General features: G+C 52.5%; 4 protein-coding genes across 5 annotated transcripts in view; 2 read left to right on the plus strand and 2 right to left on the minus strand.

The window, feature by feature from the left end:
• The window catches only part of SENP3 (SUMO specific peptidase 3), a 25,768-nt gene extending 23,504 nt beyond the window's left edge, over positions 1 to 2,264 (minus strand). The window contains exon 1 of the mRNA XM_060255812.1: positions 2,130 to 2,264. The gene's annotated coding sequence lies outside the window, so the exon portion shown is untranslated. The remainder of the gene's footprint in view (positions 1 to 2,129) is intronic.
• Positions 2,265 to 6,362: 4,098 nt separating this feature from the next.
• LOC132583833 (asialoglycoprotein receptor 1-like) lies at positions 6,363 to 21,573 on the plus strand. The gene is made up of 9 exons (XM_060255519.1): positions 6,363 to 6,670; positions 10,241 to 10,338; positions 10,914 to 11,030; positions 13,122 to 13,217; positions 14,243 to 14,314; positions 15,282 to 15,368; positions 18,506 to 18,657; positions 18,820 to 18,926; positions 20,873 to 21,573. The coding sequence occupies exons 1-9, from the start codon at positions 6,651 to 6,653 to the stop codon at positions 21,021 to 21,023; spliced, it is 900 nt and encodes a 299-aa protein (XP_060111502.1). The 5' UTR covers positions 6,363 to 6,650; the 3' UTR covers positions 21,024 to 21,573.
• A 7,793-nt stretch (positions 21,574 to 29,366) lies between these two features.
• Positions 29,367 to 49,888, plus strand: LOC132583798 (asialoglycoprotein receptor 1-like). Its single transcript, XM_060255470.1, has 9 exons — positions 29,367 to 29,466; positions 33,113 to 33,205; positions 34,253 to 34,378; positions 39,948 to 40,043; positions 42,890 to 42,961; positions 43,366 to 43,458; positions 47,112 to 47,263; positions 47,427 to 47,533; positions 49,613 to 49,888. Exons 2-9 carry the CDS (start codon positions 33,193 to 33,195, stop codon positions 49,758 to 49,760), a joined length of 807 nt encoding a protein of 268 aa, XP_060111453.1. The 5' UTR covers positions 29,367 to 29,466; positions 33,113 to 33,192; the 3' UTR covers positions 49,761 to 49,888.
• Positions 49,889 to 53,676: 3,788 nt separating this feature from the next.
• Positions 53,677 to 59,917, minus strand: LOC132584233 (thialysine N-epsilon-acetyltransferase-like). 2 transcript variants are annotated; one of them, XM_060256050.1, is made up of 6 exons: positions 59,645 to 59,917; positions 57,494 to 57,545; positions 55,892 to 55,975; positions 54,673 to 54,774; positions 54,381 to 54,421; positions 53,677 to 54,056 (listed from the first exon to the last, which is right to left on the minus strand). In XM_060256050.1, exons 1-6 carry the CDS (start codon positions 59,708 to 59,710, stop codon positions 53,856 to 53,858), a joined length of 546 nt encoding a protein of 181 aa, XP_060112033.1. In that variant the 5' UTR covers positions 59,711 to 59,917; the 3' UTR covers positions 53,677 to 53,855. The 2 variants fall into 2 exon arrangements, with proteins under 2 accessions (XP_060112033.1, XP_060112035.1); XM_060256052.1 differs by lacking the exon at positions 54,673 to 54,774 and having other exon boundaries at positions 59,645 to 59,741.
• Between the last annotated feature and the right edge of the window lie 1,031 nt (positions 59,918 to 60,948).

The following is a 60,948-nucleotide window of genomic DNA, read 5'->3' on the forward strand; positions in this document are numbered from 1 at the left end:
CAGCCACAATAGGGCAGAGGGGCTGAGGGCCCACAACAGGGCAGAGAGGCTGAGGCCTTCCCCTGAGAAGAACCTCAGAAGAGCCCTGCTGGGTCAGACCAGGGATGGTCCATCCAGTCCAGCCTCCAGTCTCACATAGTGGCCAACCAGTTGCTCTGGAGGGACAACAGGGCAGAGAGGCCAGGGCCTTCCCCTGAGAAGAACATCAGAAGAGCCCTGCTGGATCCGAACAGTGAGGGTCCATCTGTCCAGCCTCCTGCCTTCCCACACAGGGGCCAGCCAGTCCCTCTAGACAGGGCCAACATAGGGCAGAGAGGCCGAGGCCTTCCCCTGAGAAGAACGTCAGAAGAGCCCTGCTGGGTCAGACCAGGGAGGGTACATCCAGTCCAGCCTCCTGTTTCACACAGTGGCCACCCAGTTCCTCTGGAGGGTCCACAACAGGGCAGAGAGGCCGAGGCCTTCCCCTGAGAAGAACCTCAGAAGAGCCCTGCAGGATCAGACCAGGGAGGGTCCATCTAGTCCAGCCTCCTGTCTCACCCAGTGGCCAATGAGTTCCTCCGGAGGGACAACAACAGGGTAGAGAGGCTGAGGCCTTCATAAGAACATCAGAAGAGCCCTGCTGGATCAGACCAGGGAGGGTCCATCTAGTCCAGCCTCCTGTTTCACACAGTGGCCACCCAGTTCCTCTGGAGGTCCAGCAACAGGGCAGAGAGGCTGAGGCCTTCCCCTGAGAAGAACCTCAGAAGAGCCCTGCTGCGTCAGACCAGGGATGGTCCATCCAGTCCAGCCTCCTGTCTCACACAGTGGCCACCCAGTTCCTCTGGAGGGACAACATGGCAGAGAGGCCGGGGCCTTCCCCTGAGAAGAACCTCAGAAGAGCCCTGCAGGATCAGACCAGGGAGGGTACATCCAGTCCAGCCTCCTGTTTCACACAGTGCCAACCAGTTCCTCTGGAGGGCCCACAACAGGGCAGAGAGGCTGAGGCCTTCATAGGAATATAATAAGGGCCCTGCTGGATCAGACCAGTGAGGGTCCATCTAGTCCAGCCTCCTGTCTCACACAGTGGCCACCCAGTTCCTCTGGAGGGCCAACAACAGGGCAGAGAGGCCGAGGCCTTCCCCTGAGAAGAACACCAGAAGAGCCCTGCTGGGTCAGACCAGGGAGGGTCCATCCAGTCCAGCCTCCTGTCTCACAAAGTGGCCAGCCAGTTCCTCTGTAGGGCCAACAACAGGGCAGAGAGGCCGAGGCCTTCCCCTGAGAAGAACACCAGAAGAGCCCTGCTGGGTCAGACCAGGGAGGGTCCATCCAGTCCAGCCTCCTGTCTCACACAGTGGCCAACCAGTTCCTCTGGAGGTCCAGCAACAGGGCAGAGAGGCTGAGGCCTTCCCCTGAGAAGAACCTCAGAAGACCCCTGCTGCGTCAGACCAGGGATGGTCCATCCAGTCCAGCCTCCTGTCTCACACAGTGGCCACCCAGTTCCTCTGGAGGGACAACATGGCAGAGAGGCCGGGGCCTTCCCCTGAGAAGAACCTCAGAAGAGCCCTGCTGGATCAGACCAGGGAGGGCCCATCCAGTCCAGCCTCCTGTCTCACACAGTGGCCACCCAGTTCCTCTGGAGGGACAACATGGCAGAGAGGCCGGGGCCTTCCCCTGAGAAGAACCTCAGAAGAGCCCTGCAGGATCAGACCAGGGAGGGTCCATCCAGTCCAGCCTCCTGCCTTCTCACACAGGGGCCAGCCACAACATGGCAGAGAGGCCGGGGCCTTCCGGGATGCTGCCTCCTGGCCCTGGGAGTCAGAATGCGAAGGTCCTTTTTGGTCGCCATGGCTGCCGGCCACGGCCCCCCCCGAGTCCTCGGATCCCCCTGTGCCTGAGTCCCACCTGCGGACCCCGCTGCCTTCTGCGCATGCTGCATCTGCCCTCACGTGCTAGCAGCCGCCCCTACACCCTGGCCAGGTAGGCCCACCACATCCGGGGCACTCCCTGCCTGAGGGCCTGAGGGGGAGGAGCCCCCTGGGGAAGGGGGCGTGGCCAGGGGCAGCAACGGCCGGACCCCCGCTCCGTGCAGGGCGAGGCGGCTACGGCGGCCGAGGGGGCTCAGGGCGCGCAGGGTCGGGGGAGGGGCTCACCGTGTCCGGCGGGGAGGCCGGGGGGAGGGGCCTCTCGCTGCAGCAGCTCCCAGAAGCGCCGCCGCCTCCTCCTCCGCCGCCTCCTCCTTCCCTCAGGAGCTGCCGCCGCCACCGGCGCCGCCCAAAGGCGTCATCAGCCCGCGTCGAGGGGGAGAAGGCGGGGCTAAGAAGGAAAAGGCGCCGCGTCACTTCACCAAGCGCGTGACGTCACCCGCGCGCACCGCCTTCCCCTCCCTATCAGGGCACGCCGGCGCGGCGCGTGACGTCACGACGCAAGGGCAGCGGCTCTCTTGGGAGGGAGAGGGCGCGGCCTCGGCGTGCCTACGTCACCGCGTGACACCTCAGCGGTTCGAGTCCCTTCCCGTCTATAAATAGATTGGGCGACCATAGAGTCGGGAGGCGGAACGGCCAGCAGGGCAGCGGCTGGAGTGCAGGTGTCATCCGGAGAAGGAGGGCATGATGGGAAGCGGGGCCGCTCTGGCCGAGGGAGACCCATCTCGCTGCTCGCTGTGGGGGCGGGGCTTGGCTCTTCTGGAATGTGCGGAAAAGTCTTGCAGCTGATCTGATTCTTTGGATTCTGAAATGCAACAGCTGTTTTGAATGCAAGCTGGTTTCCCTTTATTTGCAGCCTGGATTCCTCTGACCGACACTTTAAGGTTGTTACAAGATACAAAACCAAGAGTCAGACTGTAGAAGACACTCAGTATTAACCAATCCATAAATGAAGCCTTGCCTTAAAAACTTGTTTGATTTATTTGCGTTATTTGTAGTCCGCCTTTCTCCCAGGGACTTCATGCGGCCTGCACGTGGTGTGTCCATACAATCCACAAGAGGGGAACATTCACAGCAATGCTTACAGAAGTCAGGAAACCACCAGGAAGACCTTGAAGGAAAGGAAAGGTCCCCTGTGCAAGCACCAGTCGTTTCCAACTCTGGGGCGACGTTGCTTTCACAACGTTTTCATGGCAGACTTTTTTACGGGATGCTTTGCCATTGCCTTCCCCAGTCATCTATACTTTCTCCCCAGCAAGCTGGGTACTCATTTTACCAACCTGAGAAGGATGGAAGGCTGAGTCAACCTCGAGCCGGCTACCTGAAAACCCAGCTTCTGCTGGGATCGAACTCAGGTCATGAGTAGGGAGCTCAGACTGCAGTACTGCAGCTTTACCACTCTGAGCCCTGGGGTTCTTTAAAAGCTAAAGGTAGTCCCCTGTGCAAGCACCAGTAGTTTCTGACTCTGGAGTGACGTTGCTTTCACAACAGACCTTTGACGGGGTGGTTTGCCATTGCCTTCCCCAGTCATCTACACTTTCCCCCCAGCAAGCTGGGGACTCATTTGACCGACCTCGGAAGGATGGAAGGCTGAATCAACCTCGAGCCGGCTCCCTGAAAACCCAGCGTCCGCCAGGGACCCCTCCCCTTAGTTCCTAATCATTTATTTAGGCAGATCATAAGGGGGACAGGAAAGGTTGCCTCAATGCTTAGTTTTTGTGGCCCTTTCTTACATGCCCAGGGAAATGTTGATTGCCACTTTGCGGTCAGGAAGCAATTTTTCTCCAGGCCAGATTGGCAAGGGAGATTTTTGTCATGTGCAGGGGTCACTAGGGATGTGTATGTGGGGGAAAGGTATTTGTGAATTTCTTGCATTGTGCAGGGGGTTGGACTAGATGACCCTGGAGGTCCCTTCCAACACTGTGCTTCTATGAATCTATCCAAGCAAGTTGGGAAAAAGCATTTTGTGCAATTAGATTCCAGGTGGGAAGCAGCTGCATTGGACTGAAGCAGCAGAACAATGTTTGAGTCCGGGGGAACCTTGAAGACCAACAACGCTTGATTCACCAGAGAAGCTTTTGTGTGCAGGGCTATGCTATCACCCGCTCAGAAAAGTCCTGTTGATTAGTTGTTTTGCTTTAATCCAATCATAGATATACTTATTGCTCAGTTGCTTCTGCATCTTGACTCTAATTAGCTCTTCCTGACAACTAACTCCCCCCACCTATATGTAATGGTTGAGGAAGATACATTTCAATGTATCTAAAGAAGCATGCACACATAAAAGCTTATAACTGGAATTAAATTTTGTTGGTCCCAAAGGTGCCTGACTGGACTCAAGCTTTGTTCAGTTTTGCTGGATTGAACAACTCTGAGACAGCTCGGAGTGGCCCAAGGACATGTCAGCAGGTGCGTGTGGAGGAGTGGAGAATCAAACCCAGTTCTCTCAGATAAAAGTCTGCACACTTCACCACTCCACCATGCTGGCTCGCGAAAGCTGAGAAAGTGGGAGCCTTCCTGACCTCGAGCAGAAAATATTTCCCAGGAGGTTCTTTCCAGCATTCCCCAAAGTTTTCTATTGGCAAAACTGGGAGGCAGGTTCAGAAAACAAATTGTGCTCTTGCAAATCTTCTTTGGCCTTTACATTTCAGCCTCCAGCCTTACTTTGTTTAAGGAGATAGCATAACAGCCAAATGGATTATCAACTTGTTTCCCATTGGTAAACAAAGATCAAACTATGTGATGTTGGAATTCTGAGATTAGAGCTGGGGATGTATCCTTTAGCCATAAAAAGGTGGCACCGATCTGCTGTGGTTATTTATTCCTCCAACACTGCTTGGAGGCCACGGCTCTGTTCCTGTCCCAGCCACATGGCATAGCAGGCAGAAATTCAACAGGCAATGATTCCCCCCCCCCCCCCGGAGAGGTGCTCTCAATTGGGGAGAGGTTTCTGCCCACCACCACATTGTGACCCTTTCAGGCTCACTAACTCTACCCGTAAGAAAGTGCTCTTGGGCTCACAGCCTGGGCACAGTGATGGGGGAAATGGGGAACTGTGATCCCTGATGGTGCAGGTGGCAAATACAAAGCTGGGGCAAAGCAGCACAGAACTCTTCAGGTCAAGATTGCTTTATGTGGATAAGCTGTCCTGTCCTGTCTTTTCCTGGAGCCATGTGGCTGGCCAGTGTGCAAAACAGGATCCGGCTGAGACAACCATGGGCCTCTGGCCCAGTCCTCCAGCTGGATTAGGCAGCCCCTCAGCTGGCTTGTCCTCCATTCCTCTGAGCATGTAGTCCATATCTGTTTGCATTTATTAATTTCAAACAATTTTTACTCTGCCTTTCCTCACCATTAGGGCCCCCATACGGACACACAGCCCAAATGTGTAATGCTAAATATATTTCAGAGTATGTTTGTTGAAATCAAACTTACCTATGAGTAAGCCCATTAACAAGTGCTGGTTTTAACTGTTCTTAGAGGAAATTCACGAGGGGATTAGATAAAAATATGCAGCAAAGGTCCATCAGTGGCTATTAGCCACAGTGTGTGTATGTGTGTGTATATTATATATATATAATTTTTTTGGCCACTGTGTGACACAGAGTGTTGGACTGGATGGGCCATTGGCCTGATCCAACATGGCTTCTCTTATGTGACTCAGAGTGTTGGACTGGATGGGCCATTGGCCTGATCCAACATGCCTTCTCTTATGTTCTTATGTTACTCAGAGTGTTGGACTGGATGGGCCATTGGCCTGATCCAATATGGCTTCTCTTCTGTTCTTATGTGACACAGAGTGTTGGACTGGATGGGCCATTGGCCTGATCCAACATGGCTTCTCTTCTGTTCTTATGTGACACAGAGTGTTGGACTGGATGGGCCATTGGCCTGATCCAACATGGCTTCTCTTCTGTTCTTAAATTCCCTTACCTGGATGGCCTAGGCTAGTCCAGTCTCAGAAGCTAAGCTGGGTAGGGCTAGTATTTGGATGGGAGACCACCAAAGGAAACCTTGGTGGTATTTGGGTGGGAGACCACAGCCACAACACAAAGACGGGCAACAGCGAACCACCTCTTTCATCTCTTGCCTTGAAAACCCTACCAGGTTGCCATGAGCCAGTTGTGGCCTGACAGCACACACAGAGAGAGGAAACTCTTACTTCCCTCCTCCCTAACCTGCAACACAGAGGGATGGAGCTGAAATTCCTAACGGAGAGCTGGGTTCTGCCCTTCCACAGCTCAGTGTGAACCCTTCCTCTGGCTCAAGGGACTGTAGAGCGGCAGGATCCAGCCCCGACTGCATGCACGGTGCCTTGGGGTGTTGCCAGCTGGCAGGGGCTCTTTTATTTTTGAAAAGTACTTTGGGCGGCTTCGCATTTGAATGCTGGCAGAAAATAATATTGACCGATCAAAGGTTGCCCTGGTGGGGGCAACTTTGGTGATAGTTAGTGAGAGAAAAGGTCTAACCTGGGAGCCTCCCCAGAGAGAGAGAGAGAGAGAGAGAGAAGTGGGCAAAGGAAGACCCAGGTCACAGCAAACCCTGTCTGCTCCCCTCTTCCACAACTACCGTTGGAGGGCCCCGCAGATCTCTCCCAGAGACTGTGGCTGTGCCCTGCCACGGGTCTCTGTTGAGCAATCCGCCCACTGGCTGGCCTTGGCTTTGTCCAAAGTTTGCCCTGCTCACCATTTCTGACTGGATGTTGGGAGAGCGGAAGTTTGACTGCATCCGACCGACCTACGACTGGGTGGAATGGCCGCGTCTTTTGCTAAGTAAGTTGCGTGAAGTGAAGAGGTCTGGAGTAGCGTTAGAAATGTTGACCGTGTCGGATGGTGAGGGCCGGGCCGGGAACTCTGCAGCCTTGCTCCCTGGGACTTGACAAGGGTGCCCAGCAGCTCAAAGTGCAGGAATTGTGACTAGCAGGGGTGGCTGCAGTCAGAAGAAGACCTTCCGTGATAGAAAGGATGTTGATTTCAGGGCCAGCTGGGAGAGAGGCAGGTAGAGTTGATCCCTGGGCCCCAATCCCCCCCAGTTTGATCCTCCTCCACAACCCCCTTTGAAATGAAACAGAGGTGAACTCCAAGCTTTTTCAATGGGTCTTGCGTAGGAGAAGGTCCCTGGAGGGGGAGAACCATGTTATTGAGCTGTTTCTTTCCCCATCTTCTGTAAAGTTAATCACCACAGCCTCTTACTGCTAGAGCTATGGAATGTGGGAGGCAGCATGTAATCCTCTGAGCATATACAGAGGGTGTTTCCCTTACTGCTTAAGAGTCAAGCAACAACTCCTCAGACAGTTGGGGTCAGAGGCCACTCTAACTTAAGAAGAACGTCAGAAGAGCCCTCCTGGATCAGACCACTGAGGGTCCATCTAGTCCAGCATCCTGTCTCACACAGTGGCCAAGCCATTCCTCTGGAGGGCCAACAACAGGGCAGAGAGGCCTTGGTCTTCCTTTGATAAGAACCTCTGAAAAGCCCTGCTGGATCAGACCAGGGAGGGCCCATCCAGTCCAGCCTCCTGTCTCACACAGTGGCCACCCAGTTCCTCTGGAGGGCCAACAACAGGGCAGAGAGGCTGTGGCCTTCCCCTGAGAAGAACCTCAGAAGAGCCCTGCTGGATGAGACCAGGGATGGTCCATTTAGTCCAGCCTCCTGTCTCACACAGGGGCCAACCAGTTCCTCTGCAGGGCCAACAACAGGGCAGAGAGGCCGAGGCCTTCCCCTGAGAAGAACCTCAGAAGAGCCCTGCTGGATCAGACCAGGGAGGGTCCATCTAGTCCAGCCTCCTGTCTCACACAGGGGCCAACCAGTTCCTCTGCAGGGCCAACAACAGGGCAGAGAGGCCGAGGCCTTCCCCTGAGAAGAACCTCAGAAGAGCCCTGCTGGATCAGACCAGTGAGGGCCCATCCAGTCCAGCCTCCTGTCTCACACAGTGGCCACCCAGTTCCTCTGGAGGGCCAACAACAGGGCAGAGAGGCTGAGGCCTTCCCCTGAGAAGAACCTCAGAAGAGCCCTGCTGGGTCAGACCTGTTAGGGTCCACCTAGTCCAGCCTCCTGTCTCTCACAGTGGCCAACCAGTTCCTCTGGAGGGTCAAGAACAGGGCAGAGAGGCCGAGGCCTTCCACTGATGTTGCCTCCTGGCAACGGGTTGACTGCCTCTGAACGTGGAGGTTCCCTTTAATCACCATGGCAAGCAGCCACAGACAAGACAGACCTCTCCTCTACCGATGTGCCTGATCCCCTTTTAAAGCTGTCTGTTCCTGTGGCCATCGCTCTATACAATCTACACACCTACAAATCTACATCTGTGGAGTCTTATATGGCCACATTGCTTTTGACATCAATACCACCAAGCTGTGGTTATGCCAATCGAGGAAAACAGCTCTTTCAGGATTTTAAACCCAGCTAACAGTCTTGGTGTGTCTTTTTTCCATCCTGCTTCCCACTTTTTTTCATCTCCCCAACTTTTTAGCATCACACCCAGGGCTAGATTAAAATATTCGGAGGCCCCACACTATCTGTTGCGTTTAAGAAGCCCCATAAGAGTACTAATAAAATGGCAACATAGTTGTTTTCCTGTATATAAAGACCCCCTCAGAATCCGAGGCCCAAAACTGGAGCTCACTTATCTTGAAAATAGTCAGTTATGTTCACAGCCACCCTGTAAGGTGGGTCAGACGGAGAGAGTGGGTGATGTGTTTGGGATTATCCAGTGGGCTTCATGGCTGAATGATGAGTAATGAGTAAACTAAGTCCTCAGGGCCAGATGAATTGCATCCAAGGGTTCTAAAAGAGCTTGCAGATGTAATTTCTCAGCCTCTAGCTATTATTTTTGAGAATTCTTGGAGAACAGAAGAGGTGCCGGAAGACTGGAGGCGGGCGAATGTTGTCCCCATCTTCAAGAAGGGGGAAAAAGACGATCCAGTAACTACCGACCCATCAGCTTGACGTCTATACCTGGAAAAGTTTTAGAACAAATCATCATTCGGTCCTGGAACATTTAGAAAGAATGGATGTGATCAGCATGGGTTTCTCAAGAACAAGTCATGTCAGACTAACCTGATCTCTTTTTTTGAGAAAGTGACTACCTTGCTGGATCAGGGGAATGCTCTAGACATCATTTATCTTGATTTCAATAAGGCTTTTGATAAGGTTCCACATACTATCCTTGTTGACGAGTTGGTAAAATGTGGTTTGGATCCTGTTACCGTTAGGTGGGTCTGTAACTGGTTGACAGATCGCACCCAAAGAGTGCTTGTGAATGGTTCCTCATCCTCTTGGAGAGGAGTGACAAGTGGAGTGCCTCAAGGATCTGTCCTGGGACCTGTTTTGTTCAACATCTTTATCATTGATTTGGATGAAGGAATAGAGGGAACGCTTATTAAATTTGCCGATGATACTAAATTGGGAGGGGTTGCAAACACAGAAGAAGACAGAAACAGAATACAGGATGACCTTGACAGGCTGGAAAACTGGGCTAAAATCAATACAATGAATTTTAACATGGATAAATGTGAAGTTCTGCATTTAGGTAGGGAAAATCCAATGCATGGTTATAGAATGGGGGAGACTTGTCTTAGCAGTAGTATGTGCGAAAAGGATCTAGGGGTCTTAGTGGATCATGCGCTGAACATGAGTCAACAGTGTGATGCAGTGGCTAAAAAGGCAAATGCAATTTTGGGCTGTATCAAGAGAAGTATAGTGTCCAGATCACGTGATGTGATGGTATCGCTTTACTCTGCTCTGGTAAGACCTCACCTGGAGTCTTGTGTTCAGTTTTGGGCACCACATTTTAAGAACATAAGAGAAGCCATGTTGGATCAGGCCCATCCAGTCCAACACTCTGGAATGGGTCCAGAAGAGGGCATCGAAGATGATGAGGGGTATGGAGACCTACGAGGAAATGTTGAAGGAGCTGGGCATGTTTAGTCTGGAGAGGAGGCGACTGAAAGGTGATATGATCACCATCTTCAAGTACTTGAAAGGCTGTCCTATAGAGGATGGGGTGAAATTGTTTTCTGTGGCCCCAGAAGGTAGGACCAGAACCAAGGGGTTGAAATTAAATCAAAAGAGTTTCTGACTCAGCATTAGGAACTTCCTGACGGCTAGAGCCATTCCTCAGTGGAACAGGCTTCCACCTCGGAAGATGGTGGGCTCTCCTTCGTTGGAGGTTTTTAAAGAGAGGCTAGATGGCCATCTGACAGCAATGAAGATTATGTGAATTTAGGGGAAGGTGTTTGTGAGTTTCCTGCATTGTGCAGGGGGTTGGACTAGATGACTCTAGAGGTTCCTTGCGACTCTATTATTCTATGATTCTAACCCAGGACTTTCCTCCACCTTTCCAGCTTTAGTTCATTGGAACCTGAACCCACAGTAGGCCAAGACTTCCGAGACTTCAAGTCCGTGGACACAGCAGATGAAGGAGGAACACAGTTTGGGAAAGGTGCCTTGAGATCTGGGGATTTTAACAAGTGGGGCTGGATGGTGTGGAATTGTTTTCTGTGGCCTCAGAAGGTAGGACTAGAACCGATGGGTTGAAATTAAATCAGAAGAGTTACTGGCTCAGCATTAGGAAGAACTTCCTGGCCATTAGAGGTGTTCCTCCGTGGAACAGGCTTCCTCGGGAGGTGGTGGGCTCTCCTTCCTTGGAGGTTTTCAAACAGAGGCTAGATGGCCACCTAACAGCAATGTGGATCCTGTGAATTTAGGTGGAGGGGTTTGTGAGTTTCCTGCATGGTGCAGGGGATTGGACTAGATGACCCTGGAGGTCCCTTCCAACTCTATGATTCTGGCCTCCTGGCCCAGCTGGAGTTCCCTTCCTGGACTCCTGGGTGTTTTCTCTCAAGAGCCTCTTCCAGTTCACAAAAACATCCAGGTTTCCTTAATCCCCTGGCTGGACGAGGGGGTGGGTGCTTGCTTGAAGTCTCTGGGCAGGGGCCACGCAGGCAAGCCTGGAAAGACGTTGCGGGGTGGGGGAGCCTCTTGGGGTAACGAAGTTTCTTCCTGGGGTGTCCACAGTGCCGCCTTTCCCCCGGTCGGCATGGCAACGCATCTGCCCCACCGGCCGCCTCCTCCTCGCTGTGACTGGCCTCTGCGCGGTGCTCAGCCTCTTGGTCATCACACTGGGCATCAAGGGTGAGTGGTGGGGGGAGGGGGCAGGATTCTCTGGCCAGCGGAAAGGGGCGAGGGTGCCAACACTCTGCAGGGCCTCGATTTACTCTCCTGAGAGACAACAGGAGCCACCTTCTGGATCTGGGCTGCCCTGGTCCGAGTTCGAGGCAGATCCCTGCGGAGTTGCAGCAGGGCAGGGCCTGGATCCAGCTGGAGATGGTGCAGGCTCAGGAGCAGGTGAGGCAACAAAATGCCTTGAAGCTGCCTGACACTTTGTGGGGGGGACTGGAAGCGAGGAGAGAGTTGCAGAAGACACAAAGCAGATGTGGTTGGGCCATGGATAGGGTGGGTTGTGAATTCCTGGATGTTGCCTTGGGGAGGGTGGGGTTTGGGGAGGGACCTCAGCTGGGAACAATGTCGTACAGCCCACCCTCCAGCGCATCCATTTTGGGAACTGATCTCTGCTGTCTGGATGTCAGCTGTAATTCCAGGTTCCACCTGGAAGTTGGCAACGGTGGATGGGAAGGACGTCTTTGTGCCAGGAGTGAGTGGCTGAGTTAGGAGTTAGGAGCTCCGTGTAGAAAAACACATATTCCCCACTTCTAGTTTAGCCTCATAACAACCAGGGCTGGCCGGCCTGCCCACTAGGCAAACTAGGCAATTATATAGGGCACCTGCAGGGCGGGGGTGCCAAATTCAGCCTCCCCCTGCCCCGCCCCCTAGGCAAATCCCTTTTTGCCTCCTCCTCTTCATCACAATTTTAATGCCCGGGAACGGGCAGTGAAGCACCGCACTTCCCAGGCTCTTTAAAAGCCACCCCTGCCGCTGATTAGGTGATCCGGGGTGGTGTGGTGGGCACGGCACCGCGGGGGGGGGGGCAGGGGGTGGCAAGACTGCCTGGGGTGCTATGAGCCCTAGGGCCAGCCATGATAATAACCCTGTCGGGGGAGGCAAGTGGAAAGAGCCAGAGTCCAGGAACACCTGAAAGACTAACCCAATTGGTGGCCCAGGAGGAGTTTTCGTGGAGCCAGTTTGGTGAAGTGGTTAAGTAAGCGGACTCTTATCTGGGAGAACCGGGTTTGATTCCCCACTCCTCCACTTGCACCTGCTGGCATGGCCTTGGGTCAGCCAGAGCTCTCTTATCTGGGAGAACGGGGTTTGATTCCCCACTCCTCCGCTTGCACCTGCTGGCATGGCCTTGGGTCAGCCAGAGCTCTCTTATCTGGGAGAACCGGGTTTGACTCCCCACTCCTCCACTTGCACCTGTTGGCATGGCCTTGGGTCAGCCAGAGCTCTCTTATCTGGGAGAACCGGGTTTGATTCCCCACTCCTCCACTTGCAGCTGCTGGAATGGCCTGGGGTCAGCCAGAGCTCTCTTATCTGGGAGAACCGGGTTTGATTCCCCACTCCTCCACTTGCAGCTGCTGGAATGGCCTGGGGTTAGCCATAGCTCTTGTAAGAGTTGTCCTTGAAAGGGCAGCTTCTGTGAGAGCTCTCTCACCCCCACCCACCTCACAGGGTGTCTGTTGTGGTGGAGGAAGAGAGCCGGTTTGGTGCAGTGGTTAAGTGTGCAGACTCTTATCTGGGAGAACCGGGTTTGATTCCCCACTCCTCCCCTTGCAGCTGCTGGAATGGCCTTGGGTCAGCCATAGCTCTGGCAGAGGTTGTCCTTGAAAGGGCAGTGCTGTGAGAGCCCTCCCAGCCCCACCCACCTCACAGGGTGTCTGTTGTGAGGGAGTAAGGGAAAGGAGATTGTGAGAGCCAGTTTGCTGTAGTGGTTAAGTGTGCGGACTCTTATCTGGGAGAATCGGGTTTGATTCCCCACTCCTCCACTTGCAGCTGCTGGAATGGCCTTGGGTCAGCCATAGCTCTGGCAGAGGTTGTCCTTGAAAGGGCAGCTGCTGTGAGAGCCCTCTCAGCCACACCCACCTCACAGGGTGTCTGTTGTGGGGGGGAGAAGTCATAGGAGATTCCCCAGCAGGTGAGCGGGGAACGGGCGTGATTTGGCTGTCAGTGTGCGAGGTGGAGATGAACATGCACGGTGTATGTGCCAGCCAGGGGGCATCCGTCAGCATGCCCGCTCCCCAGTGCCCGCTTCCTCTTTCTTCCTGCCAGGGGCTCAGCTCAGCACAGACCAACAGGGGACGTGGGAGTCCCTCCAGAGCTTTAACAAGACCGTCTCCGTGGGCCTCGCCAGCCTCCAGCAGAAGAGTGAGTGGAGGGGGAGGGGCTTGGGAACAGGGGTGGGGCAAGAGGCCACCCTCCCACGTCTGGGAGGTTTCTGTGGTGACAAGAAGGTGGCCTGCACAGATGGTGGCCCTTGCAGGGGGAGGAAGTGGTGGGTTCCCTCTCTCCCCTTGTGCTTCTCGCTTGTCATCCAGAAACACCTCCCCCACCCCCGCTACAATGCTGCCCAGCAGAGGGAAGGGTTCTGTTGGGGTGGGGCGGTCCAGCCTTGGAATCAAAGCTGGTTGCCAGCTCTAGATCGGGAAATTGGACAGGGGAGGACGTCTAATGCCATAGAGCAGGGGTGTCAAACTCATTTCTCATGAGGGCTGGAACTGACATAAATGAGATCTTGTTGGGCAGGCCCATGTCAGGCAGGGCCATACAGGTACCTGCTTAAGATTAGGTAGCAGAGATATAAACTTTATAAAGGACACAAACACAATTAAGGATTTAAAAAAACACCCTTAAAGTAAAACATGCTTAAAATGTTAGCATTAATATGAAAGGTGTTTTGTTTGTATCTCTCCCACGGGACCCAGGGAACTGGGCAAAGGAAGCTCTGGCTCTTTTCTTCTCCCCAGGCGACAAGGAGAGGGAGGAGCCACAGCCAATAGAAGGAAGAGAGAGTTGGCTCAGTAGCTATACTGTGTGATTGAGAGAGCCTGGCAAAGCGTGCTCTGCCTCCCCCCTTCCTCTGTAGCTCCTGTGCGACTGAGCAAACCTGGCAAAGCAAACTGTGATGGAGAAGGAAGCAAGAGAGAGGGAGAAGGAAACAGATGAGAGCCAGTCACTTGGGGGCCTGATAGGAGCCCTCCGGGGGGCCTGATTCAGCCCACAGGCCACATGTTTGACACCCCTGCCATAGAGTTTCCTTCCAAAGCAGCCATTTTCTCCAGGGGGGGCTGACCCCTCTTGTCCAGAGAGCAGCTTCAATTCTAGTAGCTCTCCAGGCCGCACCTGGAGGCCCGCAGCCCTTTCTCCCGTTCTCTTTCTCTCATCCGTTCCAGGGAACAGCACTGGGACGAGGCTGGCCACGCTGGAGCAAACCTTGACCCTTGAGATCAACGAGACAGAGAAAGGTGGGGACCCTGACTGTGCGTGGGGATCACATTGCCTCCCTTGTGGCGGCGGCGGAGGGGGGCCCTGCAGGGAACAAATGTGATGGGTGGGGACTAAGCCCCAAGCAGACTGGGCCAGGCCTCATCCTGGTCTCTGTAGTCTGGAGAAACAGCTGTACTTCTGGGAGATCACCAGGCCCCACCTGGAGATTGGCAACCGTTAGTGGGGCTCACACTCCTTTTCTCCTGTGCATAGGGCAATTGCCAGTAAATTCTAAGAGGTATTGAATTCAGGATAGGCACAGTACTGGTATGTTTGCAACCATACACTTACGTAAGTGTTTTGAGCTAAAATCGCTGCAAAAAGAAGGGCCTGCTCAACGTTAAAAATAAAAATATATTAACTAAGTAAATAAGAGCAAATGGCCATCTGAAGAACATCTGAATATATTCATACTCCAGCAAACTCCAGAAGGTTTTAGCATCTGGTTAAATGTATCAGTTTGTACTGGCTCTAGCTCCTATAGGAAAAATGTACACACTTAAGTGTCTTGGAGTGATTGACAGAAAAGATGTGATAAGAAGAATCACGAACGTTGGTCAGTACTAGTGGTTGTTACTCCTGAGAAAACATAGAAAGGCATTCCTCCTGAGGAAGTCTATTGATGAAATGGACCTATATCCGAGTGCTCATAGACTTTTTTTGCAATATGGAAATGTTAACATTGGACCTCTTTTACAACATGAAGTATGCCTAATTTACAATATGAAATATATGAATGGATATTTAAATTGGATTTTTATTATGATATGAAGTTTGTAAAATTTAAAACGTTGAGCATTAAAATATATGAAAGTTTTTAATGGTTGCTATATTCCTTGTTTACCGTCACAGTAGTTGTTTAACTTCTATTGCCTATCCCACCTGGAGGCTGGCAACCGTAAGTGGGGCTCACACTCCCTTTCTCCTGTCTCTTTCCTCCATCAGTCAAGAAGCGGCTGGAAAGCTTGCTGGAGACCTTGCATCAGGACTCGAACTCGCTGCGTTGTCAGCTGGTGGAGCTAAAAAGCAATGGTATTGGACACCAAGAAGGCACAGTGGTCGGGGTGGGGGAGGGAGGAGAGATATGGGTCAAGGAATAAGAGATCAAGGATATGAGATGGAGGATACGATGACATCAAGGAAAAAGGCTTTGTTATGGTCTTGTCGTGTGGCTTGCTAGTTGGGACTGTCCCTTTCTCCTCCCCCCCTCGACCTTCATATGATCGGAATATAGATCCAGGTGGACACCTGTGTTGGTCTGAAGCAAAAGGAGAAGAAGAAGACTGCAGATTTATACCCCACCCTTCTCTCTGAATCAGAGACTCAGAGCACCTTACAATCTCCTCTATCTCCCCCCACCCCCAACAGACACCCTGCGAGGTGGGTGGGGCTGAGAGAGCTCTCACAGCAGCTGCACTTTCAAGGACAACTCCTGCGATGGCAAAACTACCTCTGCTTGTCTCCTCCAGAAGCCAGCTGGGAGCCAACGGCACTTTCCTCCACAAAGAAGAGCCGTGGGGCCCAAAGGCCTGTGCTTTGAAGTGCCCCGCTATGGACTTTCTGTTTACCCCCCAGATTGCTGGATGCACGCTTCTCCGGACTGGAGAACATCCTCCCCACAGACAGTGGCGTGGTGCCAGCTTTGGGCACTAGGTGAAAGTGCTGCCCTCCCCTTGGGGTGCTTCTCATCCTCCCAGCCCTTTTTCTGCCCGTCAGTATTCCAAAGTTCCCTGTAGAAATGTCTCTGTAGAGAGCCTTCTTGGTGTAATGGCTACGTGCACGGACTCTTATCCGGGAGAACCGGGTTTGATTTCCCACTCCTCCACTTGCAGCTGCTGATGTGACTTTGTGTCAGTCACAAGTTCTCGCAGAGCTGTTCCTTTCAAGAGCAGTTTTTGTCAGAGCTCTCTCAGCCCCACCTGCCTCACAGGGTGTCTGTTGGGGGGGGGAAGAAGATTGTAAGCTGCTGAGACTCCTTTGGGTACTGAGGGGTGGGGTATAAATCCAGCCTCCTCCTCCCAGGAAGGTGGGCCCCAAAGTTGCCCCCGCAGGCAGCAAAACCAACAGCCTCTGTTGTAGGGAGATACTCAACTTTCAGCTATCCAGCTTTTTATGAAGAGCTCTGGCCAACATAGAAGCCATTTTGTGGTTGGCTACTGTGGCCACCATTTTGTGATGTTCCTCAAAATTCCAAAAAGTGCCCACCAGATTAACCAGACTGGGACCCCCAGCTTAGGTGAAGGCAGAAGGAATCAAGCCAAGGTATGTGTGCCAAGTGAGGGGATGGACCGAGCCAGTCTTTTCTCAGGTGAAAAGAAATGCATGAAGTTGTCTTATACCGATTCAGACCAGCTCAGTATTGTCTACTCAGATGGGCAGCCCCTCCACAGGATCATGGAGAGAGGTCTTCGACATCACTTAGTACCTGGCCCTTTTAAGTGGAGATGCCGGGAATTGAGCTTGAGAACTTCTGCATGCCAAGCATGGTCTGACCCAGCAGGGCTCTTCTGATGTTCTTCTTAGGGGAAGGCCTCAGCCTCTCTGCCCTGTTGTTGGCCCTCCAGAGGAACCGGCTGGCCACTGTGTGAGACAGGAGGCTGCACTAGGTGGATCCTCACTGGTCTGATCCAGCAGGGCTCTTCTGATGATCTTCTCAGGGGAAAGCCTTGACCTCTCTGCCCTGTTGTTGGCCCTTCAGAGGAACTGGTTGGCCCCTTTGTGAGACAAGATGCTGGACTAGATGGACCCTCACTGGCTCTGCCCAGCAGGGCTCTTCTGATGTTCTTATCAGGGGAAGACCTCGGCCTCTCTGCCCTGTTGTTGGCCCTCCAGAGGAACTGGTTGGCCACTGTGTGAGACAGGAGGCTGGACTAGAGGGACCCTCACTGGTCTGACCCAGCAGGGCTCTTCTGATGTTCTTCTCAAGGGAAGGCCTCGGCCTCTCTGCCCTGTTGTTGGCCCTCCAGAGGAACTGGTTGGCCACTGTGTGAGACTGGAGGCTGGACTAAATGGACACTCACTGGTCTGACCCAACAGGGCTCTTCTGATGTTCTTCTCAGGGGAAGTCCTCGGCCTCTCTGCCCTGCTGTTGGCCCTACAGAGGAACTGGTTGGCCACTGGGTGAGACAAGATGCTGGGCTAGAGGGACCCTCACTGGTCTGATCCAGCAGGGCTCCTCAGATGTTCTTCTCAGGGGAAGGCCTCAGCCTCTCTGCCCTGTTGCTCGCCCTACAGAGGAACTGGTTGGCCCCTGTGTGAGACCGGAGGCTGGACTAGATGGACCCTCACTGGTCTGATCCAGCAGGGCTTTTCTGATGTTCTTCTCAGGGGAAGTCCTTGGCCTCTCTGCCCTGCTGTTGGTCCTTCAGAGGAACTGGTTGGCCACTGGGTGAGACAAGATGCTGGGCTAGAGGGACCCTCACTGGTCTGATCCAGCAGGGCTCTTCAGATGTTCTCCTCAGGGGAAGGCCTCGGCCTCTCTGCCCTGTTGCTCGCCCTACAGAGGAACTGGTTGGCTGGCCCCTGTGTGAGATAGGAGGTTGGACTAGATGGGCCCTCACTGGTCTGATCCAGCAGGGCTCTTCTAATGTTCTTCTCAGGGGAAGGCCTCAGCCTCTCTGCCCTGTTGTTGGCCCTTCAGAGGAACTGGTTGGCCACTGTGTGAGGCAGGAGGCTGGACTAGATAGACCCTCACTGGTCTGATCCAGCAGGGCTCTTCAGATGTTCTTCTCAAGGGAAGGCCCCGGCCTCTCTGCCCTGTTGTTGGCCCTTCAGAGGAACTGGTTGGCCACTGGGTGAGACAAGATGCTGGACTAGAGGGACCCTCCTTGGTCTGATCCAGCAGGGCTCTTCAGATGTTCTCCTCAGGGGAAGGCCTCGGCCTCTCTGCCCTGTTGCTCGCCCTACAGAGGAACTGGTTGGCTGGCCCGTGTGAGACAGGAGGTTGGACTAGATGGGCCCTCACTGGTCTGACCCAGCAGGGCTCTTCTTATGTTCTTAAGGAAAGTTACGGGTGTGACCACGGGAGCTTCATGGACAAAAGCCATATCAGGAGAAGAATTGATCAAGATTGAGTGAAAACAGTGGCTGGATCCAGCCCCAGAAGTGGCACATGTGTCCATGTCCTTGGTGGCCCAGGGGTAATGCTCTGATTTCTCTTCTCCCCACAGGCAGTAAGTCCGGCTGTTGTCCTAAGGGCTGGGCAGTGCACCATGAGAGCTGCTATTGGTTGTCCCGTTCACAGCGGTCATGGACAGAGGCAAAACAGGACTGTGAACGCCGAGATTCCCACCTGGTTGTCTTCAATTCACCTGAAGAGAGAGTAGGTGGCGTGACTGACATCCCTCCAGGGTTCCAGGTGGGGGAGCCATAGAGAGTGGGGAAGGGTATGCTGTCTGTTGAGAAGCACGCCCCAGTACCCTGCTTTGGATGAGGTGAGGCTGTGCTGCAGGATAACATTTCAGCATGTGTTTCCTCTTGTTAGAAATTTGTGGATCAGCTCAGGCAGTCGTCTTTCATGTGGATTGGCCTGACAGATTCCGGTGGCACCTGGAAATGGGTGGATGGAACAGGCTACACCGTACTCTCTGAGTGAGTTCCATGAGCCGCGTCCCCCTCAGTTTGTCCCTGCTCTGATCTCTTGTGTCATGCCTTCCATTCACCTCTGAGAAGATTACTGGGAAATTATACCTTCACTTCTTTACGGAGCACCGCCTTGATTTCTTCCTGCTTCCTTATTCCTTTAAATTACATATAATCCTTTCTTCTCCTCCTCCTCCTTCTCTTTCTCCTACTCTTGCTGCGGCTGCTAAATGCTCGTGGTGGGGTCAACAAATGGGGATGTCCTGGTGCATGTGCCTTCTTTCTAGCTTTCTGGGGCAGAGCTCCATAAATATGGAGGTACGCATGGGGGCAACGCCCCTTGGAAATATGCTATGCCTTCAACCTGAATTGTTAACTTTCACTAAATAAAATTCTCTAGCCCTTTTTGTTGTGCAGATGGAATGGGAAATGTAAAGCCTTTTTTTTGCCTGGACTGCCTGAGGAGAGAAGCTGCAAGCCAGCTGAAGCAGAGCCAGCTGACCTCTTCCTGTCCATATAAATTCTCATCAGTTCTGTCCCAAAAACTTTGGTTCTTTCTTAGAATCATAGAAGTGGAAGGGACCTCCAGGGTCATATAGTCTAACCCCATGCAGGAAATTCACAAATACCTCCCCCCACCGCCAGCCATACATCCTCAGTGACCCCTGCAGGCTCCATGACCAGAAGATGACAAAAACCCTCCAGGATCCTTGGCCAATCTGGCCTGGAGAAAAATTACTGCCTGACCCCAAAGTGGCAAACAGCATTTCCCTGGGCATGAAAGAAGGGGCCATGAGAACTAACCACTGAGGCAGTCCTTCCTGCCCTCCTTCCCATGATCTGCCTAATTCACAGAATCCACATTGCTGTTAGATGGTCATCTAGTAGCCTCTGTTTAAAAACCTCCAAGGAAGGAGAGCCCACCACCTCCTGAGGAAACTGGAAGGAAGGAAGGAGTCATAGAGTTGGAAGGCACCTCCAGGGTCATCTAGTCCAACCCCCTGCACAGTGCAGGAAACTCACAAATTCTTCCCCCTACATTCACAGGATCTTCATTGCTGCCAGATGGCCATCTAGCCTCTGTTTAAAAACCTCCAAGGAAAGAGAACCTACCACCTCCCGAGGAAGCCGGAAGGAAGGAATCATAGAGTTGAAAGGGACCTCCCAGGGTCACCTAGCCCAACCCCCTGCACAATGCAGGAAACTCACAAACACCTCCCCCTAAATTCACAGGATCCTCATTGCTGTCAGGTGGCCATCTAGCCTCTGTTTAAAAACCTCCAAGGAAGGAGAGCCCACCACCTCCTGAGGAAACTGGAAGGAAGGAATCATAGAGTTGGAAGGGACCTCCAGGGTCATCTAGTCCAACCCCCTGCACAATGCAAGGAACTCACAAACACCTCCCCCTAAATTCACAGGATCCTCATTGCTGTCAGGTGGCCATCTAGCCTCTGTTTAAAGACCTCCAAGGAAGGAGAGCACACCACCTCCCGAGGAGGAAGCCTGTTCCACTGAGGAATCGCTCTAACGGTCAGGAAGTTAGAATCCTAGAGTTGGAAGGGGCCTCTAGGGTCATCTAATCCAACCTCCTGCATAATGCAGGACACTCACAAATACCTCCCCCTAAATTCACAGGATCTTCATTGCTGTCAGATGGCCCTCCAGCCTCTGCTTAAAAACCTCCAAGGAAGGAGAGCCCACCACCTCCAAAGGAGGAAGTCTGTTCCACTGAGGAACCGCTCTAACAGTCAGGAAGTTCTTCCTAATGTTTAGCTGTTGTGGGTAAGAATCATCGCCACAAGAGAGGCTTCAAAAGTTCACTGGTTGATTTATGCAGAATTTTAACTCACATATTCTTACAGAGTCATTGTGGCACGTGAGGGTTGCATATTTGTTATTATTTTTAAAAAATGAAAGATGGACGGGTATCCTTTTTCTTATTTCTTTTGCTTTAGGGACTGGGATGAAGGACAGCCAGACCACTGGTACGGCCATGGCCTTGGGGGAGGGGAGGACTGTGTCCATGCTGTGGCGAGTGGTCTCTGGAACGACAACCACTGTTCCCGCCGGTTCGCCTGGATGTGTGAGCAGGAGCTAAAGGTTTAGAGGAAAGGAGACCCTGAATTCTGCAGCGAATCCCACGCCACGAAGAGAGCATCACAATAAGCAAATCTTCCTTCTGCAGCCTGAAAAAAGGGAACGGAATGGGGGGATCCTACATACCTACTGCCCAACCGTGATGCCTACAGATTTTCTCTTGCACATGCAATTCATGTTTCCCTGCAGATGGTCTCTGAGTAGGGTCTCATGTTTCTTAGAATCTCCTGGTTAGAGAGGCTGGGGCTTCTGTTGTTTCCACAGCTGCTCTGGAATTGCCATAATACATCTTCAGTATTCAAACAGTTCAGCTGGGGGGGGGGCGGGGGGGGGGGCGAAACTGGCCCTCACCTCAATTGGGATTTTTAAAACGTAAAATCAACTTGTAGCATGAGGCTTTTGCGCAGCTCCTGGCCTGTTAGATGTTCTCCTTTTCCAGTTGCTTCTAGCTTAATCTTGCATATTCTTTTGCTGCAGTTCTCCTTGTTATTTAATTGTTATTGTTCACAGTTTTTATAGCCCTATTTTGAAATTATGCCAATAAAGTCAAATAAAACAACAGGCGGCTTTACTAGGCAGAGTGAAAAGCAATACTTAGTTCCCTTTCTTTCTAAAAAAGGACTGGTCAGTGATTTATGAATGCAGTGGCTGGATGTGGGGAGGCAGGGAAGGCTTAGACTGGGAGGCCGCAGCCTTTTTGAGCCTGCGGACACCTTTGGAATTCTGATACGCTGTGGTGGGTGCAGCCACAAAATGGTTGCCACAGGAGGTGGAGCCAGCCACACAAAATGGCCACCGTGGCTCACCTTCAGTCACACAGGAAAGATCCTCATGCTGCGGAGACAGCTGCTGACAAAGCAACATTTTAAAAAATCTACACAGCCAATCAGTAACCTTGCTGGTCAAAAGCTCCACCCGGCCTCAGCCCCTTTTCTAAAAATATTTAGTGGGCACTGGGAAACGTGTCAGTGGGCACAGACACCACATTGTGGGACCCAAACGTGACTCAGGCTGGAACAAAAAGGGCTCTTTGAAGAAAAAACATGCAGCCTTTATGTAAACATAAACTCGGCGTGGGGGTAGGTGAGATGCTAGAATGATAGTTCATCAAGAGAAAGTGTCATGTTCTGAGTTCAAAGTATGAGGACGCTCAGGAGATAGTAAATTCAGCTCTTTAGTCAGTGATTCAGCATAGCAAGGTAGAGACGGGGACCACCTCCCAGGGCCAAGGGCCCTGCTTATAAGCATGCAAATGACCCCACCCTAAAACCCAACACACACAACTATAGGTGCGTGGCTGGCCTAAAGCTTGATTGGTCTCCACCCAGAATCTAGGTGGCTCTTGTTATGGAGCCTCAAGCTCAGGCAGGTCACAGGCGACTAAGGAAACTTCAGTTTCAGTTCCAACACATACCAGAAAGGAAGGACAAGGTTTGTGTGGGACAGAAGAGCTTCTAGGGAAGGAAATGAAAGAGGGAGAAAGCTGCCAGGAATCCAAGAGGGAGCCAAGCCATGCACAGGTTTACGGCAGTGCATGAAGAAGACGACTGCAGATTTATATCCCACCCGTCTCTCTGAATAAGAGACTCAGAGTGGCTTACAATCTCCTTTATCTTCCTCCCCCACAACAGGCACCCTGTGGGGTGAGTTGGGGCTGAGAGAGCTCTCATAGCAGCTGCCCTTTCAAGGACAGAGTCGCAGAGCGGCCTACAATCTCCTTTCCCTTCCTCCCCCACAACTGAGAGAGCTCTCCCAGAAGCTGCCCTTTCAAGGACAGAGTCGCAGAGCGGCCTACAATCTCCTTTCCCTTCCTCCCCCACAACTGAGAGAGCTCTCCCTAAAACTGAGAGAGCTTTCCCAGAAGCTGCCCTTTCAAGGACAGAGTCGCAGAGCGGCCTACAATCTCCTTTCCCTTCCTCCCCCACAACTGAGAGAGCTCTCCCTACAACTGAGAGAGCTCTCCCAGAAGCTGCCCTTTCAAGGACAGAGTTGCAGAGCGGCCCACAATCTCTTTTCTCTTCCTCCCCCAAGCAACAGACACCCTGTGAGGTAGGTGGGGCTGAAAGGGGTCTCACAGAAGAAGAAGACTACAGATTTATACCCTGCCCTTCTCTTTGAATCAGAGACTCAGAGCAGCTTACAATCTCCTGTATCTTCTCCCCCCACAACAGACACCCTGTGAGGTGGGTGGGGTTGAGAGGGCTCTCACAGCAGCTGCCCTTTCAAGGACAACCTCTGCCAGAGCTATGGCTGACCCAAGGCCATTCCAGCAGCTGCAAGTGGAGGAGTGGGGAATCAAACCCAGTTCTCCCAGATAAGAGTCCGCACATTTAACCACTACACGTACTGGCTCTCTCATGCATGCTGATCCGGAGTATATTTCTTCCTTACAGGGACAGAACTTTGGTTCTGTTGTGAGCCTTTCATGAGGAAGCAGCCGCCCACAAGGCCTCACAATAAGCTGGAGATGATCAATCAGCATTTCAGTTATTGGTTGTGTGCTTTCCGTGATGTGAAGGGGCTTTCTTCTCCCGGCTCTTGACTGATTTCTGGCTCTGAATGTCCAGTTTTAGCTCTTTAATTATAAATGGTTGTTGATCCCTGGCTAGCCAATAAAAGGAAAGGAAAGGTCCCCTGCGCAAGCACCAGTCATTTCCGACTCTGGGGTGACGTTGCTTTCACAATGTTTTCACGGCAGACTTTTTACAGGGTGGTTTGCCGTTGCCTTCCCCAATCATCTCCACTTTCCCAACAGACATTTTATGGGGTGGTTTGCCACTGCCTTCCCCAGTCATCTCCACTTTCCCTCCAGCAAGCTGGGGACTCATTTGACTGACCTCGGAAGGATGGAAGGCTGAATCAACCTTGGGCCGGCCACCTGAATCCAGCTTCTGCCGGAATCGAACTCAGGTCGTGAGCAGAGAGTTCAGACCACAGAACTGCGGTACTGCTGCTTTACCACTCTGCACCACGGGAGTACCCAGGCCAATAAAAAGAAAGGAACTAAAGGGCAGTGAGGAATAGGCGGGGTCTTGGTTGAACGGAACTCACTTCTGAAGAAACGTGTCCCGGGGCCGTCACCTCCAAGGGTTTGGGCGCTGCTCAGCTATTATTGGGAACGCTAGAAAAACGTTGCGTAAAGTTGCTATTTCCTTCTGCTGGTTGCTGACTGCTGAAAAGGAAATCCACAAAATAACCGCTTAAACTACCTCATGGGGTTACTGCGCGGCTAAAATGGAGGAAAGGAGAACCTAATAATGGTGTATTTTGGGTCCCCGATGGCAAGAAAGATGGGGGTATAAATGAAGAAATTTAATTTTAAAAGATCAGAACCATAAGATAAGGTTACCTGGAGACAAAATTAAGGGCAGCTGCGCAGAGAAACTCCCTGGGCACACAGAAAAATATTCTTTTGTACACTTTTAGGTGTGCTGTTTCCCCGGTTGCTTTCTTTCCCCATTGTTATGCATCGGGACTGGAGTTTGGCCTTAGGGCCAGCAGAGACATGGCTGAGCACTGAGACTGGATGCAGGAAGGAGACCTATTAGGGATCGTTGGGCCAGCTGTTAGCCTATAGTTGTTTGAAATGGGTTTTGGGGTGGGGTTATTTGCATGCACATAAGGCCCTGTTTTTACCTTGCTATGCGGAATCACCGAATAAAGAGCTGAATTCACTATCTCCTGGGCATCCTCATGCTTCGAACCCAGTACATTTTACCCATGATGCTTTGTGTTCCCTCATTTTGACATTCTCTGCCGGGTTCATTCCCACAAACCCCGTGTGGAACACACTCAAAGCGCTGGCCAGCAGCAAAGAGAGAGATTCAGAAGTTTAGCACTTACCTCTCAGAAACTTTGTTGCATTGAGGGGGAAGTGCATCTTCTGGGGCCGAAGCGTTTTGGAAAGAGGGAAATGGAAAGAGCAAATGGAAAGGGCATTTGGGTTCCTTTGCTGCTTTTCACAAGAAGAAGATGATATTGGATTTATACCCTGCCCTCCACTCTGAATCTCAGAGTCTCAGAGCAGCTCACAATCTGCTTTACCTCCCCACCCCCATAACAAACACCCTGTGAGGTAAGTGGGGATGAGAGAGCTCTGATAGAACCTGCCCTTTCGAGGACAGCTCTGCGAGAGCTCTGGCTGACCCAAGGCCATTCCAGCAGGTGCAAATGGAGGAGTGGGGAAATCAAACCCGGTTCTCCCAGGTAAGAGAGCTATGGCTGACCCAAGGCCATTCCAGCAGCTGCAAGTGGAGGAGTTGGGAATCAAATCCTGTTCTCCCAGATAAGAGAGCTATGGCTGACCCAAGGCCATTCCAGCAGGTGCAAGTGGAGGAGTGGGGAATCAAACCCGGTTCTCCCAGGTAAGAGTCCGCACACTTCACCACACCAAACTGGCAGCAAGGCAGCACAGACGTATTCAGGGGCACTTGTCAAAGTTCACCAGGTCAAGAGCGTTGAAGCAGCCTGCAGTCTAAAGAACTGAGAGAGGAGAGAGCTCTTGGAGCAGCTAGAACCAGTGATTGCATTGCTATGAATTTATTTTACTTATTTCGACTTATATCTTGCCCATTCCAAAATGGACTCAGGGCGGCTTAGAGTCCTAATAAAACCAACATCTCTATTACTGGTGAAAAACCATAAACAATTTACAATTTAAAACAGAACATTGGTGCCACGAAGGCTGATATTTACATAAATGGAGAGTTGCGAGCCAGTTTGGTGTAGTGGTTAAGTGCGTGCACTCTTATCTGGGAGAACCGGGTTTGATTCCCCACTCCTCCACTTGCACCTGCTGGAATGGCCTTGGGTTAGCCAGAGCTCTCGTAGGAGTTGTCCTTGACAGGGCAGCTGCTGTGACAGCCCTCTCAGCCCCACCCACCTCACAGGGTATCTGTTGTAGGGGAAGAAAATAAAGGCGATTGTAAACTGTGCTGAGTCTCTGATTCAGAGAGAAGGGCAGGGTATAAGTCTGCAATTCTTCTTGCCACAAATGCCCAATACAAATTTGATTTCAGACAAGGAAACCTCAGAGGTGTAGAACCTTAAACTGAAGGCAGGCCTCAGCTGCCATTCCACCTCCTCTGGCAGCCATTTTGTGGCTGCTGTGTAGGGGTCGCCAGCTCTGGGTAAGGAAATACCTGGAGATTTTGGGGGTGGAGCCTGAGAAAGGTGTGGTTTGGGAAGGGGCGGGACTTCAACAAGGTGTAATGCCACAGAGTCCACCTTTCAGAGTCGCCATTTTCTCCCAAAGAACTGGTATCTGTCACCTGGAGATCAGTTGTAGCCCCAGGAGATCTCCAGCCGCAATCTGGAAGATAGGGTGACGAAATTAGTGAGTAGAAAATAATAGGTAACAATATAGCATGGTACCTATTATTTTTTAACCACCTGGAAGCTGGGAGCCTTAATACTGTCAGAATTCAGAAGGTGCCTTCAGGCTCGAAGAGTTTGGGGACCCCTGCCCTAGGAGGATGGAAGGAGGAGTATGAAAGAACCACACAAGGATGATGGCAGAGGAACTCACTAAGGCCTTTGTGTGGATCTTCTCTGCCAAAAATGCAGGGCAGTTTCCCAGGCTGGAGCTGCTATTTTCAGATGAGTTGTCAGAACTGAATCAAACGTTGTGGTTAGACAGAACCCTTTTTTCTCCCTCTCCCATAACATTAGAATTCACCCAGTGAAGTCAGTGGGCAGGCGATCCGGGCACCTAATGAAGAAGAAGATGAAGATGATATTGGATTTATATCCCGCCCTCCACTCTGAATCTCAGAGTCTCAGAGCAGCCTACAATCTCCTTTCCCTTCCTCCCACACGACAGACACCCTGTGAGGCAGGTGGGGGTGAGAGAGCTCTCCCAGAAGCCGGCCTTTCAAGGACAGAGCCTCAGAACAGCCTACAATCTCCTTTATCTTCCTCCCCCACGACAGACACCTTGAGAGGCAGGTGGGGCTGAGAGAGCTCTCCCAGAAGCTGGCCTTTCAAGGACAGAACCTCAGAGCAGCTCACAATCTCCTTTACCTTCCTCTCCCACAACAAACACCCTGTGAGGCAGGTGGGGCTGAGATAGCTCTCCCAGAAGCCAGCCTTTCAAGGACAGAGCCTCAGAGCAGCCTACAATCTCCTTTATCTTCCTCCCCAACAGACACCCTGTGAGGCAGGTGGGGCTGAGAGAGCTCTCCCAGAAGCCGGCCTTTCAAGGACAGAGCCTCAGAGCAGCTCACAATCTCCTTTATCTTCCTCCCCAACAGACACCCTGTGAGGCAGGTGGGGCTGAGAGAGCTCTCCCAGAAGCTGCCCTTTCAAGGACAACTTTTGGGAGAACTACAGCTTACCCAAGGCCATTCCAGCAGCTGCAAGTGGAGGAGTGGGGAATCAAACCCGGTTCTCCCAGATAAGAGTCCGCTCACTTAACCACTGCACCAAACTGGCTCTCAACATATGGATGCATAACCAACATATGGAATTCACTGCTGGTAGCTTAGATGGCTGTACAAGGGAAGCAGAGAGACCAAGAGAACAAGGCAGGGCTCCAGAAACGCTTGGCAGAACTGCCCATCTGCATTCTGGGGTGCAGGGAGCAGGGAGGTCTCTTGCCTTGTCTCTTACCTTCCTGCCCCTGTGAGGACATCTCGTTGACCATTGTGGAAAAACAGGTTCTGGACTAGCCGGACTCACCTTGGTCTGATCTAGGAAGGCTCATCTTGTGCCCTGATGAGACCAGAAAGAAGCACTTCTGCATCAGGCCTTCTGTTGCCTTTGTATGCAAGGAGTGATGGATGCTGAGCTGGATCCGACCACTCCATTCATCTGAGAGCACAGCCTTCTTCCAGTGCAACAAACCAACCATTTTTGTGTGGATGGAATTGGCCAAGAAGAAGGGGCCATGACTCAGTGCTAGAACTTCTGCTTGGCCTGCAGAAGGTCCCAGGTTCAATCCCAGTATCTCCAGCTAAAAGATCCAGACAGTATCATAGAATCATAGAGTTGGAAGGGACCTTTAGGGTCTTCTAGTCCAACCCCCTGCACAATGCAGAAAACTCACAGACACCTCCCCCTCAATTCACAGGATCTTCATTGCTGTCAGATGGCCATCTCGCCTCCGTTTAAAAAACCTCCAAGGAAGGAGAGCCCACCACCTCCCGAGGAAGCCTATTCCACTGAGGAATCGTTCTAACGGACAGGAAGTTCTTCCTAATCTTGAGCCGGAAACTTCTACATTCACAGGATCTCCACTGCTGTCAGATGGCCATCCAGCCTCTGTTGAAAAACCTCCAAGGAAGGAGAGCCTACCACTTCCCAAGGAGGAAGCCTTTTCCACTGAGGAATCACTCTAATGGTCAGGAAGTTCTTCCTAATGTTGAGCCGGAAACTCTTTTGATTTAATTTCATAGGATCATAGCGTTGGAAAGGACCTCTAGGGTCATCTAGTCCAACCCCCTTCACAAGGCAGGAAACTCACAAATACCTCCCCCTACATTCACAGGATCTTCATTGCTGTCAGATGGCCATCTCACCTCTGTTTAAAAACCCCCAAGGAAGGAGAGCCCACCACCTCCCAAGGAAGCCTGTTCCACTGAGGAATCGTTCTAATGGACTGGAAGTTCTTCCTAATCTTGAGCCAGAAACTCTTTTGATGTAATTTCAACCCATTGGTTCTGGTCCTACCTTCCAGGGCCACAGAAAACAATTCCACCCCATCCTCTATAGGACAGCCCTTCAAGTACTTGAAGATGGTGATCCTATCACCTCTCAGCCACCTCCTCTCCAGGCTAAACATCCCCAGCTCCTTCAACCTTTCCTCATAGGACTTGGTCTCCAAGGATAAGTGGTGCGAAAATCCTTAGCCCGAGATCCTGCAGAACAGCTGCCAGTCTGAGTAGACAAGACTGACCTTGATGGACAAGGCAGCTTTGTGTGTTGGGAAGGGCCATGGCTCAGTGGTAGAGCATCAGCTTGGCACGCAGAAAGTCTCGGGTTCATTTCCCAGCATGTCCAGTTAAAAGGCCCGGCAGTAGGTGATGGGGAAAGACCTCTTTTCTGGAGACCCTGGAGAGCTGCTGCCAGCCAGAGTAGACAATTCTGACCTTGATGGGCTGAGGGTCTGATTCAGTAGAAGATAGCTTCATGTGTCCAGCACAACAGCCACTGGCCTCTATGGGAGCTCTTGGTGGCCCCTGGAAGACAAAGTCTTGTCCTTCCTGCTAAAATCCTTCCCCCCCCCCCCCCGCACCCTGCGCTCTCCCCACTCCAGCTGGAGCCTGCCCAACTGTGTGGGCACACTCCGGGAGGAGGGGAAGGAAGCAGGGCCTCTTTGGTGGAGCTGGCATCTCTTCTCGCTTCTGGAACTGTTGACAGTTCAAAGGACACTGGAGTAGGGAGAGCACAGCCAGGGGGAAAAGGACAAGGAAGTCTACCCCAGAGCGTGAGCCCCAGGGAAAGAAGGCAAGAGGTAAACAAGGAACTGGGTCCTCCCCCAGCCCAGTTTGCATGCACTCCCCTACCCTGCTGTAGTTTGGGAAAAGTGTGAATGTGTGTTCTTGTGGAATCACATTGGACGGTACCACAGACTTAGCTGGTGTAACTTCACAAGGGGAAGTTGTTTGTAGTTCTCAGTTTTGTGGTCTGGTGCAACAACTGGACAGTTCAGGAACTGGAGCAATTGTAGGAATTTTGTGTCTGTGCTTACCCATTGAGTGCTTGGTCCAGTTAAGGCTGCCAACTACCAGGTGGGGCCTGGAAACCTCCCAGGATTACAACTGTATCTCCAGACTACAGAGATCAGTTCGCCTGGACAATATGGTTGCTTCAGAGGGTAAGCTCCCCCGAGGTCCCTCCCCTCCCTTCCCCAAACCCTGCCCACCCAGGCTCTACCTCCAAATCTCCAGGAATGCCCTCACTCAGAGTTGGCAACCCTAGATTAGAAAACTGGGATCAAAATTGTTTCAAAGTTAAATGACTTCCACAATGACACTGGAGGTACTTCTTGTATATCTAAGCAGGTTCCAGCAGGACAAGGAAACTCTGGGTGCTGATTGGTCTTCTGGACAAGACAACGTACTTTTCTGGTCCCACTTCCTGTCTTCTTCTCTTTTTTGATATTTCCAAATTATATTGGAAGACACATTCTTGTCTTGGCTCAGGAAAAATGGCCCCAGAGCCCACCAATTGATGCAGCAGCTCACAACTTGAATGCCAGTCGCTCACAAAATAGAATTTTTGCTCACAAGACTCTGCAGCTTAGAGGGAACATTGGTTATATTATGAAATTTGGAATTTCAGAACATCCCCAGCTGTCCAAGGGTTGTCAAATCAGCTGCATTTGACAATATTAGACAACGCAGGATGGAGACTAAGAAACGAACTTGCATATCCGAGCCGATGACAGTTATGAAGTCAAATTTAATCTGCCTTTTGCTGGCTGAAGAAATTACCTTTAGGGTTGACAAAGTATTTGACAGTCCACAGCCATCTGTTGCCATTGGAGGGTGTGTGTGTCTTCTTCTTCCAGATCTAGACAGCTTTGCTTTTTAAAAAGAATGCTGCTGCTAACATTCCCTTTAAGAGGGGGATGTTAACAACAGTTTGCTTTTGAAAGCAAATATGGCAAATTATTAGGAATATGTTCAAAAATATAACCTGCATTTTGGTTGAGGTAAGCAAAATCTTAATGCGGGGGGGAGGCAAAGTAGTACATTTGGACTGTGATCTTGCAGGCCAGGTGCTTCAACAGGAGAATCCCCTCCCACATATAACATGAAATACATCCATTCACCAGGAGGCCCACATAGGGTTGCCAGCCTCCAGGTGGGACCTGGAGATCTGGAATTACCACTGATCGCCAGATAAGATTTGTTCCCCTGGAGAAAATGGCTGCTTTGGAGGTTGGGCTCTGTGGGATTATACCCGCTGGAGGCCCTTCCCCTCCCCAAACCATTGAGGCTCCATCCCCCAAATGCCCAGGTATTCACAACCTGGAGCTGGCAATCCTGCAAGAGCCAGTTTGGTGTAGTGGTTAAGTGGGTGGACTCTTAACTGGGAGAACCGGGTTTGATTACCCACAACTTGCACCTGCTGGAATGGCCTTGGGTCAGCCAGAGCGCTCTTATCTGGGAGAACCGGGTTTGATTCCCCGCTCCTCCACTTGCAGCTGCTGGAATGGCCTTGGGTCAGCCAGAGCGCTCTTATCTGGGAGAACCGGGTTTGATTCCCCACTCCTCCACTTGCACCTGCTGGCATGGCCTTGGGTCAGCCATAGCTCTCTTATCTGGGAGAACCGGGTTTGATTCCCCACTCCTCCACTTGCACCTGCTGGAATGGCCTTGGGTCAGCCATAGCTCTCTCATCTGGGAGAACCGGGTTTGATTCCCCACTCCTCCACTTGCAGCTGCTGGAATGGCCTTGGGTCAGCCAGAGCTCTCTTATCTGGGAGAACCGGGTTTGATTCCCCACTCCTCCACTTGCACCTGCTGGAATGGCCTTGGGTCAGCCATAGCTCTCTCATCTGGGAGAACCGGGTTTGATTCCCCACTCCTCCACTTGCAGCTGCTGGAATGGCCTTGGGTCAGCCAGAGCTCTCTTATCTGGGAGAACCGGTTTGATTCACCACTCCTCCACTTGCAGCTGCTGGAATGGCCTTGGGTCAGCCAGAGCTCTCTTATCTGGGAGGACCGGCTTGGATTCCCCACTCCTCCACTTGCGGTTGCTGGAATGGCCTTGGGTCAGCCAGAGCTCTCTTATCTGGGAGAACCGGGTTTGATTCCCCGCTCCTCCACTTGCAGGTGCTGGAATGGCCTTGGGTCAGCCATAGCTCTCTTATCTGGGAGAACCGGGTTTGATTCCCCACTCCTCCACTTGCAGCTGCTGGAATGGCCTTGGGTCAGCTATAGCTCTCTTATCTGGGAGAACCGGGTTTGATTCCCCACTCCTCCACTTGCACCTGCTGGAATGGCCTTGGGTCAGCCATAGCTCTGGCAGAGGTTGTCCTTGAAAGGGCAGCTGCTGTGAGAGCCCTCTCGGCCCCACCCACCTCACAGGGTGTCTGTTGTGGGGGAGGAAGGGAAAGGAGATTGTGAGCTGCTCTGAGACTCTTCAGAGTGGAGGGCGGGATATAAATCCAATATCTTCATCTACCTCACAGGGTGTCTGTTGTGGGGGAGGAAGGGAAAGGAGATTGTGAGCCACTCTCTCTTCGGAGTGGAGGGCGGGATATAAATCCATTATCTTCATCTACCTCACAGGGTATCTGTTGAGTGGGAGGAAGGTAAAGGAGATTGTGAGCCGCTCTGAGACTCTTCGGAGTGGAGGGTGGGATATAAATCTAATATCTTCATCTACCTCACAGGGTGTCTGTTGTGGGGGAGGAAGGGAAAGGAGATTGTGAGCCGCTCTGAGACTCTTCGGAGTGGAGGGCGGGATATAAATCCAATATCTTCATCTACCTCACAGGGTGTCTGTTGTGAGGGAGGAAGGGAAAGGAGATTGTGAGCCGCTCTGAGACTCTTCGGAGTGGAGGGCAGGATATAAATCCAATATCTTCATCTACCTCACAGGGTGTCTGTTGTGGGGGAGGAAGGGAAAGGAGATTGTGAGCCGCTCTGAGACTCTTCGGAGTGGAGGGCAGGATATAAATCCAATATCTTCATCTACCTCACAGGGTGTCTGTTGTGGGGGAGGAAGGGAAAGGAGATTGTGAGCCGCTCTGAGACTCTTCGGAGTGGAGGGCAGGATATAAATCCAATATCTTCATCTACCTCACAGGGTGTCTGTTGTGGGGGAGGAAGGTAAAGGAGATTGTGAGCCGCTCTGAGACTCTTCGGAGTGGAGGGCAGGATATAAATCCAATATCTTCATCTACCTCACAGGGTGTCTGTTGTGGGGGAGGAAGGGAAAGGAGATTGTGAGCCGCTCTGAGACTCTTCGGAGTGGAGGGCGGGATATAAATCCAATATCATCTTCTTCAAGTGGGGCAGTGGGACTTATGGGGGGGGGGCTAAAACTGTACTGACTCAAAGTCCAGCCAGTCACTGGGAAAGCAGGGTGGAGAGTGTGCTTTCACCCCACACATGGCTCCTCACTCTCTTGTTTTCTGATTTCAGGTTTCTCACATCCCCTCCAGACGTTGATGACCAAGAACTCCTAAAGCATTAACCCCGCCTGGAGCAGAGGGCAGAACAAGATGCTTAAAAGAGGTGTGCAGGAGAAATGGAGGGACGCAGCACCATCTGTGCCCCTCACATCTGTGATTGACGCTTGCCATGGTTTCCCCCTACCCTGCCCCCCTGCTCCTCCTTTCACAAGCCCCAACTCCTTTCCCTTCCTGTTTCCCCCTCCTTTCCTCCTGGCTGGTCTTCCCAAGCTGGAAACCCCCCAGATCACATGTCCCTGTTTTGTGGTGCATGCTGTGAACACAGAGAGGTTTTAAGAGGGTTGCCAGTCTGACTCAAGAAATATCTGGGGACTTTGAGGCTGGAGTCTGGAGCAAGGCAGTAACAAGCACAACTGAACTCCCAAGGGGGTTCTGGCCATCACAGTTAATGGGACCACACTCCCTTTAAATGCCTTCCTTCCACTGGAAATAATGGATAGGGGCACCTTCTTTTGGAGCTCATAGAATTGGACCCCCTGGTCCAATCCTTTTGAAACTTGGCGGGTGTTTTGAGGAGAGGCACCGGATGCTATGCTGTAAATTTGGTGCCTCTACTTCGAAAATCAACCCTCCCAGAGCCTCAGATACCCACGGATCAAATCTCCATTATACCCTATGGGGACCAGTCTCATGGGTATAATGCAGTGCTCAGCAGACACTGCCCCCCCCCACTTTCTGATGACACGGAAGCAGGGGGAGGACCTCCAAACCAAGGGATCCCCTGTTCCCAACTAGGTACTGGCAACCCTAAAGGGTATCTATGTTGGTCTAGAGTGGAATAACTAGCTTCCTTGGGACCAACATAGGGTTGCCTGGAGACTTTGGGGGTGGATCCGGGAGGCGGGGGTTTGGTGGAGGGGAGGGGCTTCAGCATGGCACAATGCCCCCTCCAAAGCAGCCATTTTCTCCGGGGGAGCTGATCTCTGCCAGCTGGAGATCAGCTATAAAAGCAGATGTCCAGGCCCCACATGGAGGCTGGCACCCCAGCGCCTGGGTGCCCTTTTTGTGTGCTGAAGTGGGGGGAGGAGGCAGGCCATTGGGTCAAAAAGGGCATCTATAGGTGGTCATTGTCCCCTGCCCCTTTTCTCAGGCGCCACGGGATTCCCTCCCCACCAGTCCTGGTTGCAACGCGTCTGCCCCGGCAGCCGTCTCATCCTGGCTCTACTGGGAGTCATCACCCTGATGGGCCTCCTGACTGTCATCTTTGGCGTCCTGGGTGAGTGGCCCTGTGGGAAGCATGCCCAGCTGGGGTGGGCAGAGGGGGGAAAGACGGGAAAGGGACTGGGGTTGGGGGGAAGGGAAGGGAACATAAGAGAAGCCATGTTGGATCAGGCCAATGGCCCATCCAGTCCAACACTCTGTGTCACATAAGAACATAAGGGAAGCCATGTTGGATCAGGCCAATGGCCCATCCAGTCCAACACTCTGTGTCACATAAGAAAATAAGGGAAGACATGTTGGATCAGGCCAATGGCCCATCCAGTCCAACACTCTGTGTCACATAAGAACATAAGAGAAGCCATGTTGGATCAGGCCAAAGGCCCATCCAGTCCAACACTCTGTGTCACATAAGAACATAAGGGAAGCCATGTTGGATCAGGCCAATGGCCCATCCAGTCCAACACTCTGTGTCACATAAGAACATAAGAGAAGCCATGTTGGATCAGGCCAATGGCCCATCCAACAATCTATGTCACATAAGAACATAAGAGAAGCCATGTTGGATCAGGCCAATGGCCCATCCAGTCCAGCACTCTGTGTCACATAAGGACATAAGAGAAGCCCTGTTGGATCAGGCCAGTGGCCCATCCAGTCCAACACTCTGGGTCACATAAGAACAGAAGAGAAGCCATGTTGGATCAGGCCAATGGCCCATCCAGTCCAACACTCTGAGTCACATAAGAACATAAGAGAAGCCCTGTTGGATCAGGCCAATGGCCCATCCAGTCCAACACTCTGTGTCACATAAGAACATAAGGGAAGCCCTGTTGGATTAGGCCAATGGCCCCTCCAGTCCAACACTCTGTGTCACATAAGAACATAAGAGAAGCCATGTTGGATCAGGCCAATGGCCCATCCAACAATCTATGTCACATAAGAACATAAGAGAAGCCATGTTGGATCAGGCCAATGGCCCATCCAGTCCAGCACTCTGTGTCACATAAGGACATAAGAGAAGCCCTGTTGGATCAGGCCAGTGGCCCATCCAGTCCAACACTCTGGGTCACATAAGAACAGAAGAGAAGCCATGTTGGATCAGGCCAATGGCCCATCCAGTCCAACACTCTGAGTCACATAAGAACATAAGAGAAGCCCTGTTGGATCAGGCCAATGGCCCATCCAGTCCAACACTCTGAGTCACATAAGAACATAAGAGAAGCCCTGTTGGATCAGGCCAATGGCCCATCCAGTCCAACACTCTGTGTCACATAAGAACATAAGGGAAGCCCTGTTGGATTAGGCCAATGGCCCCTCCAGTCCAACACTCTGTGTCACATAAGAACATAAGAGAAGCCATGTTGGATCAGGCCAATGGCCCATCCAACAATCTATGTCACATAAGAACATAAGAGAAGCCATGTTGGATCAGGCCAATGGCCCATCCAGTCCAGCACTCTGTGTCACATAAGGACATAAGAGAAGCCCTGTTGGATCAGGCCAGTGGCCCATCCAGTCCAACACTCTGGGTCACATAAGAACAGAAGAGAAGCCATGTTGGATCAGGCCAATGGCCCATCCAGTCCAACACTCTGTGTCACATAAGAACATAAGAGGAGCCATGTTGGATCAGGCCAATGGCCCATCCAGTCCAACACTCTGTGTCACACAGGGGCCAAAAAAAGAAACAAACCAAGTGCCATCAAGAGGTTAAAAGTGGGGCTACAAGCCCTTCCACTTTGCACCTCCCCCCCCCCCCCCAAAAAAGCATCAAGAATACAGAGCATCACTGCCCCAGGCAATTCCAACAATATGCTGTGGCTAATAGCCACTGATGGACCTCTGCTAGGGTTGCCAAGTCGAACCCCAGAAATATCTGGGGACTTTGGGGGTGGAGCCAGGAGACACTGGGGTGGAGCTAGGGGAGGGGGGGGAACGGCGCCGGGGAGCGTGGCGAGCCGCCCCGCAGCTGCCGCCTCTTCTCCGCTCACCGTGCTGCTCCTCCGAGATGGGCTCAGGCTGAGCCCATCTCGGAGGAGCAGCCACGGCGAGCAGAGAAGAGGCCGCCGCGCCGCAGCCACCTCGCCCGCTCCGCCTCTGGGGTGGAAGCGGAGGGGGGGGTGGAGGCGGGCCGGGAGCGTGGCGAGCCACAAGTCCGGGTCCTAGAAGGGCCCGAATTCGTGGCTCGCCATGCTCCTGGCCTGCCTCGCCCTCCCCTGCGCTGCTGCCATCTCTTGGCTGCTCCTCCGAGATGGGCTCAGCCTGGGCCCATCTCGGAGGAGCAACTGCGGTGGGCGGGGAGGGGGTGGCAGCGGTGCGGCGGCCTCCGGGCGACTCGCCATGCTCCCCGGCGCCATTTCCCTCCTTTCCCCCCGCTTACATTTTTTTGGGGAGCGGGGGAAGAGGGTGGAAACCCTGGGGTCCCCCGCCAGGGCGGGAGGGTTGGGAAGCCTAACCTCTGCTCTATATTTTTATCCAATCCCCTCTCAAAGCTGGCTATGCTTGTAGCTGCCACCACCTCCTGTGGCAGTGAATTCCACATGTTAATCACCCTTTGGGTGAAGAAGTACTTCCTTTATCCGTTCTAACCCAACTGCTCAGCAATTTCATCGAATGCCCACGAGTTCTTGTATTGTAAGAAAGGGAGAAAAGGACTTCTTTCTCTACCTTCTCCATCGCAGGCATCATCTTGTCAACCTCTGTCATGTCACCCCGCAGTCGATGTTTCTCCAAGCTAAAGAGCCCCAAGCATTTTAACCTTTCTTCATAAGGAAAGTGTTCCAACCCTTGAATCATTCTAGTTGCCCTTTTCTGCACTTTTTCCAATGCTATAATGTCTTTTTTGAAGTGCGGTGACCAAAATTGTACACTGTATTCCAAATGAGACCGCACCATCGATTTATACAGGGGCATTAGAAGGGAAGGGTGGCATGTTGGGAAATGTGGCTAAAGCAGCCGGTCAGGACTGGGGGGAACTGAGATTCATAGAATGATAGAATCATAGAGTTGGAAGGGACTTCTTGGGTCATCTAGTCCAACCCCCTGCACAATGCAGGAAACTCAAAAACACCTCCCCATAAATTCACAGGATCTTCATTGCTGTCAGATGGCCATCTAGCCTCTGTTTAAAAACCTCCAAGAAAGGAGAGCCCACCACCTCCCGAGAAAGCCTGTTCCACTGAGGAACTGCTCTCACAGTCAGGAAGTTCTTCCTAATGTTGAGCCGGAAACGTTTTTGATTTAATTTCAACCCATTGGTTCTGGTCCTACCTTCTGGGGCCACAGAAAACAATTCCACACCATCCTCTATAGGACAGCCCTTCAAGTACTTGAAGATGGTGATCCTATCACCCCTCAGCCTCCTCTCCAGGCTAAACATGCCCAGCTCACAGAACTTGGTCTCTAGACCCCTCCCCATCTTCGTTGCCCTCCTATGGACCCGTTCCAGCTTGTCTAGATCCTTCTTAAAATGTGATGCCCAAAACTGAACACAAGACTCCAGGTGAGGTCTTACCATTAGTTCTGGTCCTACCATCTAGGGCCACAGAAAACAATCCCACACCATCCTCTATAGGACAGCCCTTCAAGTACTTGAAGATGGTGATCCTATCACCTCTCAGCCGCCTCCTCTCCAGGCTAAACATCCCCAGCTCCTTCAACCTTTCCTCATAGGTCTTGCTCTCCAGACCCCTCACCATCTTCGTCACCCTTCTCTGGACCCATTCCAGCTTCTGTATCCTTCTTAAAATGTGGTGCCCGAAACTGAACACAAGACTCCAGGTGAGGTCTTACCAGAGCAGAGCAAAGCGATACCATCACATCATGTGATCTGGACACTAGACTTCTGTTGATACAGCCCCAAATTGCATTTTCAAACCCTCCAGTTGATGAAACTCACAGGATGACTCTGCCCAGCCTCTCATTCTTGGCCCAGCCCACCCCACAAGCTTGTTGTTGGGAGGATGCTATGGAGGCAGGGAGACCAACATTGAAAGCTTCACATTAGGGGAACAGGAGGGCATAACCTCTTGTGTTGTTGTCCAGTTGCAGCTGACTTATGGTGACCCCTCAATGAGAGATTCGGAGGTGGTGTCCCCTCGCCTGCCTCTGCGTAGCACCCCTGGACTTCCTCCTGGGTGGTCTAGTCTCCCATCTCAGGCCTAACCAAGGCTGACGCTGCTTGGCTTCTATAATATAGTGCAGGGGTGGCCAACGGTAGCTCTCCAGATGTGTTTTGCCTACAACTCCCAGCAGCCATGCTGGCTGGGGCTGACGGGAGTTGTAGGCAAAAAAGACAACTGGAGAGCTACCTTTGGCCACCACAGATATAGTGGGTTCAATACAACGAGGAGGTGGTAGTGATCGTAGCTCTTTATTAGGTACAGCAGAGTGTAGGGCTGCACCCTAAGACTGAGGAACTGGGCCAATGGGGTTCATCAAGGTTCCCATGCTAGCACACCATTGGGTCATTCAGACAGGCCAGGGGCTTGTGATTGGATCAAGGCAACAGGTACTTGGATCCTGCTGTCCATTGTTCCTGAGTCCCCAAGCTTTGTCCTTATGGCTCCAATGAGCCAGGCAGGAACACACACAAGAGTCTTCATTCAGGTCCACGTACACAACAGCTTCCCAGATCTGAGGAGATGGGGCTCACCTGAGCCGCCAGGGAATCGCTTGCCATCAACATGACTTTGTGCGTTGAAGCCCACTCCTTGGACCCAGACGTGTGGCCACTGCTAACTCACACTTTGCCTATGCGGGGTGTGTGTGTGTGCGTGTGATGTTCTCCAGGCTACCCCAAACCACAGTTTGTGTTTGCATGAAAAATATGGTTCAGCCTAGAAGCTCCCATGTGGCCACAGGGCCACTCTCTAAGGCGACCTCTGTGCTGTGTCTGTGACTCACAAGTAGGCCAGGAGGAAGCAAAGAGCCTGGCTGTTGAAGGAACAGATGTGGGCCTGAGACTGGCTGGGTTTTAGGTGTGTGAGGATGACTGAGAAGGGTCAAGGGAGTGGGGGAGAGGGTGGAAGCATGGGGGGTGGTTAGGAAGGGCGGGGAGTGGGGTCAAGGCTGACCCCCCAAGCAAGGCACACCCATAACTCCTCTGGGCAAAGATCAGGGGTCTCTGGAACGAGTGGGGGGTGGATTTCCTGCATTGTGCAGGGGGTTGAACTAGATGCCCTTTGGGTTCCCCTCCAGCTCTCTGTTTCTGTGTCTCCAGGCATGTGCTGTCAGCAGGGTCCACCGTGGGGGGTCCAGACAGCACACACCCTCTGTCACAAATGCCAGGAGGGAAGACCATGGGCTGGACTGGCCCCTTCCTCATTGGGCCACTCATCTGTCAGCCCCCCGCACGCTGGGTCCAGGGTTGCCAACCTCCAGGTGGTGTCTGGAGATCTGCTGGGAGGGATTACAAATGACCTGCAGTCTGCAGGCGACAGAGAGCAGACCCCCGGGAGGAAACGACCCCTTTTAAGGTGGACTCTCACTCCATTGAAGTCCCCGCTGCTTCCCATTCCCCAGGCTCCACCCCCCAAAATCTCCAGGTATTTCCCCACCCAGTGCTGGCCACCCTCTGGCTTTCCATTGATCTCACCTGGCTGTGCCCCCCCCTTGCCCCTCCCCAGGCCGCAGGGCTGGCAGCGACCTGAAGAGGATGGAGGTGGTGCTCCAGAAGGTCAATGGCTCCATCTCCACAGAGCTGAAGGCTCTGCAACAGAAGGGTGAGTCGAGGGAACCTCCTGAGGAGGAGGCCACAGAAAGCCTTTTCCCTGCTGCTGGGGCTGAGAGGAGGGAGAGCCAGAGCAGGTCCCACAGAACAGGGGTGGCCAACGGTAGCTCCCCAGATGTTTTTTGCCTACAACTCCCATCAGCCCCAGCCAGCATGGCCAATGGCTGGGGCTGATGGGAGTTGTAGGCAAAAAATATCTGGCGAGCTACCGTTGGCCACCCCTGCCCTAGAATGTGGGGGTGGGAGGGGGCCAGAGCCTATTGCGTTGTGCATTGGGCGGGGGTGGGGATCTGATGATTATAACAGGCCACCACTCTGTTCCCACCCATCTGCCTGGGTTCTCCTCTGCTCCTGAATTAACTTATGCGCATTCTAAGAACATAAGAGGAGCCCTGTTGGATCAGGCCAGTGGCCCCTCCAGTCCAACACTCTGTGTCACATAAGAACATAAGAGAAGCCCTGTTGGATCAGGCCAATGGCCCATCCAGTCCAACACTCTGTGTCACATAAGAACATAAGAGGAGCCCTGTTGGATCAGGCCAGTGGCCCCTCCAGTCCAACACTCTGTGTCACATAAGAGCATAAGGGAAGCCCTGTTGGATCAGGCCAATGGCCCCTCCAGTCCAACACTCTGAGTCACAAAAGAACATAAGAGAAGCCATGCTGGATCAGGCCAATGTCCCATCCAGTCCAAACTCTGTGTCACATAAGAACATAAGAGGAGCCCTGTTGGATCAGGCCAATGGCCCCTCCAGTCCAACACTCTGTGTCACATAAGAGAAGCCATGTTGAATCAGGCCAATGGCCCATCCAGTCCAACACGCTGTGTCACATAAGAACATAAGAGAAGCCATGTTGGATCAGGCCAGTGGCCCATCCAGTCCAACACTCTTGTGTCACACATAAGAACATAAGAGAAGCCATGTTGGATCAGGCCAATGGCCCATCCAGTCCAACACTCTGGGTCACATAAGAACATAAGAGAAGCCATGATGGATCAGGCCAATGGTCCATCCAGTCCAACACTCTGTGTCACAGAAGAACATAAGAGAAGCCATGTTGGATCAGGCCAATGGCCCATCCAGTCCAACACTCTGGGTCACATAAGAACATAAGAGAAGCCATGTTGGATCAGGCCAATGGCCCCTCCAGTCCAACACTCTGGGTCACATAAGAACATAAGAGAAGCCATTTTGGATCAGGCCGATGGTCCATCCAGTTCAACACTCTGTGTCACATAAGAACATAAGAGAAGCCATGTTGGATCAGGCCAGTGGCCCATCCAGTCCAACACTCTGTGTTACACAGTGGCCAGTATATGTGTGTGTGTATATACACACCTACGCAGGCTGGAAACTACCGCCTTCAAGCATTGGGTCACATGTCAGGCTGCATTTGTGGTTATCCTCCTCAACCGGAAGAGCCCTGTGGCAACTGCGCAGGCACGCACACACACTTCATGCACCCATAACAATGCACTTTCAATCCACGTTCAGTGCACTAGTGACTGCAAGTGGATTTTGAAGAAGATGATGATGATGTTGGATTTATATCCCACCCTCCACTCTGAATCTCAGAATAGCTTACAATCTCCTTTATCTTCCTCCCCCACAACAGACACCCTGTGAGGTGGGGGGGGGGGCGCTGAGAGAGCTCTCCCAGAAGCTGCCCTTTCCAGGACTACTCTGCGAGAGCTATGGCTGACCCAAGGCCATTCCAGCAGCTGCAAGTGCACTGAAAGGTGTAAAGGTGCCTTACACTCAGAAACAGACACACACACACACACACACTAATGGAACTGTAAGCTTTCAGATTTCAGACAGGGCTGCCTCTTTCCATGGCTGTTGAGCCCGAACCAGAGTGTCTGGAGTGAGTAGACAAGAGCAAGGAGGGCAGAGACGGGGGAGTGGAGGGTGCTTGGGTTTTGCTGTGCTCGGAGCCAGCCAGCCAAGCTGCATTCACTGCAGTTCAGGTGAGGCAGTGGGATTGCTGAGGAGCCTGAAGCAGAGAAGCCTGGCCATCCAGAAAGCGGATTCAGACCAGCACTATCGAGATGCTGGGAAGACAAAGGTTCAGAGGCTGTGGAGAAAAGGGGGAGGCTGCTGGGGAAGAAAGAAGGCCCTTGACTTCCATCCCACGCTCAAGGCCTGCTCTGCAGAAAGGCTCAGAACTCACCTGTTATCCAGGCCTTCCAGTGGTGGCCACTCGCTAACCACAAGCCCTACTGGGTGAGGACCACATAGGGAGGAGACAGCCATGGGTGCCATGCCAGACTGCTGGGATGAAAGGTAGGGTAAGAGGGCACCAGAGAAACAGAATGATGTGGGCAGGGAGACTGCAGGGAGTGGGGCTTCCAGAGCCTTCTGTACCCGTTACAAAGATACCTGCATTTGAGTCAGGCTGCAGGTTATAGGGACCAGCAATTCCCAGGGAAGAAGCTTCTGAAACCCAGAGCTCCCTTTGCCTGAGGAAGGGAACTTTTATTAGGGTTTGTAGAATCAAGTGCCGTGTTCTACTGGAGAAAGTTTTCCTTCCAGACGTTTCGTTCTCAGCTGCGGAGAACATCCTCAGTGGCATTGCAGCCAGAGCAGGCGCTCAGACCTTCTTGGCTGCTGTGCATTGAGTGGGGCCAGGGCTGCTGGAGAGCTGCTATTTCTAGGCTGGAGGGGGTGTGATGAAAGGGCAATTGTTTTGTGGATGTGCCCATTGTTTGGTGGGGCTTTTAACTCTCAAAAGCTCCTTCCCCGCAAAACCTTGTTGACCTCTAAACATGTCCTGGGCTCGAATCTGGCGCTTCTGCTGCTGACCAACACGGACGCCCTCTGGAACTAATTACAGAGACAGACGACTTGAAGACATTGGCCAAGTTGGACCAGATGGTGAAACGCCTGACTGACGAGATGGACAAAGGTGGGTCAGGGTGGAGCCGTGGACAAAGGTGGGGCTAAGGCGGGAGGGCATGGGCCAGCACCATGTCGTGCATGTGAGGGGGGATTTGGGGTGCATTTGGGGGTGATCTCAAGGCAGCCTTCCTGGACGGTGCCTCAGCTGTCACTTTGCCGGCTGACAACCTGTTATCATAGCCAAAGTTTTCGTGGCATAAAACCTTGTTAGTCTAGAACAGGGGTAGGGAACAGTGGCTCTCCAGACTTTTTTTTGCCTACAACTCCCATCAGCCCCAGCCATTGGCCATGCCGGCTGGGGCTGATGGGAGTTGTAGACAAAAAAACATCTGGAGAGCTACCCCTGGTCTAGAAGATACCACGAGAATTCCTTCCGTGACTGATTCCGCCTCTCCTGTCTGCCCTCTCCAGTGAAGTCGGACGTCAAGGGCAAAGTGGCCGGCCTGCGGAACACCCTCAAGGCTGTGAATTGCAACCTGCAGGACATCAAGAACAATCGGACAGGTCTGAAGAGCACCTGGAAAGAGCAGGGATGGGACTGCCAAAGGAAGGCCCACCTCTGCCCATCACACCTTCCCTCCTGTTCCCCCCAGTTTGACTTGCTTTGGCACTGGGTGGAGCTCCCTGGCTGGCTGTCTCAGCATAGCCTGCCTTGCAGGGTTGTTGTGAAAACATAATAGGGGAGAACCATGCATGCCTCTCTGAGCTATCATGTGACAGATGGGGCGTGGGGCTTGCATTAACAGTGGGTTGATTAAAAAGATGCACGTAAAGGACTGCTAAAGGAAGGTTGGTGGCAGAAGGTCCTATCAGGTTGCAGCCAAGTTATGGTGACTCTATAGCATTTTCTAGGCCAAACAGTCATTGTGCCTACCACTAAAAGAGTTTGTGGTCACTATATTGAGGCGGGCAACAGCAAACCACCTCTGCATAGCAACTTTGGGCTTCCTGAGTGGTGTCTCATCCAAGTACTGACCAGGGCAGACCCTGTTTAGCCAGTGTTCCCGCTAGGTTGAGTTAGCGTGAGCTGGCTCACAGATTTTTAACCTTCAGCTCACACATTTTTGTCTTATTAGGGGTTTGTAGAATCTTTTGGGCTTAAGTGCCGTGTTCTACTGGAGAAAGTTTTTCTTCCAGAAGAAAAAACTTTCTCCAGTAGAACACGGCACTTGAGCCCAAAAGATTCTACAAACCCTAATGATGATGCCAGCCGTGAAAACCGGAAATCTTTGATTTTTGTCTTAGCTCAGGACAAATGGCCCCAGAGCACAATAATTTATGCAGAAGAAGAAGACTGCAGATTTATACCCCACCCTTCTCTCTGAATCAGAGATTCCGAGTGGCTCACAATCTCCTATATCTTCTTCCCCCACAACAGACACCCTGTGAGGTGGGTGGGGCTGAGAGAGCTCTGACAGAAGCTGCCCTTTCAAGCACAGAGACCCAGAGCGGCTTACAATCTCCTGTATCTTCTCCCCCCCGACAACAGACACCCTGTGAGGTGGGTGGGGCTGAGAGTAGCTCGGAACTTTAACGCCAGTAGCTCACAACTAAGTAGAATTTTTGCTCACAAGACTCTGCAGCTTAGAGGGAACATTGTGCCTCATTTCCCAGATCTGACCAGGTCAGGCTGGGAGATCTGCTACTCCCCCCTCGAAGGGCTTCCCGGGCAGCCTCTTTGCCCATCTCCCCTACCCCGAGCAACAGCTGGATTGTCACACTCCTGCTCCCCGTCCCCTGGACACCGCCACCACCTCGGAGCCCTCGTTTAAGAGCAGGCCGACCAGGGTTCCCAAATATCTCCAGCCACTCCAGACCACGCCCCGTCCTGGCTGACCCAGGATCCCATCAGCTGTTGGAAGTGAAACAGGGTCGGCCCTGGTGGGCCTGGTCAGGAGGACTTGGATGTCCAGGTCTGGCTTCCTCAGGAAGGGTGGAATCAGGGCAGGCCCCTCAGGCCGACATGCACCAGTCTCCTCCTTCTCTCCTGGCATCAAGGTGCCAGCCCTCCCCTCCTTCTCCAGGCCCTTTTCTGAGCCTCTCCTTTGGCGCTCCTCCTCCCTGTCCTTTGTGAAGAAGAAGAAGGAATTGGATTTATATCCCACCCTCCACTCCGAAGAGTCTCAGAGCAGCTCACAATCTCCTTTCCCTCCTCCCCCCACAACAGACACCCTGTGAGGTAGATGAAGATATTGGATTTATATCTCGCCCTCCACTCCGAAGAGTCTCAGAGCAGCTCACAATCTCCTTTCCCTTCCTCCCCCACAACAGACACCCTGTTTGGTAGATGAAGATATTGGATTTATATCCCGCCCTCCACTCCGAAGAGTCTCAGAGCGGCTCACAATCTCCTTTCCCTCCTCCCCCCACAACAGACACCCTGTGAGGTAGATGAAGATATTGGATTTATATCTCGCCCTCCACTCCGAAGAGTCTCAGAGCGGCTCACAATCTCCTTTCCCTTCCTCCCCCACAACAGACACCCTGTTTGGTAGATGAAGATATTGGATTTATATCCCGCCCTCCACTCCGAAGAGTCTCAGAGCGGCTCACAATCTCCTTTCCCTCCTCCCCCCACAACAGACACCCTGTGAGGTAGATGAAGATATTGGATTTATATCTCGCCCTCCACTCCGAAGAGTCTCAGAGCGGCTCACAATCTCCTTTCCCTTCCTCCCCCACAACAGACACCCTGTTTGGTAGATGAAGATATTGGATTTATATCCCGCCCTCCACTCCGAAGAGTCTCAGAGCAGCTCACAATCTCCGTTCCCTTCCTCCCCCACAACAGACACCCTGTGAGGTAGATGAAGATATTGGATTTATATCCCGCCCTCCACTCCGAAGAGTCTCAGAGCGGCTCACAATCTCCGTTCCCTTCCTCCCCCACAACAGACACCCTGTGAGGTAGATGAAGATATTGGATTTATATCCCGCCCTCCACTCCGAAGAGTCTCAGAGCGGCTCACAATCTCCGTTCCCTTCCTCCCCCACAACAGACACCCTGTGAGGTAGATGAAGATATTGGATTTATATCCCGCCCTCCACTCCGAAGTGTCTCAGAGTGGCTCACAATCTCCTTTCCCTTCCTCCCCCACAACAGACACCCTGTGAGGTGGGTGGGGCTGAGAGGGCTCTCACAGCAGCTGCCCTTTCAAGGACAACCTCTGCCAGAGCTATGGCTGACCCAAGGCCATTCCAGCAGCTGCAAGTGGAGGAGTGGGGAATCAAACCCGGTTCTCCCAGATAAGAGTCCACACACTTCACCACTACACCAAACTGGCTCTCTTTTGCTGAGGGCAAACACCCCAAATGACTCCCCTTTAACTGTTGAGCTCCAGCCTGCCCTCCTGCTGCCTCCGGGCATGGTAGGGTTGCCAAGTCCAATTCAGGAAATATCTGGGGACTTTGGGGTTGGAGCCAGGAGACTTTGGGAGCGGAGCCAGGAGCAAGGGTGTGACAAGCATAATTGAACTCCAAGGGAGTTCTGGCCATCACATTGAAAGGGACCGCACACCTTTTTAAATGCCTTCGTTCCCTAGGAAATCATGAGGGATAGGGGCACTTTCTTTGGGGGTCATAGAATTAGACCCCCTGGTCCAATCGTTTTGAAACTTGGGGGGTATTTTGGGGAGAGGCACTAGCTGCTATATTGAAAATGTGGTGCCTTTACTTCAAAAATATCCCCCCTGGAGCCCCCGATACCTCCAGATCAATTCCCCATTATACCCTATGAGAATTGATCTCCACATATCGAGAGCCAGTTTGGTGTAGTGGTTAAGTGTGCAGACTCTTATCTGGGAGAACCGGGTTCAATTCCCCACTCCTCCACCTGCACCTGCTTGCATGGCCTTGGGTCAGCCATAGCTCTGGCAGAGGCTGTCTTTGAAAGGGCAGCTGCTGTGAGAGCCCTGTCAGCCCCACCCACCTCACAGGGGGGAGAAGATATAGGGGGGAGAAGATATAGGAGATTGTAAGCTGCTGTGGGGCGGGGCTTCCCCCCCCCCTGCTGGCCAGCTGACTGGGGGTAGGAAGGAGCCTGGGAAAGCAGGAGAACCCCCCACTGGGACCTGGGGATTGGCAAGCCTCGGGTTCGGATGGAAGAGAGAGGCTGCCTATTTTGTGAACTCTGCCTTCTTCTTTGCCCTTCCTGCTAGTTGGCAACGCACCCTGCTGCCTGGCAGGCTGGGAGTCCTTCAGCAGGAGTTGCTACTGGGTCTCCAAACAGGAGAAGTCCTGGGAGGAAGCCAAAGCTGACTGCGAGGACAAAGATGCCCACCTGGTGACCATCACCTCTTACGTGGAGCAGGTGAGCGGCCTGGTTAGCAACGGGGCAGGGGGGGAGCACTATTGCCTCCTCCACTCTCAGACCAATTTCCCACTGACGTAAGGCTAGCGGGAAATCGGTGTCAGTGTGTCTTGGGGCAGTGGATACTCACAAGCTGCTCCGTTTGCCTCCCCTCTCCTGCTAGCAATTTGTGGCCCTGCGCACGAAGCCTCGCTACACCTGGATCGGCCTGTTCTACGCCAGCGGGAACTGGAAATGGGTGGATGGGACGACTTACACCGTTCGTAGAATGTGAGTCCAGCGGCTGCCGCAGGTGTAGCCTACGGAGTGCGTTTGGGAAGAGCTTGGCAGACAGCGTCATTCCTGGAAAGGAGTGTCATAGAGTGCCAGGTTGCAGGCTGGGGTGTGGGGGGGGGAGTGTTGCTGTTCTGGGGTCGATGGGTCTCAGCCGCTGCCAGCCTTCAGGGTCCCCTCTCTCCTTCATGTCTCAAACTGCCTTCCAAGGGAGACGTTCTCTGGCCCCAACAGAATTAGATTAGGCTAACTTTGGCATTCTGACACAGTGTGGTGATGGGCATGGCCACAAAATGGCTGCCTCAGGAGGCAGAGCCCGTCACAAAACGGCTGCCGCAACTTTATCTTCCGTCGCAGTGATAAGGTTGCCAATCCCCAGGTGGGGACAGGGGATCCCCAGGTTTGGAGCCCTCCCCTGCTTTAGGGTCGTCAGAAAGCGGGGGGGGAGGGGAATGTCTGCTGGGAACTCTGTTATTCCCTATGGAGATTTATTCCCATAGAAAATCATGGAGAATTGATCCACGGGTATCTGGGGCTCTGGGGGGCTGTTTTTTGGGGTAGAGGCACCAAATTTTCAGTATAGTGTCTAGTGCCTCTCCCCAAAATACCCCCCAAGTTTCAAGAAGATTGGACGAGGGGGTCCAATTCTATGAGCCCAAAAGAAGGTGCCCCTATCCTTCATGATTTCCTATGGAAGGAAGGAATTGAAAAGGTGTGTTGTCCCTTTAAATGTGATGGCCAGAACTCCCTTTGGAGTTCAATGATGCTTGTCACAGCCTTGATCTTGGCTCTGCCCCCAATGTCTCCTGGCTCCTCCCCCAATGTCTCCTGGCTCCTCCCCCAAAGTCTCCTGGCTCCACCCCCAGAGTCCCCAGATATTTCTTGAATTGGACTTGGCAACCCTACTAAGAAGAGTGCTGGCAGGTGCCATGGTGCCTGCCCCCTCCATCACGTTGGGGGCCGCTGGTTTAAGTTTGGGGTTAGCAGCCCAAATCTGTGGTCTCTCTTCAGGCTTTAATTGGGCGCGCATGCAGGCCTCACGGCGGCATCAAGAGGAAGGTGCAACATTTGTGTTTAATAAGAAGAGATTTGGAAATGAACTTTGGCCCTGGCAATACATGAATGCCACCAGAGTGACATGTCTGGATCCTGGCCTGATGGCTGGGCATCTCAGAGCCCTCCCTGAACCTCACAACTAGGTTTTGCTTCCTGGACTATGATATGAAGAAGAGTGCCTCTGGGCATGTGAAGAGGGAGACTCACCTCTTGGTCACTGCAGCCAGCCCTTCATGCTGGCAGGAGCTCCCAAAAGGTTAAAACGCTTGGGGCTCTTTAGCTTGGAGAAACGTCGACTGCGGGGTGACATGATAGAGGTTTACAAGATTATGCATGGGATGGAGAAAGTAGAGAAAGAAGTCCTTTTCTCCTTTGCTCACAATATTATTATTATTATTATTATTATTATTATTACTACTTTAAATTTCTATCCCGCCCTCTCCGCAAGCGGAGTATAAGAACTCGTGGGCACTCAATGAAATTGCTGAGCAGTCAGGTTAGAATGGATAAAAGGAAGCACTTCTTCACTCAAAAGGTGATTAACACATGGAATTCACTGCCACAGGAGGTGGTGGCAGCTACAAGCACAGCCAGCTTCAAGAGGGGATTGGATAAACATATGGAGCAGAAGTCCATCAGTTGCTATTAGCGACAGCATATCGATGGAACTCTGTCTGGGGCAGTGACGCTCTGTATTCTTGGTGCTTAGGAAGGGGCAACAGTGGGAGGGCTTCTAGTGTCCTGGCCCCACTGATGGACCTCCTGATAGCACCTAGTTGTTTTTGGCCACTGTGCGATCCAGACTGTTGAACTGGATGGGCCACTGGCCTGATCCAACATGGCTTCTCTTATGTTCTTAAGTTCAAAGTCCTGGTTATAGCTCCCTCTGATGTAGGCCTCTTCCCTGCTTGGCCACCCTGTTGCATACTTTAAACAAATGTGAAACAAAGAGTCAAGATGCCACCAGTTGCCTCTGATTGCAGCCAAGGGTCCCCCTTTCTCCTTGCTTCCCCATCCCAGAGACTGGAAACCCGGACATCCCTACACCTTTGGCCGCGACACAAACGAACGGACGAGATGTGCCTACCTCCACCGGGATGGGCTGTGGAGTGAAGGGCACAGCAGTCAGCGATACAGCTGGGTGTGCGAAATGAACCTCACAGGTTGAGCTCTGCCGAAGCACGGGCCGGAGGCACCGTTAGGAGGAGGAGGGCAGGAAAGGGGGGAGAGGGCTGCCTGGTGCATGGCCAATGGCCCTGAGAGATCATGAGCAAATAAATGCATGGTTGTGTGGCAGCCTGTGTGGCCGTGTCTTGGGGTGGGGCCAGGTCTGCGTTTGGAGGGGCAGCCTGGAGGCTGTCCAGCATCACCCTTGGGAAAGTGGCCTCCAGCCTCTCTGCAGCCATGAATGCAGCGCACTGGGGCCTTCTGGGCAAGCCGGCCTCTCTCACAGGGTCATGAGACTTGCCACGGTCAGAGCAGACTCAGAGAAATCCACCCAGTCCGGGATTCTGTTCCCAAGAAGACAAACAACTCCACCGAGAAGCTCACGGGTCTCCTGTTCTTTCTTCCTCATCTTGGCAGTAGTCTGTGCAAAAAGGATCTAGGGGTCTTAATGGACCATACGCTGAACATGAGCCAACAGTGTGATGTGGTGGCTAAAAAGGCAAATGCAATTTGGGGCTGTATCAACAGAAGTATAGTATCCAGACCACATGAAGTGATGGTATCGCTTTACTCTGCTCTGGTTACACCTCACCAGGAGTATCATGTTCAGTTTTGGGCACCACATTTTAAGAATGATAGAGACAAGCTGGAACGGGTCCAGAGGAGGGCGACAAAGATGGTGAGGGGTCTGGAGATCAAATCCTATGAAGGAGCTGGGGATGTTTAGCCTGGAGAGGAGGCAGCTGAGAGGTGATAGGATCACCATCTTCAAGGACTTGGAGGGCTGTCCTAGAGAGGATGGTGTAGAATTTTTTATAAACAAATTTTGTTTGGTTGAGGGACCAAGCATTGGGAGTTGACTCCTAGAGCGGGGGATGTTGTTCAGTGCAGAGATTAGTCTCTTAACTTCAGAGGAGAGAGTTATTAGCTTTCATTGCTCCGATCTTACGAAATACACAGTCCAAGAAGAAGATATTGGATTTATATCCCGCCCTCCACTCCGAAGAGTCTCAGAGCGGCTCACAATCTCCTTTTCCTTCCTCCCCCCCAACAGACACCCTGTGAGGTGGGTGGGGCTGAGAGAGCTCTCACAGCAGCTGCCCTTTCAAGGACAACCTCTGCCAGAGCTATGGCTGACCCAAGGCCATGCTAGCAGGTGCAAGCGGAGGAGTGGGGAATCAAACCCGGTTCTCCCAGATAAGAGTCCGCACACTTAACCACTACACCAGACTGGCTCTCACAACCTCTGCCAGAGCTCTGGCTGACCCAAGGCCATGCCAGCAGGTGCAAATGGAGGAGTGGGGAATCAAACCCGGTTCTCCCAGATAAGAGAGCTCTGGCTGACCCAAGGCCATTCCTGCAGGTGCAGGTGAAGGAGTGGGGAATCAAACCCGGTTCTCCCAGATAAGAGAGCTCTGGCTGACCCAAGGCCATTCCAGCAGGTGCAAGTGGAGGAGTGGGGAATCAAACCCGGTTCTCCCAGATAAGAGTCCACACACTTAACCACTACACCAAACTTGCTCTCCACAGTTTTAGCAGTCAACATAATAAGACTGGAAGGGTTAAGTGGCTCATTAGTTGCATGGAAAGTTCCGGCCTCCTCGCAGACCTGAGTTGTAACATCTACAGTATACTGCAAGGCAATTCACGGGATATGTTGATAGCCAACTCCCTTTCATTCAGCATCTAGAATGTATCGCTCCGCAGGGTTGCTTTAGGGATTTCTTTGCACCAAAAAGCAACCCTGCGGAGCGATACATTCTAGATGTATCCAGCTGTTTCCAACTGTTTACAGACTGGAGTCTGTCTCAGGCAACTCTTCTGGGTCTCTTGAGCGCTTGCCAGATGCCATTCAGACAGGGGTGATAAGAGTAACAGTTTCTCCACCCACCACTGTAACAACATACCTTCTAGGGAAGAGTTCTTTGTCTGAATACGTCTGTTGACCAAGTAAAAACATCAGGTTAAGTCAGTAACACAGCCAGCTAGAGAGGCCCTGTGGTGCAGAGTGGTAAAGCAGCAATACTGCAGTACTGTGGTCTGAACTGTCTGCTCATGACTTGAGTTCTATCCCAGCGGAAGCTGGTTCAGGTAGCCAGCCCAAGGTTGACTCAGCCTTCCATCCTTCCGAGGTCAGTAAAATGAGCACCTAGCTTGCTGGGGGGAAAGCGGAGATGACTGGGGAAGGCAAGGGCAAACCACCCCGTCAAAAGTCTGCCGTGAAAACTTTGTGAAAGCAACGTCACCCCAGAGCCAGAAACGACTGGTGCTTGCAAAGGGGACCTTTCCTTTCCCATAGCCAGCTATTTCAATATCAGTTCTGAGTACTGGCTTTATCAGCAGTCCTCCAAAACCTCAGATACATGGCAAACTGCCCAGTTGTTCGGCCATTCCTCATTAAGAAAATATATATACATATCTCCTAATAAAAACATAGGCACACAAACAGGTTTCTATGCCAAAGGAACTTAATTAAAACCTTTTAAAAGTTGAAAGCCTTGGAGCACCAACACAAGCCAGCCGCCAACGTCCATGCATGCTCAGTCCACCCCAGAACTGTTTTCTGTGGCCCCAGAAGGTCAGACCAGAACCAGAGGGTTGAAATTAAATCAGAAGAGTTTCCGGCTCAACATTAGGAAGAACTTCCTGACTGTTAGAGCGGCTCCTCAGTGGAACAGGCTTCCTCCTCGGGAGGTGGTGGGCTCTGCTTCCTTGGGGGTTTTTAAGCAGAGGCTGGATGGCCACCTGACAGCAATGAGGATCCTGTGAATGTAGGGGGAGGGGTTTGTGAGTTTCCTGCATTGTGCAGGGGATTGGACTAGATGACCCTAGAGGTCCCTTCCAACTCTATGATTCTATGATACAATGGGTTGAAATAAAATCAGAAGAGCTTCTAGCTCAACATTAGAAAGAACTTCCTGACTATTAGAGTGATTCCTCAGTGGAACAGGCTTCCTCCTCGGGAGGTGGTGGGCTCTGCTTCCTTGGGGGTTTTTAAGCAGAGGCTGGATGGCCACCTGACAGCAATGAAGAAGAAGAAGAAGAAGAAGAAGATAAGAAGATATTGGATTTATATCCCGCCCTCCACTCCGAAGAGTCTCAGAGCGGCTCACAATCTCCTTTCCCTTCCTCCCCCACAACAGACACTCTGTGAGGTGGGTGGGGCTGAGAGGGCCCTCCCAGCAGCTGCCCTTTCAAGGACAACCTCTGCCAGAGCTATGGCTGACCCAAGGCCATGCTAGCAGGTGCAAGTGGAGGAGAGGGGAATCAAACCCAGTTCTCCCAGATAAGAGTCCGCACACTTCACCACTACACCAAACTAGCTCTCCTGTGAATTTAGGGGGAGGGGTTTGTGAGTTTCCTGCATTGTGCAGGGGGTTGGACTAGATGACCCTGGGGGTCCCTTCCAACTCTATGATCTTCTAGTATCCAGAGGTAGACTGCCTCTATCCACGGAGGTTCTATTTAGCTGTTGTGGTTAATGGCCTTCTGGTTTACCTGCACTTCATCAGCCAGCATGGCAGAGCAGCAAGAGTGTCAGCCTAGGATCGAGGAGAGCCAGGTACGAATCCTTGCTCTGCCACAGATGCTTGCTGGGTTCCCTTGGGCCAGTCACACCCTCTTTCAGCCTGACCTTCCTCACAGGGTTGTGGGGAGAGGAGAATGATGTCAGCCACCTGGGGTCCCCCTTGCCTGGGGGAGAAGTAAATACATAAAATAAATAAAACGGGAGTTTCCTAATCTAAAAAACAACAGCAATCCAAAGGCAACCCCAAAACCCAAAGGCAGCTGGTGGCTGTGAATTTGGAGTGATTTGTGTGCCGTCACACCAAACTGGCAGATACAGAAATAACAGTGATTGATTATGATAATTAGTATTAGTATTGTTAATGAGAGAGCATACCAGATGCAGCTGCTGTTCATCTGTTTTAATTTCTATGCAAGAGCCAGTTCACATGGCCTATAGGATGCCCCTGATGCCCCCCCCCCGACTCTCATGGGATTAAGGCCCTCCTGGGCTCCTCCAGAGGAGAGCCGGCGAAGACGAACTTCCTTCTCCGCTCGCCCAGCGCAGAGATTGCTGCACCTCCATCCTTCACATGTGTGCAGGGCCTTGGCCCGATCGCGGCTCCCCCAGGGCCAGCCCTCGCATGGCGTCTGCCTCAAAGCGGAAGACGTGCCAGCCCTCCTTGGCGGTGAGGTCCACGGCCCCTCGGCGGAGGTAGAAGTCAATGGCGGAGCGGTTCCAATCCAGTGCTGCTAACCTCATCTGGGTGCAGCCCTGCTGCAAGCCCATCTGCAAGGCAAGAGGATCCTGGGGTTTGCAGAGACAGGAACTGCTGGGAAGGAAGCGGGCAAGGAAAGGGAGGCCGGGAGGAAATTCCTTGGGAAGGAAGAACATAGACTGGGAAGAGAATTGGCAGCCGGGACTCCAGAGGGGAGGTAGAGCTGGGCTCGGAAGCTGCATTGCCTGCTCCCAAAAAAGGCGGCTGGTCTCCTTCCAGTCACTTCCGTTCCTACCGGCAAAATTCCCTTAAGGCTGAGCAATTGCCTGAGCAATTACCTGTAAGTCTGCCCCCTATCCACAGAAACTGGGGAAACGGAAGCAAAACATGGTTACCTGAGCAACTGAGCTCATCAGTTTCTTCCCGATCCCTTTTCCTGTGAGAAGGGTCAAGAAAACAGCGCAGCTTTACAAGATGACCTTCAGAGGTGCAAAGGGCAAGAAGCCCCACCCCCGCCCCTTTCAGTGTTCACCCAACATCTTGTCTCCAGCCTGTCCTCCCCATGGCCTGGGTCTTCTTGCGGATCATCCTGACACATTTCCTCAGGGGAAGTTTCCCCCCCCCCCCCCCCCAGTTCCCACTGGCTCTCTTACTCCCCTCCCTCCACTCTTGGCCTGAACGCCATACCCCGAAATTCTGGCATCACGTAGAGATCTTCCACGTAAATATTCCTTCCTTTCCAGGTGCTGTAAGTGAAGAAATAAAGGCCGTAGCCGACGATCCTGTGGCCTGTAGGAAATATGGAGGGACGTCAGCTTTTTGGTTGTAGGGCTCTTGGAGGTTGCAGCCTGTCTGGGACCCCCTCATCCCGCCCTTCATGCCCCCTGCCCTGGAGGTCTTGCTTCCCCAGGCAGTGCCTGAACCCAAGGCACAGAGTGAAAATGTCTTCTGGGAAGAGCCTGAGAGAAGCACTTGGGCTTCCTCTATAAGGGCTTCTTCTTGGCGATGGTCTTGCTGAGCAGTGGGGTGGGATGGGGGGTGGTCCCCTTCTTCCCAAACCAAGGACTTCCCGAACGACAGAGGTGCAGAAGAATTAATGTGCAGATCGCTTTTATTGTTTTTTTCACATTAATGTGGGGAGGAGAAAACAAACCATACACCCCGTTCTCCTCCGAAACTCTTCCCCATAGTCACAACATCTTATACCTTTCTGTAAACAAAGGCCAACTCACAGATTAGCTACACCGGTCTTCGCCTTTGACATTCTGATTACATTCATTGGTCAAATAAGTCTCATATCCCAACTTAGACCTCCATGCCCCACTTCCTTATACTTCATATCTGCAGTTTTGCCCCCTTCCCTGTTCGACTCCAGTGTAGGCTTCCTGGCCCAATTCCAGGATGAATCAGCAAAGAGCTCCTGCTATAGCAGGGAGATTTGACCTTCTCCAAGAGATAGGCTCCTGGTGACCCCCGGAGGTAGAAAGATAGCTTACTTTCCACCGAAAGATGTTTACAGAACAAAATGAAGATAACGAGTCTCTGCTAAAGGGGAGACTTCCTCTCGTATCTAATAGTAGCCCATTGTTCTTGGTTAAAACGTTGGAACCAAAATCATGGAAAAGGCCCTATAATACTTTTAAGGTGAGCTCGGCAAATATAAGCCTGCAAACATGATACTCTGAACATATATATAATACTTTGTTAAGGCAGGTTAGTGCAAATGATCAAGATTAGTGCAATTCTATTTGGCACTCTGTCCATGCTCTAATGCAAATCTGAATCTACGTCCAACAGAGGGAAAAGGGTAGCTGTTCATCTGGGTCAGGCCACACTTGCTGGGTCCACTGAGGGGCCTTTCTTCTCCACCTGGCAAATGGGGAGGGAGTTTGAATACATCACTTACCATCTTGACTGTGGGGTTCCGGTGGCACCTCGGCCACCAAGCATTTATAGAAGGGGTCTTTGCCAAATCCATCTTCGCAGAAATCTGAATGAGGGGAAAGGGAGACAAAGAGGCAAGGAGTGGAGAGAGAAAGGGAGGGGGAAAGCAAATAAGGAAAGCCAACCTCTGACAGACAGACAAGCTGCCCTGCCCCGCCTCTTTTCATAAGAGAACATAAGAGAAGCCATGTTGGATCAGGCCAATGGCCCATCCAGTCCAACTCTCTGTGTCACATAAGAACATAAGAGAAGCCATGTTGGATCAGGCCAATGGCCCCTCCAGTCCAACTCTCCGGGTCACATAAGAACATAAGAGAAGCCATGTTGGATCAGGCCAATGGCCCATCCAGTCCAACACTCTGTGTCACATAAGAACAGAAGAGAAGTCCTGTTGGATCAGGCCAGTGGACCATCCAGTCCAACACTCTGTGTCACATAAGAACATAAGAGAAGCCATGTTGGATCAGGCCAATGGCCCATCCAGTCCAACACTCTGTGTCTCATAAGAACAGAAGAGAAGCCATGTTGGATCAGGCCAATGGCCCATCCAGTCCAACACTCTGTGTCTCATAAGAACAGAAGAGAAGCCATGTTGGATCAGGCCAATGGCCCATCCAGTCCAACACCCTGTGTCACGCAGTGGCCAAAAAACCCAGGTGCCATCAGAGGGGCCAGGACACTAGAAGCACTCACACTGTTGCCCCCCCCCCACCACAAGCACCAAGAATACAGAGCATCACTGCCCCAGACAGAGAGTTCCAACAATAAGCTGTGGCTAATAGCCACTGATGGACCTCTGCTCCATATGCTTATCCAATCCCCTCTTGAAGCTGGCTATGCTTATAGCTGCCACCACCTTCTGTGGCAGTGAATTCCACCTGTTAATCATCCTTTGGTTGAAGAAGGACTTCCTTGTATCAGTTCTAACCCGACTGCTCAGCAATTTCATTGAATGCCCACGAGTTCTTGTATTGTGAGAAAGGGAGAAAAGGACTTCTTTCTCTACCTTCTCTACCCTGTGCATAATCTTGTATACCTTTTCCAGATTCCTGCATTCAAAGTGCACTGGGGTTTTCTCCCTGGCAATCCAAAAAATTAGCTGGGGTGCTGCTCTCCTGGCAGGGCCGAGGCTGGGGCGCCCTGGATCATCTGCTTCTCCTCCCATTCCCCTCTAATCCCCACTGATGAACCTCCTTATGGCCTCTGGATGTTGGCCACTGTGTGCCACAGAGGGTCGGACTAGATGGCCACTGGCCTGACCCAAGATGGCTTCTCTGATGTTCTTACGTTCACCTACTTCTCTGCCGCATTCCACTCCACTTTCCTGAAGTTCTACACCATCCCAAACGTGAGGTACCAGGTAGACTTGGGGAAGTAGAGGCCAAGACCAAAGGCCACTGGAGTGCAGAGCCAATATTTAGCCCGACAGCAGTTAACCTTGATAGAATGTGGGCACAACTCCTTAAAAAATGATGTTCCACCTCCATCCTCCAAATAAGACTTTGTGAGCAGATGGGAGAGGGTTACCTCACCTCCAAAATCTGCACCAGGAGTTTGGTCTCACCTTGATCACTGATTTTTACCTGCTCGGACAGGTTCTCAAACTCTGCCAGTTCCTGGGGAAAGAGGGAGATAACATCAACATCACATTTTAGGAAGACTGCAGGCCTGAGGGGTTTCATGCCCACGTGGCACAGCCCAGAATACACCACAATACAAGCCAGGCAGGCACACCAGAACTCTGAGCAGTGCCCCCAAATACATGGCGGAAGTGAGTTCCAGACGGCAGCCATCTTGGTCTGCAGCAGAAAAGCTTAGCATCTTACAGACCAACTCAGGGCTACCGTATTTTGAAAAGGAAAAAAACTGGACCCATTTCCCAACTGACAACTTCAAACAACAAGTGACCCTTGGGACAAATCTCATTGTAAATTCCCCTCCTATTTAACCGGTGAGAATTGCTACGAACAAGGAATAGTCCTAAAAAAAGGAGGACATTGTCATCAGTCTTTTTAAAAAGAGCTGAAAAGAGGCCAGACATCCAAAAAAGAGGACACGTCCTCTAAAAAGAGGACATCTGGTAACTTGAGCGCATGAGTTTCCAGGTGTCAAAGTACAAGTTGGAACAAAGTTCCTCAAGCCCTGGCTCTTGGGGATTCCAAAGGTGGATTCTCCCCTCCCCCACACACCATTGTGGCTGCAGTTTGCTCTGGACTGGCTGACTTTCCAGGGCAGCCCTATCAAGAATGCATTGCAGGAGTCAAGCCTGCCTGGAGATTGCTCAAATGTGGCTGACAGTGGGAGGGGGCTAGGAAGGGCTGGGAGGAAATCCTCCTGGGCCCTGAAGCTGCCAACACTCGAGCCAGTCCCTTCTTACAGCCTGGTCTACCTCTCCGGGTTATTGTGAGGATAAAAGAGAGGGAGTCGGCGCAGCTAGCAGGCCCTGCGAATGAGACTGCTCAGATTCCAGGAGGAGAGGGCTCTGCACGGCTCCTAGCCATGGTGACTTAGGAGAAGCTCCACCTTCAGAGGCAGCCTACCAAACTCCCAGGAGCCAGAATCGGGGGAAAGGCTGGGACTCCAGGCCCTGTGGCTAGCTCTCCAGAGGAACTGGGCGGCCGCTGGGTGGAACAGATGAACATATGAAGCTGCCTTATACTGAATCAGACCTTTGGTCCATCAAAGTGCAGACTGGCCACATTCCCCACCCCCAGCTGGCTCCTTTTCATGGGAGAAACCTCCAGAACTGCCACACACCTGCACAAAGGGTTGCCAATCCCCAGGTGGGGGCAGGGGATCCCCCAGTTTGGAGGCCTTCCCCCCCTTTTGGGGTCATCAGAAAGCGGTGGGGGGCACTCCATTATTCCCTGGGGAGACTGATTCCCATAGGGTATAATGGAGAATTGATCTGCGGCTTTCTGGGGCTCAGGGAGGGGGGTTGTTTTTTGAGCTAGAGGCACCTGATTTACAGCACAGCATCCAGTGCCTTGCCCCAAAACAAGTTTCCCAGCCCTTCCCAGCCCTTGTTTCAAAAGGATTGGAGCAGGGTGTCCAATTCTATGAGCCCCAAACGAAGGTGCCCCTATCCTTCATTATTCCAAATGGAGAGAAGGCATTTAAAAGGAGCGTGGTCCCTTTAAATGTGCTGGCCATCACTCCCTTTGGAGCTCAATTATGATTTTCTGCACTCTTGCTCCTGCCTCTACCCCCAAAGTCTCCTGGCTCCACTCCCCAGTGTCTCCTGGCTCCACCCCCAGTGTCTCCTGGCTCCACCCCCAAAGTCTCCTGGCTCCACCCCCAGTGTCTCCTAGCTCCACCCCCAGTGTCTCCTGGCTCCACCCCCAAAGTCTCCTAGCTCCACCCCCAGTGTCTCCTGGCTCAGTATCTCCTGGCTCCACCCCCAGTGTCTCCTGGCTCCACCCCCAAAGTCTCCTAGCTCCACCCCCAGTGTCTCCTGGCTCCACCCCCAGTGTCTCCTGGCTCCGCCCCAGTATCTCCTGGCTCCACCCCCTGTGTCTCCTGGCTCCACCTCCAAAGTCCCCAAATAGTTCTTGAATTGGACTCGGCAACCCTACCTGCACAGCATTGTTATAGCACCTCCAGCCCCGCCGGGATCAGCCGCCTGCAAGACCCCGGGCGCCTCCCCCCCCCGCCCCGAGATGGCAGCAGGAAGCCCAACCGGTGCAGCCTCCCCTCCTCCGCCCCTGCTGCCTACCCGGATGAGGCGCACGACCTGCGGGCAGTCCTCGGCTTTGCACGGCCGAACCGCCACCTCTGCCATGGCCTCTCCGCGCGCTGCAGCCTCTCTGGGGCCGCCCGACGGCCGGGCTCCGGGGACTACATTGCCCAGGATGCTCCAGGCGGGGAGGCCGGCCCGACCTTGGCTCCCGAGAGAGAGCAGCACCCGGGGGTGGGCGGCGCGGGTTGCAAGCGGCCGCCGGGGAGGTTCCACTGAGTCCGCCGCCTTCTCTGCCCCCTGCGGCTGCGGCTCTCCTAGGGTTGCCAAGTCCAATTCAAGAAATATCTGGGGACTTTGGGGGTGGAGCCAGGAGACTTTCGGGGGGGTGGAGCCAGGAGACACTGGGGGTGGAGCCAGGAGCAAGCGTGTGACAAGCATCGTTGACCTCCAAAGGGGAGTTCTGGCCGTCACATTTCAAGGGACTGCACACCTTTTCAATGCCTTCCCTCCGTTGGAAATAATGAAGGATAGGGGCAGCTTCTTTGGGGGCTCATGGAATTGGACTCCCTGGTCCAATCCTTTTGAAACTTAGAGGGTGTTTTGAGGAGAGGCACCGGCTGCTGTGCTGCAAACGTGGTGCATCTACCTCAAAAAACACCCTCGCCAGAGCTCCAGTCACCCGCAAATCAATTCTCCATTATATCCTGTGGGAATAGGGCTTCATAGAGAATAATGGATTGCCCAGCAGACATTTCTCTCTCTCCCCTCACTTTCTGATGCACCCCGCCTGCGTGCATTCATGCAGGCCTTCCTTCCAACCCAGGGGGCTGCTTGTGCAGGGCTGCCTTTAAATCTGGGGTGGTGGTGGTGGTGGTGGGAAGATGAAGATGATATTGGATTTATATCCCGCCCTCCACTCCGAAAAGTCTCAGAGCGGCTCACAATCTCCTTTATCTTCCACCCCCACAACAGACACCCTGTGAGGTGGGTGGGGCTGGAGAGGGCTCTCCCAGCAGCTGCCCTTTCAACGACAACCTCTGCCAGAGCTATGGCTGACCCAAGGCCATTCCAGCAGCTGCAAGCGGAGGAGTGGGGAATCAAACCCAGTTCTCCCAGATAAGAGTCCGCACACTTCACCACTATGGCTGACCCAAGGCCATTCCAGCAGGTGCAAGTGGAGGAGTGGGGAATCAAACCCGGTTCTCCCAGATAAGAGAGCTCTGGCTGACCCAAGGCCATTCCAACAGCTGCAAGTGGAGGAGTGGGGAATCAGACCCGGTTCTCCCAGATAAGAGATCTCTGGCTGACCCAAGGCCATTCCAGCAGGTGCAAGTGGAGGA

Source organism: Heteronotia binoei, chromosome 15 (assembly GCF_032191835.1).
Source record: "Heteronotia binoei isolate CCM8104 ecotype False Entrance Well chromosome 15, APGP_CSIRO_Hbin_v1, whole genome shotgun sequence".
Classification (NCBI taxonomy): Eukaryota; Metazoa; Chordata; class Lepidosauria; order Squamata; family Gekkonidae; genus Heteronotia; species Heteronotia binoei.

Coding starts and splice junctions, on each gene's coding strand:
- LOC132583798 (XM_060255470.1), top strand. Junction 34,379..39,947: donor TGTCATCTTTGGCGTCCTGG/GTGAGTGGCCCT, acceptor GCCCCTCCCCAG/GCCGCAGGGCTGGCAGCGAC. Junction 47,534..49,612: donor ACTTACACCGTTCGTAGAAT/GTGAGTCCAGCG, acceptor TCCCCATCCCAG/AGACTGGAAACCCGGACATC.
- LOC132583833 (XM_060255519.1), top strand. CDS start 6,651: ATGGCCGCGTCTTTTGCTAA. Junction 6,671..10,240: donor ATGGCCGCGTCTTTTGCTAA/GTAAGTTGCGTG, acceptor CCACCTTTCCAG/CTTTAGTTCATTGGAACCTG. Junction 14,315..15,281: donor GATCAACGAGACAGAGAAAG/GTGGGGACCCTG, acceptor TTCCTCCATCAG/TCAAGAAGCGGCTGGAAAGC.
- LOC132584233 (XM_060256050.1), bottom strand. CDS start 59,710: ATGGCAGAGGTGGCGGTTCGGCCGTGCAAAGCCGAGGACTGCCCGCAG. Junction 57,546..59,644: donor AGGTCGTGCGCCTCATCCGG/GTAGGCAGCAGG, acceptor CTCTTTCCCCAG/GAACTGGCAGAGTTTGAGAA. Junction 55,976..57,493: donor GGTAAAAATCAGTGATCAAG/GTGAGACCAAAC, acceptor CCCCTCATTCAG/ATTTCTGCGAAGATGGATTT.